Source organism: Schistocerca gregaria, chromosome 2 (assembly GCF_023897955.1).
Source record: "Schistocerca gregaria isolate iqSchGreg1 chromosome 2, iqSchGreg1.2, whole genome shotgun sequence".
Classification (NCBI taxonomy): domain Eukaryota; kingdom Metazoa; phylum Arthropoda; class Insecta; order Orthoptera; family Acrididae; genus Schistocerca; species Schistocerca gregaria.
This window is the reverse complement of record NC_064921.1, coordinates 287412973-287473920: the sequence shown is the minus strand read 5'-3', so window position 1 is coordinate 287473920 and position 60948 is coordinate 287412973. Positions and strand designations below refer to the sequence as shown.

The 60948-nt window shown below is 41.1% G+C and overlaps 2 protein-coding genes across 2 annotated transcripts in view; both read right to left on the bottom strand.

Annotated features, from left to right (window-relative positions):
- Nucleotides 1–7800: 7800 nt before the first annotated feature.
- Nucleotides 7801–22049, bottom strand: LOC126336882 (uncharacterized). The gene is made up of 4 exons (XM_050000990.1): nucleotides 21796–22049; nucleotides 11965–12129; nucleotides 10267–10378; nucleotides 7801–8020 (listed from the first exon to the last, which is right to left on the bottom strand). The coding sequence occupies exons 1-4, from the start codon at nucleotides 22029–22031 to the stop codon at nucleotides 7952–7954; spliced, it is 582 nt and encodes a 193-aa protein (XP_049856947.1). The 5' UTR covers nucleotides 22032–22049; the 3' UTR covers nucleotides 7801–7951.
- A 35124-nt stretch (nucleotides 22050–57173) lies between these two features.
- Nucleotides 57174–60948, bottom strand: part of LOC126336881 (uncharacterized) — a 16847-nt gene continuing 13072 nt past the window's right edge. Inside the window, exons 4-5 of the mRNA XM_050000989.1 lie at nucleotides 59712–59823; nucleotides 57174–57484 (exon numbers count right to left, since the gene is read on the bottom strand). Coding sequence (XP_049856946.1) covers nucleotides 57416–57484; nucleotides 59712–59823 — 181 coding nt within the window. The 3' untranslated portion in view covers nucleotides 57174–57415. The remainder of the gene's footprint in view (nucleotides 57485–59711; nucleotides 59824–60948) is intronic.

The following is a 60948-nucleotide window of genomic DNA, read 5'->3' as shown; positions in this document are numbered from 1 at the left end:
GAGGTGTATCTTTGGAGAAGCTAAGTTCGATCCCCAGGTTATACTATCGATGCACAAGGCGCAAGAGAAAGTAGAAGCTAAACTTAACTTTTCCCCAGCATATGACAGTTGAATAATTGCGACGATATCTTGGTGTAACCAATTTTTAGTGTTAGTTTATTCGTTATCATGACCTGCTAGCTCACCGAAGGCGAAGGACAAACTCCAGTGGAATAGTGAGGCTGTGTTGGCCTTCACGAAGCAGAAGGCGGGTATCACAGAAGTTACACTGTTAGCACCTCTCGCGCTGATGGTCGACGCATCTTCCACTGCAACCAGTGCAGCAATGCAACAGCAAGCAGACCTGCAGTGCCAGCCTTTAGCTTTTTCCAGTAACAGTAACATCTCAATATGAATTCTCCACCGTTAATAGCGGATTGTATACTGCTTATGCTGTTATTAAGAAATTTCGTCACTTACTGGAGGGACAGCAGTTCACTCCCATCAGAAATCACTAACAACATTTTCCTCAAGCGTCCTGAGAAAGCATAACCACGTCACCTGCCACATCTCCACTACATCCGATGGTTAATTACCACTATCGTCCACGTTGAAGAAGAGTTTAATGGTCCAGCTTACGTTCCCTCTCCGATCGAAGCGATTAGTGATAAAGTTGATTTTGGAGCTTCCGCCACAGCGCAGAAATCAGACAAGAGCTACGAGAATTGTTGGCGCAACCATCAGGCCTGCAACTCCGCCGTATTAAGCTGCGATCACAAACTGCGCTGCTGTATTGTGACATCGCCACTAACAAACTGCGTGGCTACTGACTTTCTACAACAGGTAATCACTTTTTTTACATAACGTGTAGCATTCTAGAGTACGAGCCATTACCAACATGGTGAAGCGACCTTTCGTCTGGGCACACATGGACGAAAATTCCAAGCAGTATGCGAGACTACGCGTGGCTTGTCCACGTAATAAAGTTGACCCGCACCTTAAGTCACCTCTTGGCTAGTTTCTTCCTCTGAATCATAGCTTTGAACATGTCCTTCTACTTCTCGTAGGACCTGTCCCACCATCAGAAAGATACGCCTACGGGCTTGCAGCCAATGATCGTGTTACATGCAGGCCAGAAGTGTTCCTCATTGCTGACATTACCGCCGAAACTGTCGCGACAGCGTTCTTCCGGGGACGGATCGCTTGTTTCGGCATGTCTTTAAGAATTACAACTTCTCAGGGAAGATAATTTGAGTCCTCTCTCTTCGAAGGACTCGACGGCCCCCTGAGTACAACGCGAATTAGAATTAAAGCTTACCACTCTGCAGTGACTGGTTTAGTTGAAAGCATGTATCGCCAGCCAGAAATTCCCGCTTCGATGTCAAGAATGACAACGGTGGATAGACGTTTCCATAGTGCTCCAGGGTCTACGTGCCTCGCTGAAAGGAGATCTGAAAGCGACGACCGCAAAACTTAATTATGGCCAGCCAATACGACTTCAAGGGGATTTCATTGTCAACGTATCAGACGACTACATATAACCCTCAGCTTTAGAACAAAAGTTGCGTACACATATGCGGAAAGTATGCACCAATGGATCAATAGACCCGCCGCCGCTTTCTTTTGATGAGTGCTAACATGTGTTCGTACGGCATGACGCAGTACACAGGCAACTGCAGCGACCCTACGATTGAACTTACCGTGTCATTAACATGGAGAACAAGACATCCAAAGTCGATGTATGGGTACGTCAACCACTGTCACCGTCAACAGGCTCAGAGCAGCTTCCCAGGCACCAAACACTGGTACGGATTCACCTGCAGGTTCCACGACTCGATCAATGCTCCACCGCCCGTCAACAGATCAGCCACAACGGACGTCGGAGGGTACCTCTAATGTCATCTAAGCAGCCTGTGTATGATAATTTGTTTCCCAATCCGGAACGACACGCTTCATTCAACAGGAAATATCATTGACAAAAAGGGGACGGGGAGTAGTGAAGTTCAGTGTCATATGCAGTGTAACGTCACGCACAAGTGAGTACTACACACATCAAAAAAAGTTTTGCATCATCCCGGTTCCCAGAACTCCAGAAGACAGATATTGACTGTGGATATTGTATCACAGACACAGTCCCTTTGACGGTTCAGAGATGTCACTAAACCGGTCCAAGGATATAAACAACCATGCATGAGCCCATCCGTCTAATGACGGATGGGGTCCGACAGCTGATTGTTACTTTGTGCCAGGAAGGACTCTCAACAAGGGAAGTGTCCAGGCGTTTCAGAGTGAACCAAAGCGACGTTATCCGGGGATGGAGGAGATACAGAGAGACAGGAACCGTCGATGACAGCCTCGATCAGACCGCCCAAGGGCTACTACTGCAGTGGATGATCGCTACCTTCGGATAATGGCTCGGAGGAACCCTGACGGCAAAGCCACTACCTTGAATAATGCTTTTCATGCGATCACAGCTCGTCTTGTCACAACTGAAACTACGCGGAATATCCTGTATGATGTGCAACTTCACTCCCTACGTCCGTGGCGAGGTCCATCTCTGCAAACACGACACCATGCAGAGCGGCACAGATAGGCCCAACGACGTACCGAATAGACCGCTCAGGATTGGCATCACGTTCTCTTCAGCGATGAGTGTGCATATACCTTCAACCAGACAATCGTCGGAGACGTGTTTGAAGGCAATCGGGTCAGGCTGAACGCCTTAGACACACTGTCAAGCGAGTGCAGCAGGGTGGAGGTTTCCTGATGCTTTGGCGTGGCGTTATGAGGGGATGTACGCCGCTGGCGGTCATGGAAGGCGCATTAACGGCTGTACGATACCTGAGTGCCATCCTCCGAGCGATAGTGCAACCATATCCGCAGCATACTGACGAGGCATTCGTCAGTATGGACGACAATTCGCGCCCCCATCATGTACATCTTCTGAATGACTTCCTCCATAATATCAACATTGCTCGACTAGAGTGGCCAACATGTTCTCCAGACACCCTATCGAACATGCCCGGGATAGATTGAAAAGGGCTGTTTATGGACGGCGTAACCCACCAACTACTCTGAGGTATCTACGGCGCATAGCCGTCGAGGAATGGGACAAGTTGGACCAACAGTGCCTTGATGAACTTGTGGATAGTATGCCAGGACGAATACTGGCATGCATCAGTGCAAGAGTACCCGCTACTGGGTGTGTACAGCAATATGGACCAATACCTCAGAAGGTCTCGCTGTATGGTGGTACAACATGCAATATGTGGTTTTCATGAGCAATAAACAGGGCGGAAATGAACAAAAACAAGCTACAGGCCTTTGGGTTATGGTGCCCCAGAAGAGTCCTTACACAAGTTATGGACAGGAAGAGCATTCAATGAAAAGTCTTCAGTGACTTAGAATAAATGGTTATTTGTACATGACTGTCAAAAATCTGAGATAGATAATTGGCTCGTGTGTACACCTGGTCGTTTCTCAGAGTGAATCGTAAAATAAGAAACATTAGGAAAGAATGCGCGAAGAAGCCCAAACCTTCACAGCATTAAGCATATAAGAACGAAAAGGATACTTTGAACTAATACGTCTTGCTGAATACAGGGAATAATGTAAGATGATGTGTACTGTTGGCCAATCTACGTACTGGGGACACGAGAGCAGTATGTGTACAGCAAAGCAGGCAACGAGCACTTACCGAACGTTAAAATATATGGCGCCTATAGATGCGGAGAACGGTACGCAGAGCCGTCAAAATGCAGCGACTTGCTGTATACATGTACAAGTCATGAGAGTGCTTGCTATCCCGGGTGTGCCGCTATCTACTACAGCTGTCGCGAGGTCAACACTCACGGCCACATCATGCTGTTCTGTATAATCTACACTCTGAGACGATTCATTGTGACTACAGGCAGTTACATAACGCATGGCAGGAGATCCTGATACTTCAAAGAAACTACCTCCAGTGTTATTTAACGAGTGTAGCACGGGCTGAAAGTTGAAAGTGCTGTAACCAATCCACTCAACAACCGATAACGGTTTGAGAACTGACAAGCAAATAAAATATTACTTTGATTTAGTCCTCAAACAGCGTATCTAAATAATTCAAGCATTTGGGCCTTATTCTGTATAATGGGCTCATAATGTTTTCCTATAAAATCCGACTTGTCTCGGAGGATTACCAAATGAAACGTCATTTCTCAATACAGTGCACGCTGTAATAAGATTTTGTGGCAGGTCAAGTATGTGTAACAGATTCGCAATCGGATTTTTATGCGTTCTCTTTCGCAGGAACAACCGCTGTTGAAAAGGAAAGACCCAATTTCTAGTCGCGCTCTAGTAAACATTTTAATCGGCTGTTCAGCTGCAATATCTAAAAAAACTAGGTAGTTTTGTAGGTCAAATAGAATGTAGCTTACCTGTTTCGACTCTCGACCCCGACGGGCAACTCACTGCCGTGTCATAACTGAACAGTTCCGCACTGTCGCCTGATGAACAAAGTAAGAGCCTACGGAATATCAGACCAGCTGTGTGGCTGGATTGACGAGTTTTTAGCAAACAGAACACAGCATGTTATTCTCAATGAAGAGGCGTCTGCAGACATTAAAGTAACCTCTGGCGTGCCACAGGGGAGTGTTATGGGACCATTGCTTTTCACAATATATATAAATGACCTAGTAGATAGTGTCGGAAGTTCCATGCGGCTTTTCGCGGATGATGCTATGGTATATAGAGAAGTTGCAGCATCAGAAAATTGCAGTGAAATGCAGGAAGATCTGCAACCGATAGGCACTTGGTGCAGCGAGTGGCAACTAACCCTTAACATAGACAAATGCAATGTATTGTGAATATATAGAAAGAAGTATCCTTTACTGTATGATTATCTGATAGCAGAACAAATACTGGTAGCAGTGACTTCTGTAAAATATCTGGGAGTACGCGTACGGAATGATTTGAAGTGGAATGATCGTATAAAATTAATTGTTGGTAAGGCGGGTGCAAGGTTGAGATTCATTGGGAGAGTCCTTAGAAAATGTAGTCCATCAACAAAGGAGGTGGCTTGCAAAATACTCGTTCGACCTATACTTGAGTTTTGCTCATCAGTGTGGGATCCGTACAAGGTCTTGTTGACAGCGGAGATAGAGAATATCCAAAGAAGAGCGGCGCGTTTCGTCACAGGGTTATTTGGTAAGCGTGATAGCGTTACGGAGATGTTTAGCAAACTCAAGTGGCAGACTGTGCAAGAGAGACGCTTTGCATCGAGGTGTAGCTTGCTGTCCAGGTTCGAGAGGGTGCGTTTCTGGATGAGGTATCGAATATATTGCTTCCCCCTACTTACACCTCCCGAGGAGATCACGACTGTAAAATTAGAGTTTCGAGCCCGCACGGAGGCTTTCCGGCAGTCATTCTTCCCGCGAACCATAAGCGACTGGAACAGGAAAGGGAGGTAATGACAGTGGCATGTTAAGTGCCCTCCGCCACACACCGTTGGGTGGCTTGCGGAATATAAATGTAGATGTAGATGTAGTAAATTACATCATTTGGCAGTAGCCGTTTGTGAGCGTCTCAGATCTTGGAGCGGCCAACTTCTCAATCAACAAACTTGTCAGATGGCTTCACAATGTTGAGGACACCCCGCTCCTGTCCTCCCCTCAAAGACAAACCAATGGCTGTACCGTGAACTAAACCGGTTTTTCGAGCATGGCAGTCAGATGCGCTGGCCACTCGGCAACGGAGGAGGACAGCAGAATTTAGTGTCAGAGATTCTTAAAACCTGCAAAAACGTTAGCTGAATCCCTGTACCGGACCTGTTTATAGCTGATCGCTATATTGCAGATCGCTCTGCATTTTTCTGTTGAACAGCACCTGGACATCGCAACTTTTAGAAACACAGTAGGTCTAAAAAATACATGTAGGGTACTAACAAAACAAATTAACACTTTCATCTGAATCTGTAGCTTTTAGATCATTCACTGTGCGTTTCTCTGGCTTACGCCCTTATCTTTAAGTGGGTCGTAGGAAGTCATATATACACGAAGGCATGTGAAGAACAAACCTAGTGACTGATGACCCCGTAGTTTGGTCCCCTTCCTCCCCAAACCAAGCAACCAACCAACAAAGCTACTTCCTTTAATACCATACACAAACAGACAAAAACAGACCAGAGGCCGATCCTGCTTTTATTAATTACAATCACAAAATATGAGGTTACAGTAAAAGTTATTGAGTGTGACGGGTATGTCTGCGAAGCTTCTAAAAAAGTTTATTGTGACCGTCTCAACTTTGTCATTGAGTTCTTTCTGTACATGTCTTCTTCTGCGAATGGAAACTTTGAACTCATTAAAGAATTTCATTTTGTGGTTTTTGTTTATTTTACTAGTTATTAGACTGTCATCCATATTGTGAAATGCGGGCGTTGTACGATTCTCTTGTAAGCTATGGCTGGATTACTTGGCTTGTTCCTAAACGGATTTGTTCCTTAATCTCACACGTTCTGATTCACATAAGCGACTAGACAACCATTGCATTGTTTACTGTAGATATTTTATATTTCAAATTTTTCTTTGTTAGTTGTCATGTCATGAGGCAGCCTGCTACATAATTTAATGAGTTACATTGAAATGTCTGAATATGTTAGCAAATTTCTGTGAGATAATACCGAAGGATGCATTACACGCTGCCTTGGCAGTTTTTCGTTTGTTCTTTTTATTTTTGCTTTTATCTATTTCGTCCACGATATTCTTGGACATCTTCTATATGAATGCAGGCTGGAAATCGATTACTGCAATTTCAGTTTGATACGTTTCACTGTTGAGTAGCTTTTCTGTGTTGTGTGTGACATACTGGTAGCATTGCTAGGGAAAGAAACATAGATGAAAGAGAGAGAGGAAATGGAAGCCAATGTACTCTTATTGTTTTTTGTTTGTTTGTTTGTTTGTTTTGCACGTAATTAGAACAGCACATCAGTAAGTGTTAGTCGAATGTGTATATTATACGTTTACAAAACATGAATTGCATTTTATAAATAATAAAAATATGCTGCGCATTTATGTCACCAAAGCAATTACTTTTGATACAAATATAGGTTACATGCACAAAATTAAAAAAGCTGTTTAATTACTGTCGTCATTTTGTACTCTGAAGAAAGTCCTTCATCATGAGCAACGGCGATAATTCCTTATTGTTGATGTCCAAAACTCTTTCAGTAATAACAGATGCATGTTTTATATTATTTCGATGAAGAATTGAAGCAGCTTGTTACAAATCAAAAACATTCGAATAAAACCTGAGTTAAAAATTGGCTATTTACATTTTGTAATAAAAACTTTTTATTTTTAGTAACAGGCAGGACGATAACTTTGTAGAACAACAATTTTCAGCAGGTTACATGCCTCTTTATATATCCTTACCCTTTTAAGCTTAAAATAAACGTAAGTACGAGGCACTTAAGCACATCATGTTCACGTGCAAATAATTTTCTTATGAAAATGTAATTTTTCTTGTGAGCTGTAGCACGTTTTACATAACAGGGACATTATTGTAAGCAAAGTGAGTTTAAAAATTATGTCTCTTCGTAGAGGTTAATCCTTGTTTACAAATAAAAGTAACTGCTTTTCAGTGGAGGCGTGTTCTACCCACATGCCACGGAATAATTCAGTTAGTAGCACAATCCTTTTATTAGGTTGCAGCAAGCATGTAACATAGACTGTTTGCAATTAATGTTGTTTGCGGTGTCAGAAATATTGAGTGAAGCACATTTAATTCTTTAAGATATTAATCAGTTTTATTGGTTACAATACAAATTGCTCCTGAAATGTGAACATAATGCCATTAGCGTTACAAAATTTATGCATACTCATATTATGAGCTCCTTCTGTTTTCTTTGCTCTTCTGTTTTTCACTCATATGCACATTGTACACAGTGTAGCGGTTGATACCCTTCCTGACCACTGCACTTGAGCTTAATTATTTTTTAATGTCGTAGAAGGTCGTTGAGAAATTGTGTTGCACCCATATCTAGTACAAGGTTTTCGTAGGTTATCTGCAGAAAATAACACAGAATGAGCTTTCAGTAACACAAATAATATCACTTAAACACATAGAAATGAAACAAAATATTATTTAGGAGAACTGGATCACGAGAATATACTTTAATTTTACTACAATCCTATCCCTGACGTAGACCTGAACAGTTGTTTTGCACAAATGATCATTTGACGATTGTTAACAAGTTTTTATACCCAGAGTCGGTGAAACTACGACAAATCATTAATCTGTAAACTAAAGTAGGATTAGATGAGTGTCATCGAATTAAAGCAGACTAACACCACGACGTCTGTACGTTAATGTGGATACAGTCAACTACTGTAAAATGTCATTTTCAATCAGATCGCCATATCGCTATTTTCTTTAATTGTAGAGACTGTGTCACTTCTTATTACCCACCATAATCCAACTGCCAATCTCAAATATCGTGTGAATTATATGTTATTGTTTCTCATCAACAGCCATGTATATTGTGATTTACTGAAGTTCTTTACTGCATGGCACTGTAAACTGTCATAAACTTCGTTTCAATTGAAGACGTAATTCTTATATCATCTGACATTCTAGTACACCGAAAATTTGTTGAATACTCGAAATTGATATGTCCAAACGGAAACGCTTTTGTTTGATCCAGTAAAAATGGATGGTGTTTTAAAATGTTGTTAAAAATCTCTTTAGAGCATATCATTTGCCAACAACTTTTCGAACCATTTACACAGATGCAGAAATACACATTTGATTAAAATTCAACAATGACAGATCCTTGTCCTTTCTGGACCTACTTCCGCTACCTGCGAAGCAAATCAAGCCATTATGGACAAAGCAAGGAGGACATATAAAGCAGACCAGCAGATTCAAACAGGGCATCCTTGGCCAAGAGAAGCCTACTAGTGCCAAACATAGGCCATAATTTCAGGAATACACTTCTAAGAATGTACATTAGGAGCACAGCAGTGTGTAGTAGTGAGTCCTGACTGTAAGAAAACGGGAACAGAAGAGAACCGAAGCATTTGAAATGTAGTGCAACAGAGGAAAGGTACAAATTAGGTGGACTGATAAAAAAAGGAATGAGGAGGTTCTCCTCAGTAGGGGCGAAGAAAGGAATGTACGGACAACACTGACAACACGGACAACACTGACAAGAAAAATCGACAGAACTTCAAGACACGCTTTAAGACGTCAGGGAATAGCTTTCATGGTAATGTAGATACGGAGGGAAAAATTGTAGAGAACACAGAGTTTGGGATACATCTAACAAATAATTGAGGAGTTGGCACAGAACCGGAATTCGTGGCAGCCGCATTAAATCAGTCAGAAGGCTGATGACTGAAAATAAAATACAAGGACAGTAGTCCACATTTCATTATACAAACATACAATTTTTTGAAGCTCCTTGATATTAGCGGTAGCGTAAGCAGTTAGGCGTAAGGTCGAGGTCACAGCGTTTATTTAGTCCTCCTGTTAGATGAGAGAACTGCTGAAGAGCTAGACTGAAGTCACATTCATAGTGACTGTGTTGTGAAAAATGTCATTTGGTGCCAAATTCTTGATCTTCTGCTTGTTATAAGAAGTCATCTTCACTAGTTTGTCTACCTGAGCGCAATTCCAGGACTGACCCAAACTTTGAATCTTTGCAAGCTAACGTACGGAGGTAATTCCTTCGGGAGTAGCACCACAGGAGGAATAGTTATAATGAGATTCTGTGGCTTACCTTACCATAGCCATAAACATCAGCTGTATTCAGCGAGATGGAATTAATTTAACCTTTCATAGAAGGGAAAAATACGTGTAATTTAGTGTTTGATTATTTTTAGAGACGTGTCTATTCAGCGTAACTGATTAAGGTGACTAGACGCGATGAACAGAAAATGTGACATCATATTAACATTTGTCATTAAGCATTTCTGGAATATTATGAATGCCACTTGTGGCTGCTCTGAAAAGTTTCATTTCTGAAAGGTTTCGCTTGTACCATTTCATACCATTTCACTTCATTGCATTTATCCTCATTGATATCTTTTGTTTCGCTTCACTGAATTTAATCCATTTGATATCACGTGAAAAACTAATTCAATTTTCAAAACAGATCATATTAAAATCTAGCAGCTAACATTTTTTTGTCATAAAGATAAATAGTCGAACTGCTATCTGGAATGCTGGTTTTGTCCTCAGATGATTAACGTTTTCCATAGAACAATTCTAGAGTTCAGGATATTACCGCTGATTTAAAAAAATACTTACCTTAATTGAAGGTGCGTTTAGTTTTATATCCACAGAGTTGATAGCCAGTTTGCTTTCGTCAATGACAGTATAATCTGAAGAAGCTTCGACATCGTAGTCAGTCAGTTTTATACTGGAAAAGCAATACCATACAATAAATTCTTTGTCAATACAAATATAAAAACTAGTTGATAATTTGCAACATCATTAAACATTTGCAACATATTTAAATCGAATTTGACAAATTTCATCGAAAACTGAATGAGAAGTGAAGAGAGGAAAGTTAAAACATGCAACTATTCTCGAGTTATAATATCAGGAAAACCATCGATCAATGGCCATCAAGACTAGTAACTGATACTTAGGGTCTTGTCAAAAAACTTCATTTGTTCTGTGCTTGTTTGGTAGTCCAAGTCGATATTTCCGAATGTCAGACCAATTTCGCTTAGGAGTGTCTCTTTCTGCTGCTGAAACAACTGCTATGTGTAGCCTACTCTGAATGACGTTCGAAGCGACTGCGTCACCTGTGGCCGTAGTCACTGCCACAGCACTCGTACTGGCTGAAAGTGTACTACTGAATCTCTCTATGACCAAAAATGTGGTATTCTTGGAACACCCTATATTCTCATCGAGGGCGCCGCAAATGCAGCAGAGGCAGATGCCTCCTTTTATGAACTGGGGGGGGGGGGGGCTTACAGATAACGACAAGCCGCTTTTGCGTCTTCCATTGACTCCCATATCAACATAACACATAATCACTCCACGGAGCTCATATAATTTGCACTCCATATTGTGTTCTGTACCTTATATCTGAGCAACAGTTAGTAAACAACACAAAGAGCTTTGAAGTACGCTTTCTTCGAAATGGACCGAGTGCATTGCGTACCATCATTAATGAGGCTTCCTCACAAGCGTCACTAGTTGTTGGGTGAAAGAATGGAAACCAAATCAGTTGAATCGGCTGACTAGTTCAACGAACCTCATGTAAGAGTGCTGTTACCTTGTAACCTTGCAGATATCAGTTTTGGTTTTATATGCTAGAGATTTTGCGATTGTTCGTTAAATTTTTTTTGAGCACATTAAAATTACTTGGTCACCAATAAATCTCTATTAGCGTTAGATTTCTTACCCAACTCCTCCAAGACTAACATCACACAAATATATTTTAAATGTATGTACTAGCCTGTCTTTCCTGAAAGCGTTTGTCCGGAATTTAGCTTTATAAGGAAGTGAAAGAGCACATACCAGAGGAGGATAGGATCTTTTGAAATGTCGTGTTATAGAAGGCTTCTGAAGGTTACGTTATAAGTCAGTTAACTGATAATGATATAATGAATCGGATCAGGGAGAAAATAAATTTATGGCTCATCTTGACTGAAGGAAAGAATTTCTTTGAAGTTCATATCCAAAGATACGGAGGTAAAGCTAACAAGTGACTGGAAGACGCCGGGAGTGGGTGGTGAGAGGTGGGTAATAAGTGAGGGATACCACGTTTCACTCCATTAAACATGGTTCAAGAGAACATAGACTGAATAGTTACATAGAGATGAAGACAGTTAAACGTGACAGACTACCGCGGAGAAATGCATCAAATGCACCGAAGGCCACAATAATAACAAAAAGAACAATTATCCGTACCAGCAAAGCATGGTCGGCTAGTTTTTATACTGTGCCACTGAAATATCTAGTAAATAGGCTAGAAGTTAATTGACAACTCACCTGATCCCTCCCTGTCCTTCCAAAAGGGAACCGCTTGAAGTTCCATACAAGCTGTATTGTCCATCGATAGATAGAGTACCGCTTGCTAGAAGAGATTTTCCATTCCTGCCCACTTTAAGTGACGGGAGACCAGAGAGAGTAAGATTTGCCAGGACGCCGTCCACGCTGAAACACAATGCACAGCGATTACAACAAATCACAGCGATTACACGAAGAAGACTGGCCACGAGAGCATGGAGAAGTACAAAGAGAGGCTGCCACAGGATAGTAACTTTACCAGTTCTACAAACCTGTCAATTACTTGTGAACCGAAAGACAGATTTTTAAAGCTTAATATTCAAAGCGTTTTCAATGCGTTGCTATATGAGGATGATAAGGAGTAGTTAGCCTGGTACCTTACGTTTTCCTGCAGATCCTGCGAGGGGAGGAAATGTAGAAAATATTTACATCAAGAAGGGGCAAAATGATAGGACATGTCTTAAGACATCAAGGATATATTCCATCGAGCTAGAAAGAGCTGTAAAACATTCCGGGAAGAAAGAGCTTGGAATGCAGCCAAAAACATAATCGAGGGCGTTGATTGGGTGCGCTACTCAGTGGGGAAGAGGTTGATATAGGAGAGAAGTCCATGACTGGCTCATCGTATAAATCTGGTAATGTTCCATTTAACCAGCGATATGGAGCCGTACTCTGAGAGTGATGCCGATATTGCTGTACCGTTTTCGACAGCCGCAATTCAATGGGTCGCGGCAAACGTGTCACATAGGGATGGAAGTCAGTCCTCAACAACAAATAAAAACCTAATCGACGGATGGATCGCCAGTTCGCATCTCGATAGTTACAGCCCTTATGGACCATGAATTTAGCTCGGAACTCAGTTTGATTCTGTTGACACGATTCTGACTCTGATGGTCAGTACTGATTTCAGCTAACGTTACTTACATTCGTAATATTCGCATCCTACTGTGTTTTCAGCCATCGCCTTAGTATCGATTCTGGTTTATGCTCGCAACATGATTCACTGAAATGACTATGTAATTACAAAATTTTCTTTTACGCAGCGAGGTGAAGATTTTGTTTACATTCAGCGAATCCTTTCTTTCAGACACTTCCTTGGAAGAGATCAGGGCATACAAGTGAAGACAGTGCAGGTAATCGATTTTATGTACCTGATATATCGCTATAGAAGGATTAGGGCTGAACTGTCAGCTCCACATCAGTCGCAGAATCATACTTCCTGAAGTCAACCACCGATAGCTAACATGAATTGTCCAATCTATCGCTAACACGATAGTAAATTGCGACGTAACAGGTACCAGATGAACATTCAACTTAATAATAAGCTTCCATAGCTTCCATTTGACACTTTAGCAGAGGAACAACCATAGCACATGTACTGAATACTGTGAGCCCTAGTCTTGTTCTCAAAGACGCGGATTTATCAGAGGGTGTCGCCAGGAAATTGACACCGCAAGAAAATTTTATGGACTCCCTAAAGTCCACAAAGAAGGGGTGCGGTTACGCCCAATTGTCAGCAACATTAGGGCACCTACTTATTTGCTGGCCAAATACCTGGCAGAACTACTAAGTCCTTACCTGGGTAAATGACCTCATCACGTTCGGAATTCTATGGATTTCGATAAAGATCTCGAGAACTTCAAGCTGAAAGACTCAAATTTCCTGGTGAGTTTTGAAGTTGTCTCGTTATTCACCAGGGTGCCGCTTCCAAATTCAGTTGAGCTCATTGCACAGAAATTTGCCGAAAAGACGACCGACCTTTTCAGGCACGTTCGGACCTCCACGTCTTTTCTGTTTAATGGAGAATACTATGATGAAACAGAAGGAGTGGCAATTGAGAACCCACTTGCGCCTGTGGTCGCGAATTTCTATATGGAGAATTTCGAGGAGGAAGCAGCTTTGGCGTCATTCAAACCTGCTTGTTTTCTACGTTATCTTGATGATACGTTCGTGGTATGGCCCCAGGGAAGGGAAAAGCTCCTTAACTTCCTTACACACCTGACCTCCATACATCCGAACATCAAATTCATTATGGAGACCGAAGCAGAAGGAAGTGTATCATTCCAGGACACCATGGTCAAAAGAACAGCGGATGGCACCCTGGGCCATAAGGTATACAGGAAGAAAACGCACACTGACCCGTATTTGCATGCGGATAGCTGCCACCACCCTGCGCGGAGGAATGGGGTGCTAAAAACACTGGTGCAGAGAGTCTGCCCCATGAGCTGGAACACCTCAAAACTGTATTTCGGAATCACGGGTACTCGGAATGGCAGATCAGACGCTCTCTCCGCCCCACCTATACAGTACAGCGTGTGGAGATGGACGAAATCACGGAGGAAGAGATAGCCACCGCCTGTATACCGTACACTGGAGCACTATCGGAGAAAATAGGACGAACATTGAGAAAACACCGGGTAGGAACTGTCTTTTGCCCGCCCAATAAAACACGAGCATTACAGGGAAGATTCAAAGAGGATCTCGGTTTGCAGAAGGCCGGCATATACCAGATTCCCTGAGAGTGTGGGAAGACTTACATTAGACAGACAGTACGCACCATCGAAGATCGTTGCCGAGAACGTCAGAGGCACACTCGACTTACGTACCCAAACGAGTCGGCAGTTGCAGAGCACTGTTTGTCCGAAAATCACGAAATGGAGTACCAACATACCAGGCACAGACCTCTAAATACTGGGACAGCGTCGTTAAAGAGGCTATCGAAATTCGTACCTGGGACGGACTTATCAACAGATTGCGGCTATAACGTCAGCAAGGCATGGGAACCAGCACTAATTAAAAAGAGGCTCAGCAAAGAAAACGAACGAGCGATCAGGGTGGACGAGGCAGCTACACTGACGCCACCACAGACGCCGACGAGAGAACGCCTCGCGGCTCGCGGGGGGGATTTGGACGGCCAACCGCCCTCAGGAGCTCAGGTCGTCAGCGCATCTGACGATGGCGACATGTCTGATTGCCGAAATATTGTGCCTGTTGGACACTATGAACCGGCAGTACACCCGTGGACTGTTCGAGCAACAAATACGCCGGGAGAAGTTAAAGAACCCCCCAAACCATACAGCTCCTAGAGGAATGAAGCAATCTTGTGCTGTACTAGGTCAATTTAATTTTTATAGAAAGTTTTTTTTTTCCACATGCAGCATCCATAAGGAAATCGCTTCACGAACTGTTACGAAAGGCACTAAATGTACTTGAACAATGGACTCGAAAGCCCATTTGACAACTTAAAAAAATAAACTTTCCTGGACGCGGTAAGTCTCACTTTATATTATCCAAGTAAAATTTTAACTTCTGCAGCAGTTGATTCCCAATACGGAAACAGCACATTTTGGGGTGACACAGAGAATATGATTTTGAAAGGCCGATAACGTTCACGTCCAAAACACTGACAATTGCTCAGAGAAAGTACAATCAGACTGAGAAGTAAAATCATGCTTTCACTTATGTGGTTCAAAAGCTTGATGAATACATTAACTACCAAAGATTCATACTACTTACGGGCACAAGCTATAGTGGCTATATTTGCAGCTAACGCTTGCGGTGTTTTGCACTGCTTTTATCGAACTATGAATATGAAATAGTTTTCAAGCCCACAGACCAACACACGAAGCTTGAGCTGAAGGATCCAGTGTTATCTAAAATCAAACATTGCATTCGCTTCGAATGGCCATTAGATAAAAAGTTAATCATTCAACCTGACATTATATCGTCCTGGAACACGACACGTACTCTCACTATCAACAAATCGGACATTCTGATACAGTAATAATGAGGAAAGACATTTGTGGTGATCCCCAAAGTATTATCGTAATTATGTTTAGTACCCACTCCATGGACGACGATTCTCGTTTGTTATGTTTCACTGGAGACGGAAATTGTGGCTCCCTGTCTGACAAGAATGATAAACTACATGGCTTGACACCTGTTCACTCTTTAAGCACGTATCGTCATTATTGTACTCTACATGTACATTATCCGCACTGTCAAGCTTTTACGACACCACACTTTCCACTAACTCATCTTGCAGAAACGCTAATATTTCATCTACGTCTTCCTTCTAACTCTATGAAATTCCTTGGAGTCCTTTCTGACGAAATGCTGTGTGGATATAAAGCAATGTTTGCTTTGTTTATCTCTGCCATTGCTTTGCTTTGTATCAACATCATTAGCACCGCAGCAGTGTTGTAAGTTACTCGTCGACTAAGCAGTTTAGCTGCAATGCGTAGCTTCAAGGTTTCTGCACCATTGTATGCCTCCAGTCCCGCCCCCTATTGCCATTAGAAGTGACTATCGTGGTCTAATGCAGTAATTTTATTGGTCTTCTGTGACCTCGCACTGAAGGGATTCCTTCTTAGTATGTCAAAATTTAAATTCCAGAAGAGTGACTCATTCACCTACCAAATATCAAAAAAATTATATAATAAAATGTTACAAGTTGGCATTTTCTGTGTTTCCAGAATGAGATTTTCACTCTGCAGCGGAGTGTGCCCTGATATGAAACTTCTTGGCAGATTCAAACTGTGTGCCCGACGGAGACTCGAACTCGGGACCTTTGCCTTTCGCGGGAATGTGCTCTGCCATCTGAGCTACCGAAGCACGACTCACGCCCGGTACTGACAGCTCATAGCTAAACACACAACCAGTTTCCATTATGCTTAACAAACATAATGCAAATGCTGTGCTGAGTAATTCAGATAGCTTTAGAACGGATGGGAAGAAATTACAAAGGAAGTTTAGTAGATTCATTTTTGTGTCGACTTCTATTCCTCATTTATGAGTATGATTTCCCACATTACATTCATCAAGGGGAATTTTTACTTTTTGTAAACACTTTTTTTTTTTTGTCTTCAGTCTACTGACTGGTTTGATGGGGCCCGCCACGAATTCGTTTCCTGTGCTAACCTCTTCATCTCAGAGTAGCACTTGCAACCTACGTCCTCAATTATTTGCTTGACGTATTCCAATCTCTGTCTTCCTCTACAGTTTTTGCCCTCTACAGCTCCCTCTAGTACCGTGGAGGTCATTCCCTCGTGTCTTAGCAGATGTCCCGTCATCCTGTCCCTTCTCCTTATCAGAGTTTTCCACATATTCCTTTCCTCTCCGATTCTGCGTAGAACCTCCTCATTCCTTACCTTATCAGTCCACCTAATTTTCAACATTCGTCTACAGCACCACATCTCAAATGCTTCGATTCTCTTCTGTTCCGGTTTTCACACAGTCCATGTTTCACTACCATACAATGCTGTACTCCAGACGTACATCCTCAGAAATTTCTTCCTCAAATTAAGGCCGGTATTTGATATTAGTAGACTTCTCTTGGCCAGAAATGCCTTTTTTTGCCATAGCGAGTCTGCTTTTGATGTCCTCCTTGCTCCGTCCGTCATTGGTTATTTTACTGCCCAGGTAGCAAAATTCCTTAACTTCATTGATTTTGTGATAATCAATCCTGATGTTAAGTTTCTCGCTGTTCTCATTTCTACTGCTTCTCATTACCTGCGTCTTTCTCCGATTTACTGTCAAACCATACTGTGTACTCATTAGACTGTTCATTCCGTTCAGCATATCATTTAATTCTTCTTCACTTGCACTCAGGATAGCAATGTCATCAGCGAATCGTATCATTGATATCCTTTCACTTTGTATTTTAATTCCACTCCTGAACCTTTCTTTTATTTCCATCATTGCTTCCTCGATGTACAGACTAAAGAGTAGGGGCGAAAGGCTACAGCCTTGTCTTACTCCCTTCTTAATACGAGCACTTCGTTCTTGATCATCCACTCTTATTATTCCCTCTTGGTTCTTGTACATATTGTATATGACCCGTCTCTCCCTATAGCTTACCCCTACTTTTTTCAGAATCTTGAACAGCTTGCACCATTTTATATTGTCGAACGCGTTTTCCAGGTCGACAAATCCTATGAACGTGTCTTGATTTTTCTTTCGCCTAGCTTTCATTATTAGCCGTAACGTCAGAATTGACTCTCTCGTGCCTTTACTTTTCCTAAAGCCAAACTGATCGTCACCTATCGCATTCTCAATTTTCTTTTCCATTCTTCTGTATATTATTCTTGTAAGTAGCGTCGATGCATGAGCTGTTAAGCTGATTGTGCGATAATTCTCGCACTTATCAGCTCTTGCCGTCTTCGGAATTGTGTGGATGATGCTTTTCCGAAAGTCAGATGGTATGTCGCCAGACTCATATATTGTACACACTAACGTAAAAAGTCGTTTCGTTGCCACTTCCCGTAACGATTTTAGAAATTCTGATGGAATGTTGTCAGTCCCTTCTGCCTTATTTGGCCGTAAGTATTCCAAAGCTCTTTTAAATTCCGATTCTAATACTGGATGCCCTATCTCTTCTAAATCGACTCCTGTTTCTTCTTCTATCACATCAGACAAATCTTCACCCTCATAGAGGCTTCCAATGTATTTTTTCCACCTATCTGCTCTCTCCTCTGCATTTAACAGTGGAATTCCCGTTGCACTCTTAATGTTACCACCGTTGCTTTTAATGTCACCAAAGGTTGTTTTGAATTTCCTGTATGCTGAGTCTGTCCTTTCGACAATCATATCTTTTTAGATGTCTTCACATTTTTCCTGCAGCCATTTCGTCTTAGCTTCCCTGCACTTCCTGTTTATTTCATTCCTCAGCGACTTGTATTTCTGTATTCCTGATTTTCCCGGAACATGTTTGTCCTTCCTCCTTTCATCAATCAACTGAAGTATTTCTTCTGTTACCCATGGTTTCTTCGCAGCTACCTTCTTTGTACCTATGTTTTCCTTCCCAACTTCTGAGGTGGCCCTTTTTAGAGACGTCCATTCCTCTTCAACTGTGTTGCCTACTGCGCTATTCCTTATTGATGTATCTATAGCGTTAGAGAACTTCAAACGTATCTGGTCATTCCTTAGAACTTCCGTATCCCACTTCTTAGCGTATTGATTCTTCGTGACTAATGTCTTGAACTTCAGCCTACTCTTCATCACTACTATATTGTGATCTGAGTCTATATCTGCTCCTGGGTACGCCTTACAATCCAGTATCTGATTTCGGAATCTCTGTCTGACCATGATGTAATCTAATTGAAATCTTCCCGTATCTCCCGGCCTTTTCCAAGTATACCTCCTCCTCTTGTGATTCTTGAACAGGGTATTCGTTATAACTAGCTGAAACTTGTTACAGAACTCAATTAGTCTTTCACCTCTTTTATTCCTTGTCCCAAGCCCATGTTCTCCTGTAACCTTTTCTTCTACTCCTTCCCCTACAAATGCATTCCAGTCGCCCATGACTATTACATTTTCGTCCCCCTTTACATACTGCATTACCCTTTCAATATCCTCATACACTTTCTCTATCTGTTCATCTTCAGCTTTCGACATCGGCATGTATACCTGAACTATAGTTGTCGGTGTTGGTCTGCTGTCGATTCTGATTAGAACAACTCGGTCACTGAACTGTTCACAGTAACACACCCTCTGCCCTACCTTCCTATTCATAACGAATCCTACACCTGTTATACCATTTTCTGCTACTGTTGATATTCCCCGATACTCATCTGACCAAAAATCCTTGTCTTCCTTCCACTTCACTTCACTGACCGCTACAATATCTAGATTGAGCCTTTGCATTTCCGTTTCCAGATTTTCTAGTTTCCCTACCACGTTCAAGCTTCTGACATTCCACGCCCCGACTCGTAGAACATTCTCCTTTCGTTGATTATTCAATCTTTTTCTCATGGTAACTTCCCATTTGGCAGACCCCTCCCGGAAATCCGAATGCGGGACTTTCACTGTGCTCCACAAAAAAAGTCACAGGGAGGCCAATCCATGCCTGCACCAGTAAATTTGGGATATTCCAAAGCAATGACTCGATTCCCGAAGTATTACTCAAGAAAGCGAAACTTATGTTCGGTCCGATGCGGTCGGCTCTATCTTGCATAAACCATTCAGTACCTGGTCGATCCTCTAACGCTTGCTGTGTGGCGACAAATTGTTCCAAAATTGCAACGTAACGCGCACCAGTGACCGTTCCTCGAATGAAAAAAGGGCCAATAATGCCTCTGCTGCATACTGCAGCCCACAAAGTAATTTTAGGAGAATACAGGGGTTTCGCTTCACACCAATATGGCTTTTCGGAACCCCAAAATCGCCAGTTCTGCTTATTCACGCATCCATTCGAGTGGAAGTGTGCTTCATCTGTAAACCACATGCAGCCACAATCAAATGCTTAACTATCAATCATTGTGAGCATCTGATTAGCAAAGGCAACCCTTTGTTGCACATCTCGTACGGGTAAGGCCGAGTGCGTTTGAATTTTGAATGTAAACATGTGTAGGCTCTTTCTCAGTATTTTCTGCGTACTGGAACGCTTCAAACCAGTCTGAGATGCAATTCTACGGACGGATGACATTGGATTTCGCTGAATAATTTCAGAAACTGTGGCGATATTTTGAGGCGTAACTACTGTTTGCTTGCGGCCAACATGCCCCACTAGATCATCAGTTACGTTGCCTGTTCATTGAAATTTTGCGAAGAGCGTACGAATGGTTTTCGTATCGGGTCATTTTGGAACATTAAATCGTGCTTGAAAACTTCGCCTTGCTGCCGTAGAACTCGCTTCTAACCTTGTTACTCTAGCACCAGAACAACGCGTTGTTCAATGGGGTACATGGTTATAATCTCTTCCTTCGGTACGTTAACCTCCTTTCACGTTCCAATAGTGGAACTGAACGCTCTGAGCTTCGGATCACTATTTATACTAGGCATTACGTATGGCGATTACAGCGCCATCTGTTACCAGCTTTTGTAACTATTATCTCAAATTGCAGTGTAAACTTCTTACAGCTTTCACAATAAACATACCGTTAACTGCATTCCTTTATCGATCTTTGTTTTCGAGATATTTAATTTTGAAATCAGGGAGTCCTTTTCTGGACACCCTGTATATTCGTTAATTTAATTCATAATAAACAATTCATCAAAATTTCAGAACAATTGTGATGTTCATACTTACATCTCTAGAGGAGAAAATAACCTTTATTACGCATTATTAAAACTGTCAGTTGCACAGAGAGGAGCTCAATATACAGCATCAAAAATGTTTCATCATTTAGCCAACACCATGTAAAATACCTGACAGGTAGCTAAATAAGTTCAAATATAATGTAAAGGCATTTCTCTTGGACAACTCCCTCTAGTCTATGAACGAATTTTGAATTAAAGCGTATTTGCTCGAGAAGGACTACAAAATGTCTTCATCAAAGTTCACATTAGTCATGTATACCTGTAAACTGACTCGTTTCACATCATTTCGATAAAAGTTGGAACAGGATATGGAGCATGTAACGAAGTAGCTAACTACCTTTCCTGAAAGCCTTTGTGTGTCCCATTCCATGTACTTTAAATGAAATGTAACTTTACATAGCATCAGCAGAGATTGCAGTTATTTCCAGACCAGCGCGAAAAAATATTGGACGAGATCAGCTATCGTCTGGATACTTCTCGTGCACCCGGTGGAGACCACACTGAAGGTATATTAAAACTTTTAATCGTAAACTTAATCTCAAAAAGTAATCAAAACTTGAATGTGAATGATTGCAAAAGAAACATTCTTGAGAAATCCAGGGGTTATTTTTTATAATAATAGCTTTGTAGTCTTGAACATAAGTAAAACTAAGTTCACCTCAAGTTTTCTTTTTTATTATTATTAGAAGAATCACGTCTCCTGCCTATCTCAAATGCTGTGATTCCTTGTAAAATTTGAGAACATTACTGCACAGATGTTGTGGTTGCACTTACTTTTGGGTTGTAGACTGCAGTGAGAAGGAGTATTTGGTGACTATTACACCGTCATCAGGGAGGGCTCTGATGTCACCGACGTGGCTCTTTTTTAGGGCTGGCAGCAGTTTGGGGCCGCCGTTTTCTGCACCGAAGCGCAGCAGTGTTTCGACCATGCGTCTGTGGTGGTAGCTTTCTGAAGCTGCCACACTGCCCAACAGCAGTGCGAGCACAGCAACGTAGGCAGGCGACTTCATTCTCTAGTAGCTTACGACCTGCAAACATGTAAGTTGCTGTGTAGGTCTGATTCATTTCCGGTCTTTCAGGGCGAGTAATACATTTCAATCCTTAATACGCGATATTTAGTATATCACAAGACAAGTTAAATACTCTCGGAGGCCGGCCGCCGTGGTCTAGCGGTTCTAGGCGCGCAGTCCGGAACCACGCGACTGCTACGGTCGCAGGTTCGAATCCTGCCTCGGGCATGGATGTGGGTGATGTCCTTAGGTTAGTTAGGTTTAAGTAGTTCTAAGTTCTAGGGGACTGATGACAACAGATGTTAAGTCCCATAGTGCTCAGAACCATTTTACTCTCGGAGGTGATTAGAAATCAAGGAAAACACTCACGTGCTCTACTCTGAACTGAAACTAATTTCAGACAGACAGATTTTTCGTTAGCCTATGTGTACGAACGTATGAACATAGTCAAACCACGTGTCCCATCAAACTTACTACTTACACGATCAGGATTAATAGCTCAAGGCAGTATAAAAACAAAGTCCCGGGAATCGGTTCTCTTTGCAAACACCGTCGATGTTATGTGCAGCGTGATTAAAGGGCTTTTGCATGCGATTTACCACGAGAGAGACAGAGACACCTTTACGAATATCGAAACTGCTGTACATTTGGTTTGGCATAAATACTTAGCAAAGACCTGTTTTCGATGGGTCGAGCAAATTCTTCTGAATCTCAAACATGAGCTCGTGTCGAGTGGTACAACGAAATCCATGTAAAATTCGACCGAGAAAATGAAATTCGGTTCGCAATATTCTAACACAAGATGAAAATTTGATGTATTTTTACGAGCGGGTAACCAAGCAGCAAACAACGGTTTCGCTGTTCAAAGTTGAACCGAGGCAAAAAAAAAAAAAGAAAAAACAAAACCAAGATCATGATCTGTTGTTTCTTTAGCAACAGTAGACTTGTTGAGACCATAGCTTTGGAGGATCGCGTAGAAGTAAGGTACGCTAAGCTGTCACTTAGAACGTTAACAATTGGTTTTTTAACGGAGAAAGCACAGCATTAATGTCTCATTGCCCGTATTCACCTCACATTATGACTAGCCACTACCTTTTTTCCCCGCACGTCAAATAAGAGATGCATGAACAGTGACGAGAATAACTTGTGTCCTTCCTTATCGACAGTCCTCTCAACATTAGATTGGGTGAAACGTAACCCGAACTATTTCGAATGCATGCGGTATTTTATTTCATTTACAGGAGAATAATTTGAGAAACAATAAAATTACTTGTACAAAAAATGTTTCTATCCATATTTTTACACAAACTTAAAATGAGGTACTCATTTTATGCTACGTTAAACAATTACCAGCCGAAACGGACTTTTTACCCAAAAATGTAAATTTTTGGTTATCTTTGGATGGAGTATATTACAAGCGTTGGTATCTTGAATTTCACCATTATGTGTTGAATAGGTTGTTAGTAATTACCTATTTATTGATGTTTTTGGGGCAGCTTAAACAGTGGGCACACCGCTAAAATTAGGAACTAGGAGTATGCTCAATAAAAACACATCCTAAATGCCATTGTGATATACAGAATTTGGTTCTACGAATATTGAATGTACATAATATTTTTAACCGATTATAGAGCCTGTCATTTCATGACGCTGTGGATTGCTGAAGAGTTATAAGCATAGAACTCTTGACACCATGATCTTTTATGGTTTTGTCAATGCAGTTCATGAGTGAAACTGACACGTTTCTCAGAAATATTTCGGTTTTTAAAAGTGACAATAATAGGGAACTTTTTCAGCTTCGGTATAAGAAGACAACTACCCCTGCAAAAATTATCTCCTCTAGTACAAATTAGTTGGTAGGTAAGAATTCTGTTGCTCAAATAATTTCATTAAAGTTTCTGGTTCATTTGTTCAATGCTTACGAACTACGTTTGAATGGGTTGTTTTCCAGAATTATATGTTTCAAATCAGAATATACCAACTATTTTTCTTCTTCAAGTGCTTGGAACCATCAGGAAAATGTAATTGATTTTTGTCGTAGAGGCTTTAGAGACACGACTTTGTTGAATACAGTTCCCAGTGACAGAACAAAAATAAAATGGTATTATATTTTGTAGTCATCTTCCTGTTTCCACAGGGATTCCTTGCATTTCTTCCCTGAACAAGCAAGCTTCTTTACAGTCTTGATAGGACCATTAATCATGTCCCTCTTTAGCCATATAATTAGAAAGGTGACAAACACGCAGTTTGTTTTTGAACCGTATCAAAAGCTTAATTTTGATAGATTTACGATAATACATAATACATCTCTCTACCTTCTGTCGACACCACTAATCTTCCTCTCCCCAATTCCCGCCCGCCCACACTTAGCTTTATAAAACGTTTGATGAATGTAGCCTGAGTATTTTGCTTTCCGTTCTAGGAGGAGCTACTTTTTCACACCTACTACTGATGAAGAAATTTCTCCCAAAGCTATGTGTTGTATTGTGATATTACCATTTCGTAAGTACATGCAGTGGTATGACACCTGATGTTCAAGTTTTACTGCACAAGCAACGAAAGTTTGTAAGTGAAAACCTCTTCTTTCTTTCTTTCATTATTTTGCGAGGAGGAGGGTGGGGGAGTATCAGCGAAGAAAAATTTCGAATTGTTTGAAATTATTTTTAAAGAGTTTTAAAATTGCTAACTGCTACATTTCTCAAATACTGGATGAATATAATACTACTAATTTGCGCGCCATGAGATGTGATGCCTCAAGCCATATGGTATTTAAATTTAATTCTTGACTTAATGTGTTAACTATTAACATAGGATTACACCTCTTAATGAGTAGGTTATAGAAGCATTTTAAATTTTCGGATTTGGTCAATAACTGTTGGAAATACTGAAAATCAATTTTTTGTGTCCCTCGAAGCCGTTAAGTTTCAATTTGGTGTGGATGACTGGGTGGCCGTTTTAGCGGTAGAGCAATACAGACCTTGAAAAAAAATTCTGACTGTGTGAGAACAGTTTCTTAGCAATGCTCTAATATGAGGCAATTTATTTTGCCCACAGGTTGTCCTTCGTGAAATTCCTGTTCTTTGGGTTATCTATATCTGTACAGACGGCACAGTAACCAGACTGTATATATCATTTACTGAGTATTTTTAAATTCAAAATCATCGTCATTGTGCTAGAGATATATTACCATTGTACTAAATTCCATCGAACAATTTAGCTAATACAAGTAGTAAGATATATTCTTGATATTAAACCATCAGCACATACCCATGGACAATTTTAAAAATTTCATCGGTGGCGACATTTTAGCAAAAGTTTCATTAAGTTACATGGCCTGAGAAAAGTGACGGCTCTAGAAACAAAAACTTTCCGTTACGTTCGAAACCTTATTGTTTCCACAGACCAATTGAAGCGAACTTCGGAATAGTTCCTCTGAATAGGTCAAATCCTATTATCTTCCCCATCAATGTTTAAAGGAGACAGTCGTCTGTGCGTGAAGATCTCGCGTCCTTTCCCGCTGTAAAATAATTGTCATTACGTTTCAGGATAATGAAATGAGACCAGGCTACAGTGACTGGATGGAAACGAACAAGACACATAACTAAAATCAGAAACTCAACGGTCATCAATAGTGATAATGTACAAATTATAACACAATAGAAACAAATATTGGAAATAAAATAAAATGAAAAAATTGCACTGTCTATAGCAGGAAGTTCCAAACGTAAGGAACAACGTAGCAATAACAAGAACTGTACATTTGTATACTCGTGTATCACTTTTAACAGCCAGCACATCGTAAAATACACATGTCAAAAACTACTGATTAATTCAGCTGCTTTGCATGAGAAAAGACTCACATCGATTTTAGAAACGGGAAGTTATAGTTCGAGCAAATATTCAGTCGCTCTCCATTACACAATCAAGGGGAGAACAGAACACAGATAAACCGTAAGTCATATTAGTCTTACCTTACACTCAATCGAAGGATGATTGCTGTTAACGAGCGCAGCGCCTGACAAATATATATCCCTTGTCCCGCGATAAGAATCAGGTTTTCTCGGAACGCTTATCTCCTGCACGTGATTGTGAAGTTCCATTCATAAATGAAATGCTAAAAGATTTGACAAGTGTGATGATCCCTTCCAGTTAGGAACTGTATAACTGGTTCGTTTCACAGCTAGGACATACTATTGGTATTACCGCTATGACATGCAAATGATTCCTGCATTCGTTTGTGTCTCCCACACAACCACGAAGAAGCCAGAAGCCTTGGGTTAAGGGATGAGAAAGCAGAATATTACAAGAAAGGAAATAGGAAAGGGACTCGACCTGAGAAGTGAAAAATATAATACCTCACAATGCCGCATTCTACACTTTCGTGCCAAATGACAGAATGATAATGCGGATTTCTACAATTTTTCTGAAATTTTGCGTTTCCGATCAAGTCTCTTTTGATTCTCTTTTCTCCTTTCCTGATATAGATTGCCTGACAAAGAAAAAATGAAGCAGACGGAAGCCAGGGTCGGATGTTAGTATAACTTCCTCCATGATACATAATTGGCGTGTATGTAAATGTAACGCCTTTGTAATGTATATGTTCCAGGCGCTTCAGTCCGGAACCGATCTGCTGCTACTGTCGAAGGTTCGAATCCTGCCTCGGACATGGATGTGTGTGTGTTGTCCTTAGGTTAGTTAGGTTTAAGTAGTTCTAAGTCTAGGGGACTGATGACCTCAGATGTTAAGTCCCGTAGTGCTTAGAGCCATTTGAACCATTTGATTTTTTCATGTAATTGTTGCAGTTACCTGTGAAAGACTAAACAGCCGAAAGAGGCATTAGTGTTGTTTGTGTAGGTTATGAAAGGGTCGTTTACAGCGTCATGTGTTGAGTGATCACTCTGAAAGACACGCAGCACAGCTCCTGACAATGTCTGAACGGTGTCTCATTTTGGATCTCCATTCAGTCGGCTGGTCTAATCCAGCAAGATCCAGATTCATAGTTCATATACGACAGTTCCGAATGTTGGAGTGTTTCCGGTCGACCGCATATGGCCTCCACATGGTAGGATTACCATTCTGTGCACCAAGCACAGTGCAGTTTCATGTGTTGATTGTATCACACTTGTAATATCAATCCCTATCTATTGAATAACTATGAGGATGTTGTCAAAGTATGTTAGTGGAATAAAGCACTGTGTCAGTCGTTGTGGGTGATCTGAAGGTTATAATAGTCTTGAAGAATCAAGTTTGCCAAGATTGTTAATAATTCTTTTTATTGCTATTGCCGGTTTCGAGAGAACTACGCTGTTATCACCGTTTTTGTAACATTGTTATATGTTCACGGAGGTATGTTCCATTCTTTTCATTTAAATGTAATTTGTTTAATGAGAATGCATTTAGCTTCACTTATTTATGAAGCACCTTCAGTGGCCTGGAATGCATGTTTGTATACATTATGTAGTTGTTACAAATACCGCGTTATGTTACATTTTCTCTTACTTTCCAGACTAGTAATAACTTTCGTAGCTCAAATTTCGTGAGTTTAAATTATCGTTTGGTGTTACTTATGATTTCCAACGTTGCTAGTCCATATGTGTGGTCCTGGAGATGTGTTCATTCGGTCCCCACACTCCAGCCAGCCGATTTACAGCGTTAATCTCCATGGTCATGCACGTGGGCTAGCAAAATTGGAAATTGTAAGTCCCACCAAACGCTAACTTAAAGTTGCTTCTAATCTGAATAACAAGGAAAAAAACACGACAAAGGTTAACATATCAACATATTTGTAACCACTACATTATATACAGCGAAAGGCGTGTGGCAGGACACAAACTGCCTTTCTTTTAATTGTAAAAACGGAACATACGTCCGTGAATTTTCAAGTAACTGAGGAACGACGGGAAACGAAAAGACAATGACGATTATTAGATGTACACGCGGTTTACAATACAGAAAGTCACATAGTTATGTTGCGTCAACTTCTAATAAAAAGTGGCAGGATACATCGGCATCTCACATGTGCAATATTTTATTTGTATCATGCTGATGTTTTCAGCCACATTTTATTACAGTCTGACGCAACATCACAAAGTTACTTTCAACGTTGCAAAAACATGTACATCTAATGACGTTACAAGATACGACGCCGATATGTCGAAACGGGTAATAGTAATAAAAAGAATTACTTGTGATCCTGGCAAACTTGATTCTTCAAGAAAACTATACGTCAGTGGAATTCTCCCTTGGTAAGCACGTTTAGCCAGGTCTGCTTTGAAGACGAATAGGTGTCTTTGCAGCTAGTCACTAGTAGAAATTACACGAAACTGTTTACAGAAATATAAATAAAGGATTGTCAGGATTGGCTAGTACTATCCCAAGAAAATGTTGGAACTACATAGACATGTACCCCGCCACATGTGCCTCTGCCCTCCGAGAACCCATCTTCTGTGTGGTCCAGCCCCAATCGTTACACTGGCAGTAGATGGACTAGGATATTACAGCCCGATGTGGAGGCTGCACAAGTCCCGTGTTTGGTGCCAAGCCTTGTCCGGGAAGTATGGACTGCTTGCGTGGTGGCAACCTATGGAGATATACCAATCATTCAATGTTACTTCCGAGTTACCCCTGTTGTGAGGAGCCAACAGATATGGCTTCAGATGACGCCAGGCAGTGACTGAGTGAATTCTACGTATCAACTGTACGTCACGGTCATCCTGGATTCTCACACGTTTCCTTTCATCCGACGAAATGGTGGTGCCACTTTTCAACAGGACAATACTCGGCGAAAAATGATACGTACCTCTATGAACTGTGTGACGCACATCCCTGGCTACCAAGGTGTTCCTTAGTGGGAATGGAGTTCATCCGCTTTTGGTCTCGGCTTCCGCAGCTTCTAGTGACTTAAACATTCTAGGTGTGGACTCTCGGATCGTGTCGGTGGGGATAAAGGTCAGCGTGTGATGCTGCGCCTTTACCTGAAAGCAGTATTCTGTGCAGGCAGTCAGGACGAAGAGTCATTCACTCGAGCAAGAAAGTGAAAGACGGCGTTTAATAAGCCGCGCAGAGTGGCCGCGAGGTCAGAGGCGCCATGTCACTGACTGCGAGGCCCCTCCCGTCGGAGGTTCGAGACCTCCTCGGGTTGCGTGTATGTGTTGTTCTTAGCACAGGTTAGTTTAAATAGTGTGTAAGTCTAGAATCAATGACCTCTGCAGTTTGCTCCCTTAAGAACTCCTACACATTTGAACATCTTAGCTTGGAATTTTCTACCATTTCTTGCTGCTTTCCAGACTCTTTATGGTAATTTATTATCTGCAAGTTAGCTGATAAATTTTGCAATTTGTGTACGTAAACTTACGAACACTGTTACTGAAATATTTATTTGGAGGTAGTGTTCACGACTCCCGTCCTCCATCAACCCCTGCCCCCTCTAAACTGAGATCTGTGCCTGAAGGAATCAATCACCGTTGTTCCCACGGAGAATGGAAAAATTGCCAGTCGTGCATGAACTTGCCGTATTGCAGTGGTCGAATATATGTTAGATGCTTCTGTGGAGACCTAAATCTGGCCGTTTGCATTGTTGTGAGACTATGCGATATGCGATATCGACTCACAGGTAATCCAGCTGGGAAGAAGATCTCCCGTTATATCATCGACGTCCGCTTCGACGAATACAAGGTGAGGCAGCGAAGGCAGACTACCCCGGATATAAACGGAATGATAAAATACGAGAAGTATTCCAAAAGTTGATTAAATCAATTGATGGTGGTCCTGAATGAATTTCCTCACATGTAACTCTGTCTAGAAACTCTTTGGGTAAGTACTGCAGTTTTGATTTGATACAGTAGTCGTTTGCCAATCGGTGAGAGCAGATGACAACGACAGAGACAATCGTAGATCTTTTGAAGTGCGCGGTGTGATTAAATTTTTGCTAGCAAAAGAAATCATCAGCTGCTGTAATGTGTCGCGAGTTATTTCAAGTGTATTGACCTGAAATAATGTGCTACAAACAAGTCGAAAATGGTGTCGAGAATTTCAAAAATGCCGCACAAATTTTCGTGATGAACAATGGGGTGTGTTCGGACCTAAAACATCGTTGATCAAGTGAACCAAAAACTTCGAAGTGAACGGCCATTGTCGGTTAATGGTGCAGTTGATGAATTCCAATATGTTGCTCCAGCCTCAATTTACAAGACTGTCACTGTACATCGCTGAATATCGCAAATTTTATGCGAGGTGGGTTCCAAAACTGCTCACTGATCTGTACAAAGAGCAACTAATGTGTAGCGCATGACTTTTTGAAGGGGTATAGACGAGAGGAAGATGATTCGTTTTCCCGCATTGTTATGGGCGACGAGTGACGGATATCGTATCCTAACGCAGTATCGAAACAACAGTCAATGTGGGGGCGCCATTCACGTTCACCCAACCCGAAACAGTTTGAAAATCTCTGTAGGTGAATAGAAAAATATGGGCTACCCTGTTTTGCAAAGAAAATGGCGTCGTTTTGATTGATTTCATGGACAATGTATCAATAGTTGCAGCTGACGTATACTGTGAAACACTGACCAAACTGAGACGTACGATCCAAAATCGGTGCCGCGGGAAACTGTTTTCTGGCAAAATCCTTCTTCACGACAACGCATGCCCTCACACAACAGTCAAAACCAAGAAGAAGACTCAAGATTTTCTTTCGAAAACTTTTGAGCACCCTTTGCACAGTCCCGACCTCGCACCAAGCGACTACTTCCTCCTATTGCATTTGAAAAAGTGGCTGGGTGAACAGGTATTTCAAAACGATGATGAACTCAAGACTGGCGATATCAACTGGTTTAACTCCCAGGCCGCAGACTTTGGTGCACAGGGGTTAAAGAAGATGTATAGATGGGAGCGGTGACTATGTCGAAAAGTAATGTAGATATGTAGTAAAATATTATTGCCAATTAAAACCTCTTCTTCAGGGCTTTCTTTTTATGACCAAATGGACCGTAGTTTTGGAATACGCCTCTTATATCGAGGTGCTGTTTTCGTCAAGTTATAAGGAAAAATATGACTAATCCCATTGTACATAAGGCACTCAGTGTGGTACCAACTTGACGGATGTGCCTTCTATATCTACTGACAGATCCTCTAAGCCGTTTATTGCTTGAAATCTTGTCATTGCGATTATGGAATCTTGTTTCTTATCCGTTTTTACTGGGGTCACTAAGTTGCTGGCTTACCTGCCCAGCCGGTCGGTGTGTCCTAGTGGTTCTAGGCGCTACAGTCTGGAACCGCGCGACCGCTACGGTCGTAGGTTCGAATCGTGCCTCCGGCATGTATGTGTGTGATGTCCTTAGGTTAGTTAGGTTTAAGTAGTTCTACGTTCTAAGGGACTGATGACCTCAGAAGGTAAGTCCCATAGTGTTCAGAGATGAATTAATTGGCGATAAGGCCTTCAGCCATGTGACAGTAAGTTTTTCTTATCAAATTTGTTTTAAAAGCAAAGTATTTCTTGAAATGTCTGCTATTTGGTACTGTTCTTCTGACTTCTAATTCAGGCCTTTAGCCGTTGTTTGAAATTATTGTTGTTGGCCTGAGGCCCTAAAATTAGGGAATTTTTTCTGTGATAAGGGCTTCAGCCGTCATACAGTCAATTGTGTTTTTCTTAAAAGACTGTTTTAAAATTTTAATTTCTTTAAATAAAGTTTACGTATTTGTTGTGTAACCTAGAGTAACTGATTACGGTCCCATCCACAATCGTAGCCTTATACGGCCCCATCCTGAGAGACCAGCTCTCATCCTTATAAGAGAATATTTGGCGAGCACGGCAATGATCTTTCAGGACACGTAGAATGGTGTGCGCACTCAGCAAACTTAACACTTCTATCTGTGTCTAAAATTAAAACACACAATTAGGAATCAACGGCGACTCCTGAACAAAGAAATGCCTTATGACACTGTCAAAAAATGGCTCTGAGCACTATGCGACTTAACTTCTGAGGTCATCAGTCGCCTAGAGCTTAGAACTAATTAAACCTAACTAACCTAAGGACATCACACACATCCATGCCCGAGGCAGGATTCGAACCTGTGACCGTAGCGGTCGCTCGGTTCCGGACTGTAGCGCCCAGAACCGCACGGCCACTCCGGCCGGCTTATGACACTGTCCTGCGCTGCCGTTAACTCCAAATGAAATTCAACGTGCAAAATTAATTTCATAGTTGTCAAGATTAGTGGACACGTTGAACCTGTATTAGAATCGCTCCAAATTTTGTATCGTACAGTCAGGAGCAAAAAAATTTACTATGCTTGAGGAACTGGAGATTGTGAAACACTGTGAAGTAGGCTAAGGACTTAAATCTTAATGATCAACTAATTACTGAGAATCAGATGTTTCATGGTCGAATGGCGACAATATTTCAAAGAGTAGCACTGGAATAATTCTCCTTTTCAAGGTGTTGACTCATCTGTCTTATATTTTCATAATTCTGTTTTGTATTGTAGTTGTAATGTTTGTGTACAACTTACGTATGTCTCGTCTTTACCCTTGATGCCAAAAGATGGTGCCATGTGTTAGGTATTTTATTCTTTCTTTATCTGCTGTTGTATATATTTCACTTCTATCACTTATTTTAAATCTGGTTTTCACTTTCATTGTGTTTACTTACCAATATATATATTTTACTTTATTCTTATTTATTCTACACCCACACATGAAGGGACACTTAGCAGAACTTTCATCCGCTGCGCTGGAAGTCTCGTCCCTGATAGTTCTACGTAGCGTGTGCATATGTTTTATGCATTCATGATAATTGCAATTTGCTTTCCAATATTTGTATTTCAAGGTGATAAGTGTGGCCCTATCTTACCACTGCCGCATCCCTTCGCCGAAGGTAAGAATCGTTTTATTCATTTTTTATTTTTTTTATTTATTTGTTTTCGTGACTCCACTACGAATTTAGCTTTTTGTTCCTGGTTTTGGCAGCAATCTCTTTTTATACCAAAATTTGGGTTATTTATGACTAATGCGTTATTCGTCGTACCAAAACGTAAGTCCCCTTTCATTCTCATTTCCAATATAGCATTTAAATATTTACCACCTTGTTTTGCTAGATAAGGCCATACTCCTAATCTACTGCTATACTTTTTTCACGTATATAGATTCTATAGCTGCGTCAAATAGGCCCAACTCGTAAACATAGCTTCCGCCGTCATTTGCAACCTAGGCTGTTTTGCTTACTGAAAATCTTCCATTCGACGTCCCTAATACTGATTTTAAGCGATCGTTCCTATCGCTCAATAGCATTACTCCTAAATACTTATACGATGTGTTCTAGGTGTTCTCCACACCCTTGCAATCGAATTCTTTACCTCATTTGCAAGCATATTGATTTACATATAAAGAGAGCTGCTATTCATTATACCAAGTGGAAGTTTTAACCAACTGTTCCTGCACTCCGTTACTACAGTCCAATGGCTTTCAATACACAGCTACATTGTTGGGAGAGGCAACAGTACTGAGACAACACCTGCAGGGAACTGGCCTGCCATATTTGAGATGGAAACCATCAAATCACAGACTACGTGGGATGTGAAATCTTCAGCGGAGACATTTATTGTCAAACATATTGGTTGTCACCGCTTTCCTGGTCTGATTTGACCACCTCTGAACATGTCTGCCACATGACTGATTGTGGAAAACTTGGTTCTCACGATCCGCAAACAACCACCGTCGATGCATTATTAACTCGCACACACAGCGTGTGAGTGGAGACTGTAATCTGTGTGTTTTCATATACCTAATATCTGGTATAAACTTTAATTCAGACACGTATATGCTTGAAACTTCTTGGGCAGATTAAAACTGTGCCGGACCAAGACTCGAACTCAGGAACTTTGCCTTTCGCGGGCAAGTACTCTACCAATTGAGCTATCCAAGGACGACTCACAACCCGTCCTCACTGCTTCAGTTCTGCAAGTACCTCGTCTCCTACCCTCCCGACTTCACAGAAGCTCTTCTGCGAACCTTGCAGAAGTAGCTCTCCTGAAATAAAGGATATTGCGGGGAGATCGTTCAGCGCACACGCGCTGCAAAGTGAAAATTTCATTCTGGAAATATCCCCCAGGCTGTGGCTAAGCCTTGTCTGCGCAACGTCCTTTCTTCCAAGAGCGTTAGTTCTGCAAGGTTCGCAGATGAGCTTCTGTGAAGTTTGGTAGGTAGGAGACGAGGTACTGGTAGAATTGAAGCTGTGAGGACGGGTCGTAAGTCGTGCTTGGCTAGCTCAGATGGTAGAGCACTTGCAAGCTCGAGTCTCGGTCCGGCACACAGTTTTAATCTGCCAGGGAGTTTCAAATTATCGCACACTCCACTGCAGAGTGAAAATTTCATTCTGGAGACGTGTATTCTTCTTGATCTAGAACAAAACAACGTACTTAGAGAGGGGGTTATTGTTGATCGAGATGCTGAGTCAGGGTATGAATAGAAGCTACAGTCCCCATTGGAGATCTTTTCCACCGAGAGTTTAAATCTTCAGTCTCTAAAAGAAATTGATTAGACCACTGCACAGTTTCCCGGAATATTTCAGTAAGTGTGATGTTCAATCGCGACTTCAAAGACATCTCCATCACCGTGCCATAAGTCATTCTTCAAAAAATTCCGCTCGGTTGAGCCACGACGACGATAGAGAAATCATTATCGCACTAAATGTTATGTAAAACACTTACCATCATGTCACATACTAGGAAAACCCGTTCTTTAACAATACTGCGTAAATTCATTTCTTGGATGTCAAGGAAATGTGCCTATGACTAAAGCTGTCGGTGTTATCAAGTTGACCTCGATTGCCACTCTTATCGGAATAATCACACCGCAGTTCCACAGACTGCCTTTATCTAAACAGTTGCATGCGATACGTATCACGTAAGCCCTCAAGCACAAAAAACGTTACACTTCCTTATCTACATACGTACTCTGCAAGCCACTACATGTCATTTGCTTTTCCTGTTCCAGTCTGAAGCGAGGAAAACGACTATTTAAAATCCTCTGTACGAGCCCTAATTTCTCCGTCTTACTTTCGTGGTCCTTATGCGAATGTACGTTGGTGACAGTAGAACAGTTTTACAACCTGCCCCAAATTCACGTTCTCTAAATTTCCATAACAATGCGTCGCGAGTAAAGCGTCGTCTTCCCTCCAGGGATTCCCAGTTCAGTTCACGAAGCACTTGGGTGCTGATCGCACCTACCGCTAATAAAGCACGTTTATGAACTACTTCGACGATCTCCTGTTAACGACCTGATGGAGATTCCATTTCACACTGTTTAGCAACGCTACATGATTGTTTGTCCCTATTCATCCAAATTAACTTACAATATCGTGCCTCAGACCAAGCTGCCGGTCATAGCACCAACTAGAAATTGTGTCTAAGTCATTTTGTTTATTCATATAGTCACACATCAACGGCGCCTTCCCGCACACAACTGTGACATCCGCTAACTGCAGTAAATTGCTGCTCACCATGTCCATCGCATCATTTATATATATGGGGAATCATATCCTATTACACTTCCTTGCGGCGCTCTAGCCGATACCCTAGCTTCCGAAGAGACATCGAAGGACAACATACTGGGTTCTGTTACTTAAAAAGTAAACCACGGGCTCGGACGGTTTCCAGTAGTCTGCAGTTGGGTATCATGTCAAATCCTTTACGGAAATCTAGGAATAAAGCATCGGCCTGTTTTCTTTCTTCCACAGATGCTGGATATCATTTGAGAAAATGGCAAACTGAAATTCGTACGAGCGCTGCTTTTTAAAACCTTGCTGGTTTCAGGACAGAAGCTTTACTAACTGAAAGAACCTGAGAGTGTTCGAACTCAGAATTTGTTCAAGAATTCTGCAGACAACCGATATTTACGATAATGGGCTACAATTATGCGGGTCCGTTGTTTTACCTTTTTTTTCACATAGAGTGATTTGGATTTGGCGAGTGCCTGCGGAACGTTACTTGCCAGCGTGTATAATGCCAACAATTAGGTATTGAGGGGTTCATTTTACGGTGTGGAAGGGGGGGGGGGGGGGGGGTAGGATCTCTTCTGACTGATAAACGCGTCTCTTAGCACAGATCATCGGCCGTCATGGTTCTAGTATGGGGCTGCCACCACAGACCTTGATTACATATTTTGGCTGTTCACATAGCCTCTACGAGCGCTATTCCGACAAACCGTTTTTGAGATGTACTTTTTTGTGTTCCGTGAAGACCCTACCACAGAAGTTTCGCTGTCACCTGGTGGAGCCTGCCGATTAACACGCCAAAAAAAAAAAAAAAAAAAAAAAAAAAAAAAAAAAAAAAAAAAAAAAAAGGTTCAAATTGCTCTGAGCACTATGGGACTTAACTGCTGTGGTCATCAGTCCCCTAGAACTTAGAACTACTTAAACCTAACTAACCTAAGGACATCACACACATCCATGCCCGAGGCAGGATTCGAACCTGCGACCGTAGCAGTCGCACGGTTCCGGACTGAGCGCCTTAACCGCTAGACCACCGCGGCCGGCTTTAACACGCCGTTGGAGCTCGCAGGTCCCACCCCAAAGGCCATCGACGACCGAGATACTGGGATGCCACCCTCAATGGCCACCCTTGACTCCATTGAACCCTAAGCTTTCCCGATTCGCCCATCTATTTCACGTAGGGAAGGGAAGCAGTGCCGATAAAATGGACTCACAGCAGCCGCCCATTTGATCCCTCGTATGTGGAGGGGGGAGACGTGGCTGGGGGGTGGGAGGGGGGGGGGGGGTCGGGCAGCCCTTCAGAAATGTATACTGACGATTGCCGGATCGTAGCAGACCTGCCAGTGTTGTGGCACCAAGGAACGAACACAACAGTTCTGGATGACAACAGTAACAACTCAGGCCACTGCACACTGCATCATTGAGAAGGAAACAGTCAATGGCAAGAACAACATTAATAGGTTGTTGTCACAGAAAAAATGGTACACGCCTCCGACACCAATGACGCCAGCGTGGACAACAGTCGGCATCGGGAACGTCAGTAGCAGGTGCAGCAATCACGGCACTACTTGCACCCACTACGTCACGTGCCCATAAGCAACGCTGTATTACTCTGTCGCTTCAGTATTTATGTCAATGCTGTACCATAGCCAACCAGTTTATTTCAATCAACTAAATCTGAACAACGCTACTATTCGGTCTCAGCCATCGAACGTGTCTGACTTAGCAGCCGAACTGAGAAGCAGTCCAGTGGCCAATTTCTTACCCAATTCACCTGCGCTACCCTCAAGTGGCCAGCTTGTCTAACACAGGCCTTCCACTTATCGACCATCGGCTCCGAGGAGCCCGTACTTTGCACAGACCTGTCAGCGTTGTGTCCCGAGGAACGAACACAATAGTTCTGGATGACAACAGTAACAACGCAGGCCACTGCACACTGCGTCATTGAGAAGAAAACAGTCAATGGCAAGAACAACATTAATAGGTTGTTATCATAGAAAGGTATGGCACATAATTACTGTAAATGTGAGACATGAGCCCAATTTCTTGTCGCCTATTCGCACACAGACATTAGACGGTGATTCAGAGAACTTGTGCTTCATCACGGACACCAAATTGAGAATTGTCATAAATTAGATTAGTTACCAGAAAATAGTAGTGCGTACTACACTTAGGAGTTGCTGTTCCTAATAAAGTATACAGTGCTGCTTGCCTTCGTGGGAGGTTGTTGTTTAATATGCTTCACTAGTCACAACGCAGTCAACATTCAGCCTCCTTGGAGCCACCACTCACGGATATGCCCATCATAATGTTATACACAGACACAGTTTCCGTATGGGAAGACGATGAGGTGCCTCACCTGAGTCCAGTGTTGCCAATGGACGCACCACTGTCGGCCACTCTACCTCTGCTGCTCCGTCAAGGGAAGTCGCAACAATGGTTGCTGTGACGACACAGGTCGTCGCTCTGTCTGCGTGGATACTGTAGTTAAGCCCGTTTTCTTGTTGAAAGTAAATAACGTTACTTTCCTATCCTGATTGGTCGAGCGAAAAACTGTCCATGTTGGCTGTTGCTTTTCGCTTTTAACAGTCGATAAACTGTAAGGCGTCAGGAAGAGAACGCCTCAACCTACCGAATCCATATTCACACAACTGGATCTAGACTAATGCATCAACAATATCTCGGAACGATAAACCGACACGATCCTGCAACTGTAGTATTCCGACATGAGTGGAAAACTTGTCTTGATGTTAACCTGAAGACTAACACGATCCTCTCATAAGCAAACAGCATTCAGATGTGATTTCTGAATGCGAAAATCGTTGCGTTATCTTTTCTAACGTACGAGGAATGTTGAATAAAGATTGGCATCCATTTTGTTCCTTCTGTCACGTGCGCCGTTCAACTACGAACACTGGTCGCTAGTGTTGACAACCTGGGAGGGTGAAAGTGTTTCATAAATGGCTTTAAACTTATTCATGGATGATTTTCATGATCAGCATTGTATTACAAAGTGTTATGTTCTTTTTAAGAAAACTACTACTGAAGCCTACGACGATTGGAACAGAGCTTATGAGGACGCTGCATTATCTCATCAAGCATGTTTCCGTTGACAAAAAATTGTTCAAATGGCTCTGAGCACTATGGGACTTAACATCTGAGGTCATCAGTCCCCTAGAACTCAGAACTACTTAAACCTAACTAACCTAAGGACATCACACACATACATGCCCGAGTCAGGATTCGGACCTGCGACCGTTGCGGTCAAGCGGTTCCGGACTGAAGCGCCTAGAACCGCTCGGCCACTACGGCTGTCGTTTCCGTTGACATCATTCTTTCAAAAATGGCTAGCAAAATTCTAAATTGCAGGGAGGAGGATGTACACCTTTTGCTGATATGACAGAAACAACGATCAGCACAGTAAGTGCCATTATCTGTGATGACTGACGTCTCTCTGTGAGACAGCTTCCACCCATCCTTGGGATATCAGTTGGGAGCACTTACATAATTTTAAAAGAAAATTTACAAGTGCCTATGGTGCGTGCGCGATGGATACCGAACTGCTTACCCGACAGGAAATGCAGACTCGTGTAGATGTGTGCCAATATTGGAAACGATATGTAGAGGACGAGGGCGACTCTTGGTGGCAAAACATCTTCACTGCTGATAAAACATTGTTGTACTGTTATGAGCCAGAAATGAAGCGGAGCACCACAGATTAGGTGCAACGTGGTCAACCCCCACCCAAGAGCTCAAAAATCAACAATAAAAACGTGCTCACCAGTTTTTCTGATTACGAAGTGATGGTGTACACTCGCACAGTTCCACGACACACTACAGTCACTACAGGATACTAAAGAATCTTGTGAAACATTTTTAAAGGATCACATCCTCAAGGAAACGAAAGAACATCAGTTGACAATGGGAGTAACATGACGACAACCAGGCCACATGTTGCTACTGCTATCGATTTTCTGGCACTAAAAACGCAACTCTGCGTTACGCCATCCGTCTTATAGTCCAGTACTGACTCCATGCGACAATTTTTCTTAATCGTAAGGGCCGCCTATTAGACAGCGAGACCGAGGCAGTGAAAGCTGTAGAGGTGACCCTGAAGAGGATGTCAAGCAATAGCTTCCTGCACGTCTTCCAGGAATAGCAAAGGAGGTGGAACAAGGGCAGTGCGCTAGGGGTAAAGCATTTTGAGAGTGACAAAAGTCTATGTGAACGAAATCGTTGTCTGAGCATTAGAGCCCGTCTGTATTCAACAGCCTCCATAGAAGGCGTTACCCCTACCTACTTCTTCTGGTTGCACTGAAATATTGACCATTTGAATATTGCAGCATGCAGTATACGACGAGTAAATTTGACGCTTTCTGCATGTCACCTTCAGAGTGCAATTTTAAAGCGAACAGTGTACGATATAATCTTTACGGACGTCGAAAGGAGATCTATGCGACACTCGAGAGATGATCAAACGTTCAGTCATAAATACGTAGTCCCATTCAAACGACAAAAAAATAAGTTTAATATTTTGTCGTTTTATATATATATATATATATATATATATATATATATATTTTCCTGTCTCATAATTTTAATCATTTTTCTTAGTAATCAGTAATTAATTTTACTTTATTGAATAAATGTTTTTACACTCGAGCTTCATTTTCTTCCGTGATACAGGCCTTCTCAGAGTAATTTTCAGTGTATCCAGTTGTCTGCTTTATGAACCCCGTCTAGTCATTATGATCCATTATGATCTTCACTGCATTTCAGTTAAGTATGAAATCTGCAGAGCTTAGTAATTTGGCTAATTTCTAAGTCTTGCAAATTTCATTCTTATCTGAACTGCAGCGCAAATCGTCACATGAAATTAAATTCCAATAGGAAAGAGAGCTTAAGGAAAAATTCGTATTTTTCATTTTAAAAGTTGACTCAGTATAAAATAATAAGTACAAGAAGACTTCTTGACAGAGATAAAAAATCGAAAGCCGTGCGGGGTGGCCGCGAGGTTGACACGCGACATGTATGGATTGTGCGGCCGCTCCCGCCGGGGGTTCTAGTCTTCCCTCGGGCATGTGTGTATGCGTTGTTCTTAGCATAAGTTAGTTTAAGCAGTGTGTAAGTCTAGGGACCGATGACCTCAGCAGTTTGGTCCCTTAGGAATTCACACACATTTGAACATTTGAACAAATAGAAACGTATTCAATTATTCACCTAAAGCACTGTCGATTAACGTGTATTCACTTTAGTTAAGTCTCTGTAATCGTTTTCTTGATGGTGGTACATAGCCTGTTACGTAAAAATGTCGGAAGTGACACAATTATCTCACTGATGAAATGAACGTATCTAGGTATTATCAATGTTACGTAGCGAATTGCTTTAGTCTTATCGGATCTTCGCGTGGGAATAGTTTACAGAGGTATCAGCAGGAGATTAGGTGTGTACGACGTTTAATGTCAGAGTGCACTGTGGAAAGTTTACATGTTGTCAAGAAAGGCGATTGTCTGAAAAAAGGAAGTGCGTGAGTCAATCGTAAGTACTTCTTATCGGTTAAATGAAATGCTGAGGAAAAACAAGTATACAATGGCCTGAGTGTGATTTGTGGAAAGTCACATGACATGAAGTAATGAAATTCTCAGAAGTAGGTGAGCGAAATTATCAGTAAAACGAAATTCTGAAACGAAATCAAGGCCCTACAAAAAGTAAATAATATCTCAGACACATTAATTTCTTACTAATGTAAACGTTTCGGATGTTCCTGCAGACGTTCGTTCATCTTAACAACATCACAGTCTTAATAAATTATACGAGATTAGCTGAAACGTCTTTGAAGCTAACCACCCCTCTGATGCACTTTGTGTCCACACCAGTGATTGTGGCTTGTTCTCATCAGTTATATGTCCAATGTATGTTATTCAAGAACCCTGTCATGGGTTAAGAAAGCCAGTTTTCCTTCTTAATATGGGCGAGACCTGTGATTCGTGGACAGCGGCGTTTCGGTTTCGTTTCGGACCTCAAGTCAGCATTTCCGGCAACCAGTATGATCAATTCTGCAGCTACAGATGTCTCCGAAAGAGCGTCAAAAGTGTAATAGAACTTAGAGAATGCTACACAGAACAATTTTGGGTAGGGAACCTGGGGTCGGAGAAGCCAGCTCAAGGATATATGGAAGTGAATTTGTCTCCCGCTTTGTCTAGCATTACGCTTTTACAGCTTATTTACAACTAACATGTGCTCAGATTTACACGTACTGTCTGTTTATTTACATCTGCATTCTTTATTTCCTGCAAGGAAACAAGGCCGATGAATCTGATTACTAGAAAGTAGTGATGGAGGTTATGTTTACCCTACTTTTCTGTAACGTGGCTCTGTTGTATCGTATTTACGTTGTCCCCTTGGCTGTTTGTGAAAGTATGTGGATACAACCTGACGGTCCACAGCCTCACTTCAGTGTGTATGTCCGCAACTATCTCAATGCCGTATTTCCTGGTCGCTCGATTGGAAGGGGCGTTCCTTTTCCATGGCCTACGACGTCTCGCGACATGAATTCCGTTGGTTATTTCCTATGGGCATATCTAAAGTCACTGTGTATGAGATCCCAGTGGATAAGGAGATGGAATTAGCTGCCAGAATTGTAGCTGCCTGTGATGTGATTCGAAATACACCAGGGATATCTGTCAGGGTGCGTCAGAAACTTGTTCGCCGATGTCATGCTTGCATTGAGGCTGATGGTCATCAGTTTCAGCACATTTTGTAAGATACAGTACAAATGGTACATTCATTGTGTCAGTGGTGGTATTTGCAGTTGACTGTAACTAAAGTAAATAAAAAAGTACACAGTAATGTGATTTTATTCCTATTATTTCCCTAAGCTGGCTTCTCTGACCGCAGGTTTGCTATCTCAAATCGTTCAATGTAACATTCTCCACGTCCTGTTAAATTTTTCCACGCTCTCACGAAAATTTCCTCTATCCTTACGGCCTGAAAATCCTTTGGGATCTTCTGAACGATTTTGAAAGTTGAATAGTTCAATTAAGGCAAATATTTGAAACGGAAGAGCAACAGGATTATGCTCTTTTCCATGAATGCATTTTGGTCTCTGGATCGTTTATAATTATAAATACAGGTTTTGGGATATCCCCCCTCCTCCCGTTCGCCAGATCTGGCATCCTCTTATCTTCATTAACCGCCACGTTTAAACGATCTTGTGATCACAAAACCTTTAGAGCAATATGCCCTCAAATTGCAGTAACTTGAGCCTTCTAGATGATCATGATAGTTCTCCGGCTGAAAGAAAATCCAGTCAAATTTTTGGACCGGAAAATGTGGAACATCTTTAAAATGGTCTACAATGTTGACTCTGCTCCACAGTAATATTCTCAGAGACTCGATAGCTCCTGTTCACTCTGTTACAGAAAGAAAGGAAACGAGCTCCAATTGTAGTCGAGAACTTAACGGAAATCTTTCAGCGAAGATTGAGTCATTTGTTTGCCATCTCAGGACCATCATTAACTGTTGTTCACCGAATGCACCTTGTTAAGTATTACCGAAACTATAAGTGCTCATATACAGGATGTCTATCCTATGGTGCGTCGGGAGCATTTTCTCCGGTGTTTCTGCAGATATTTGCAAATTAGTTTTGGAATGTGTAGCCGCAGTAACCCCAAACGTATTCACCCCATAAAGTCTTTCATAGAAGCCCAGCGACGGCACAAAGCGTCCGATTGTTTCCGGTTAAGAGCGAAACGATTTTTAAAGCGGAATTTTACGTGCTCAAGTGACGATAGGTGTGACGAGTGGTCCCACGTTACCTTAGTGTGATATTTGTTTTATCGATAAAATATTTTAAGTGCAGTGAAACCAGTACTCCGAGCTGACCTCTACCATCAAGCAGCAGCGCTGCACTCTCTCTGCTGGAGTGCTGCTTATTCTTTGTGTTTTACGGCCCCTGTTAACACATATCGATAAAACAAATATCGGACTAGAGTAATCAGAGATCGTTCAGTTGCTAGGGCACGTAAAATTTCGGTTTAAAATCATTTTGCTTGTAATGGGAAACCAACCGATATTTTCTATCTACACTGGACACTTCACGAATCACGCAATGAGCAGCATTTGATTTAGCTGATTCCAGCTACACATTGCAAAAAGGAAACTGCAAATACCTGCCCAAACATCGGAGAAAATATGCCTGACGAACCATAGGAAAGACACCCTGTATAATAGACGTAGTATGTTCCCTATGAATCCAGCTCTTATATTTAGAAGATCACTCATCTTAAAGAGTAAACTGATCAGAGAAGTACGTACACACAGTGGATAAGTAAGTCATAAATGTATGAATTTTGTGACTTGCTACCAGTATCAGTAAACACCTTTCACACCATTACAGTTGACAAGCATTCTGTGGCTTAACAGCCACGGTGTGTTCACTATGTGTACACCAAATTTAATTTTAGACTCATGTGTTACATACGCTTCGTTTCAAACGTATTAAAGAGTATAATTCAGTAGTCACTTCCGTTCTAACTTTATCAGAGCATATGAACATATCAGTGAGTAACTAACCATTATCAATGGTAAATATACGAGAACATAGTCAGAACATAGCATATAAAATTAGAAATAATGGCAAGCTATGCTGCTTGTACATTAAATTACATACCAGCGTTTCGAAGTTGTTATACATGTCCTAGGCAATGGCCTTGCCGCTGTGGATACACCGATTTCCATAAGCTCACCCAAGTGAAGCGCTGTCGGGCGTGGTCGGCACTTGATTGGGTGACTATCCAGGCCGCCTTGCGCTGTTGACATTTTTTCAGGGTGCACTCAGCCTCGTGATGCCAATTGAAGAGCTACCCGACTGAACAGTAGCGGCTTCGGTCAAAAATACCATCATAACGACCGGGAGAGCGGTGTGCTGACCCCATGCCCCTCCTATCCGCATCCTCCACTGAGGATGACACTGCAGTCGGATGTCCCGGTAGGCCACTCGTGGCCTGAAGACGGAGTGCTTTATACATGTCCTAGTACATCTATAACTCTTGTTCAGGCGCCTGTCATTGTTCGTTAAAGACTGTTGTATAAAGAAGTGGGCCTTGCAGAGTACACATCGATTGGCTGTGTGGCGCCCTCTATATGAACTATGTAACACATACCCTCCATGGTACAGCAATTATGGCTTCTAATAAAATTTAAAATTTGAATAGGAATAAAATGAAATTAATTTCAAGTATAGTTATTGACATTGCTATACTGATTTAATCCACATTTAATAATTAACATTATAAAATACCAAAAAAAAATCCAGATTCACTGCTTGTCAGTAAATTACTTTGTTAATCCTTAAAAACATATTAAAACCAGTTTTACATTTTTTTTTTCGTTTACCATTTGTCACTCTAAAAGATATATAACAATTGTGGAGTGGATTCCACTTTCCTAATGGGAGGTAATTATATACATGGCATGCTACCAATAACAGAGAAAATCTTTCACTCAGATACTGTCGAAAAGGATTCAGTGGCTGAACATCCATGGCGAGTTCACTATCTGTACAAATAATTTAATTTGAGGCACTTGACTTTGAAAACAACAGTCTCTAACGCAATATGACTGTATATAAAATGCTGTCTAAAGAAATTGTAATATTGTAAAACAAACTTGAAATAATGTGAATATTTGCTTTAATAAATTATGGCAGAACTATTCTTATGCCTGACGGTGAAAATATTATTCCGTTGAGCACTGAAAATAATAATCTTGCCAGAAAGAACACTGACCGGTATTAAAATTTCAGCAACGTGGAGGAGGCAAACAACAAATATTAAGCTGGTATCTAACATACTATCTGTTTGGATATGCAAATGAGTAGCATTTCAGCTTAGGCATGGTCCGATCTAATCTGTACATGTTAGTAATTTAAAGTCCACCTGCGATATTTTTCTATCTGTATTGGAAGGTTAATCTCAGGAACTATTGCCAATATTTGGATATGATTTTTACTAATAGTCTGAGTCACGAGGAACACCTGTGATATCATTAACTTTAGTTAACCCAGAAAGGTCGTCTGGCTATAGATACATACTGTTACCTGTGCAAAGCAGTGACAGGTCCCCAGTTTCTGTATACAGATAAATACAGGTTAGTCAAAACGGATTTTACAGCTTTTGAATGAAATAGAAATTCATTGAGGTAACTTACATAAACGATAGATGTGTCATTTTGTAACAAAGAACCTCAAAATTCATTGAGGTAACTTACATAAAGGATAGGTGTGTCATTTTGTAACAAAAAACCTCAAGTTGCACATAAAAGTGTCAACTACCATTCTGGTTCGATATGTCTACTATCTGTGATGCGGCAAACACCCCACCAGTAATCAGTTTCTTCCTACACTTGTCGCAGCAAATCAGACGAAACTTGTGCAACGTTACTATAGATTCGATTTTTCAAGACGGCTGAATTATTTGATAGGGAGGAATATACACATGGTATTTATTGAAACCTCAGAAAAATGAATCCAATGGTGCCACGTACGGGAAGCGAGGTGCCCGTACGACTGACCCTTTACGGTCAATCCAAAGGGCCGGAAAGCGATTATAGACTAAATCTCGAACTTTTTTAAGGAAATGGGGTGGTACACCGTCTTGCTGGTAGTAAACCATACCATCTCGATCATCTTCATCGATCTGAGGACTTGAAAGGTCTTCAAGCATATCCAGATACACAATACCATGACAGATTTCTCCATGGTTTGGTCGTTGAAGAATTGAATTTGCTAAGGACACAAAACAAATTAATTTAGGGGCTGTCACGAACGAGTTCCAGGGTTGGATAAGGATTCTCGCTGCCCCATATTCTGCACTTGCCACTGATACGAAATGTTGACTCATAGCTGAAGATTATTGTGTTCAGGAATGTCTTGTCGTCCTCTACCCGATGCAACATTTCTAACAGAATTCCCCGAGAGCAACCTTATCTGCATCGCAAATACTCTGTGCCATTGTGAATCTGTATAATGTCAAGTGTAAACGTCTACGCAGTACTCGCTCAATATTCTTTTGTGGAATGCCAATCTAGCTAGAGCCACGTCGCGTTGATTTTTGTGGACTGCGGGAAAGGCTCTGCTTTACTTGTTCAACACAATCATAAATACGCTGGCGACCTGGTGATTTATCATGTCGCAGTGAACCACCCGTCTCAAAAAAGTTCTTCTCACCAAGAATAATTAGAGGATTTTTAATGTATTCGGTGTGAAATTTACGGCGAACAGTTCTTGTATAGTTCGTTTCATCAAACCACAAAGCACAGCGAGCACCCTCTGCGCCAGTGAAAGTAGCCATTTTAACTGTGGACTGCACTGGTGCTTCTGGTGGCGGAATGGCTTACTGTTTCACTACGTGGATCAAACTTTAGGTACGTTACTACATGATGACACGTCTACCGATTCTTTAAGTTATCTCAATAAATTTCTCTTCCAAATTCCTTTTGGATTCATCCTGTATTATGCAACGGCTTTGTTGTTCGGAAGTCGACTCCAGATCCTGGGTACAGCATCACAATGTCGTTTCCGCGTATGGAGGCTCTGAGGAGAGTGTACGTCTCCAAACTGCATTCGTCAGTCATATGGCATGAGACGACATTAGGCACTTAGCATGATCGCCTTTGATTCATATAGCTGGTAATTTGAACACCAGCCATTACACTACTGATTTCCGCTTCTGTACCTCAGTGATGAGCATGCCCGCCTGTCAAGCAGAGAACCCAGTTTAGATTCCCGGTACTGGAATGATTTTACCTTGAAGAGAGGTCTCGAACAGATGTGCACTAAACCTCACGCTGTGGATTGAGCTACTACATTGTCCAGTTAATGTGACCAGCTGCCAAAATGCCTGAATAGCCCCGTTTTGCAGTGCGAACCGCTGCAGCACCAACCGGAAGGAAGTTAGTGGCGGTCTGAGAAGTACCGACAGGGATATGGAGCCATGCCGACTCTAGTGCCGTGGCCACATGCGCCGGGTTTCTTCGTTGAGATCGACCCGAACTAAGTTGTCCCACCGACTCTCGACTGGGCTTAAATCCGGGTAGTTTGATGTCCTCATCCTGACGATCTCTGAAGCACGCAAGTAAGCTGCGAGCTGTGTGAGGCGTTGCATTGACCTTCTGGTAAATGCCATCGTGCCGAGGAAAGACAAACTGCATGTAGGGGAGAACGTGGTCTCCAGGGATAGATCCATGCTTTCACTGATCCTTTCTGCCTTCCAGAATGATGAGGCTATAGATACAGGATTTGTGATTGGTGTAAAGGATGGCAGCTACCTCTAAATATAGATAAATGTAAATTAATGCAGATGAGTAATTTTATAAGTACGCAGCTCCTCCCTTTCAGTAGCAATGGTCGCTTAACATGCAGTCATCACAAACTCTACAAGACAGAACAGAATTAACTGAGTAATGATATATACAGGATTTATACTTTACCTTCCTTCTTTTCGTTACGTGATGATTGTGAATGTATTTGAAAGCTCAAGAACTGAGTCAATGATCCAATATCTGGCACTTTTCGATAGAAACAATTTCACGAGTAGCAGCCTGAATTAGTACCGCGCTCTCTAAATCATCTAAGTGACTGGTAACTGAATACTGAATTTAGAACATGTGTTTGGCATGGGCAAGGATTTGCACCAGCGATATGATGCCTTTGTCATCACAACTCCCGATGTTAATAACAGATATATAATTTCGTAATAAACTTGCAGTAAATAAAATTAAATTTGTCTACATGGATGACGTTGATGACACCTACGTATTTTTCCTTTGATGGCAACATTTTTCTACAGAATGGTGGAGTGGCTATGGACAGCCCTTTATAGCCCATAGCCCCAGTTGATTCATGGTGCACTTGGGACCTCAGATTTATCTCCAACGAGCTTCTGGATGTTCAAGACGATACCTTCTTTGTCTGACCTGATGAACTCTATGATCTCAACCGATTTTTGGACTGCCTCAAGTCTCTTCATCTCAGTATTAAATTTATCATTGAGATCGAAAGCGATGGGAAGGTTTCATTTATGGATATTGTAGTTTACAAGTAACACGATTATACTCGGAGACAGTGTTCACCGAAAGCTGAAACATACCTATCGATATTTGCATGCTAACAGTTGCCACCAACCTTACCAACGCAATGACGTTCTGGGATCTGGTATGCAGAGGACATGCTGTTTCCGAAACGGACAGCTTAATCCAGGAACTTATACATATGATGGCCTCGTGTAAGGAAAATGGTTACCATAACAAGCAGATTGGTCGGGCTATGGAGTTAAAACAGCCTGAAAAAACGCAGTTCTGGAGCATTAGTTAAATAAGAGACACAAGATGAAATTTCATGGTTGCCAGTACTTGGTTTTTGGTGAATACAAACAAGACGATTGAAATTATGTTGGCAGATAATTTTATTAATAAACACAAGGGTTTTCCTCTTAGCAGGATTTAAGAGCTTAGACCATCATGCACAAAGACAAAGCTTTCCTGTCACCTTTATAAGTGAGGACATGATCAATAAAGTTAACATCTACTCCATCTTAAATATGCTCTCAGCTCATTACCAGTAGTTAGACGCAACACACAAAAAGAAAATTATAATACAATAGTTCTCAACAATTATCTACTAGTTCTTAATCTTACAATAGACAGCATTATGAGTAATAGCTACGGTTACAATAATACTCTGCGATTTCACAAGACAGAGTATTACGAGAAATATCTACATCTTCTTCCTTACTTTTTGAATCCTGTGCAGTATGTCGGATAGAGTACTTTGTAGTGCACCGTACACCCATTGACTAACATAATGACGCTCCTGGATGTAAAGGAGAAAGTGTAATAAAACTTCCTGAATTGTGAAATTGAGTGATTTTAATGCAGTGATTTCAAATTAATCACGAAACTGACAATGCGAGCATACAACAAGATGTTGTGCTCCCTCCCATAACCGTTGCATCCTCTCCTAACGTAAGCTGTCCCACAACTACTGTAACTTTTCCTCTATGTTCTGGCTATTGGCACTGGAATGGAGGTGACGTCAGAGCTGGTCTCAAACAAGAGAGATGAATCTCGCCGAACAAGGTGAAAGGTTGTCCCATGATATTGTCTCGTGAGAGGGAGCAGCAAGTACGTGACGTGCAGCGGTGTCTTCATAGTTTCTTGAACTACCAGAACTAGGAGAAACCTAAAGTCATGCCCGATGACTCTGTACACATTGATTATAGGCATCATACCGGTGAATCTCTATAAATCTCTATAAATCAATTACAGAGTGTCTCCTCTGCACTCGGTGGTTCCACAGTCGAAGACGATCGCACGAGCCATTGTAGGTATCAGAGACTGAGATTGATCGGTGAAAATGATGCGAAGTCACTCATAAGCAGTCCATGCTTTCTTGGTATGGCATCATTTCAAACGCAGCTTTCTGGCTTGTGGTATCAAACTGAGGTATTGGATCGTCATTCACAGTTCGGCTTGTAGTCTACAGTTAGTAGTGCAGGGTGAAACAGGGTGTTGTTTAGGGTCCCTGACGGAAGTCTCAGAGGTGAAAGGTCTACGACATGCTACAGTACGGGTTTCCTACCTTCATGTGGTCAGACCTTGGGTACCAGAACCCTGGAGATATCAGAATCCTGGAGACAAGAGTGGCCTCCTTCAAGTTCCACCTCAGTCTAACAGCTGAACGCCGCACATTCTAGTGTATTACATAATTCACCAAATGTCAACTTTCAGACTCACAGTAACCAATCTTCCAACTGCTGTCACGTGCTGGTAGTGTCGAATCATGCAAGGACAGAGCATTTCTTGAGTCCTCAGTGATCACGAATCGTAGACGTCGTGCATATCCATTAAATAACTTGCAGAGCCTCATCAACACTATAGCGCTGTGGTGGCATCACGCGTAATTGAAACTGTAATCGTTCAATGTCGGTTGATTCTAATTGTACTAAATTGTGTCAGCATCGGAATATTTCTGCAAACTGCTTAACTTCTGTGTGTCAGTGCATTCTTCTCGTTCGATTCACTTGTGGAATGATGTGGGAAGAACGAGTGTACGAATGTTTTTGTGTGTGTTGTTATTTGTTTGGGATAGCGGGATCAGGTCGTCAGTCTTACATAGATATACGAATATCAAATGGGTATTTCGATTCCTAGCCATTCTCTTCTCCATTAAATTTCGTGAAGTAAATGTTCCATGAAGACAGTAGCGTTCAGATGCAGTACATTGACTGGACCAGGAGCTTAAGCAGTCTTCATTTATTTGACCGCACGCACCACATGATCACCGCTCATCGCTGACACCTCGCAGAACTCTCACATTCCTGGCCCAGATTTAGACAGCTTTCATATTCAATTCTATCTTGTCTCAACAGTTCCTGATAATGCTGCACTGGACGATCGATACATATTATACTTATAACAGGCCAATCTCTACTCCCTGTCTTCATCGTTCTGAGCATTTTCCAGGCTTTATTGACTCTTATTTGCCTCTACAGTTATTTATATCATCATATAACCTCTGTCAATACACATTCTTTATTTTGTTTATCTTTTGATGTGCACTGCTCCTTATTTCGCCATATGTTCTAAGATCCTCATGCAATTTGGTGCTCAGCCATTTCTGACACCCTATTTTTCTTCCTCCACGACTTATTGTATCATGTCGTCCCACCAAGGATCAACTTTACGTCTCCTACATTGTGACTGTTTTTCTGTTAAGGCTACCTTATCGTTCTGGTAAATTTCTTCTTTACTTTCCTCATAAATGTTACGTAGAGACCCGTCCTGTATATTTCAAAAATTACTTGGTATCTGAGCTGATACAGGAAAACAGAAGAATCATTTTGTTGTTAGTTACTATTGCTTGTCTTTGTGCTTGGCAACCACTACTTTGGCCATAAGGTCACAGGAGATCTCTCCCAAATTCAGAACGTTTGGACCACGGTGTGTGCAGGGGCCTCCAACCTGCTCGGTATTTTGACAATCTAATGTGCCATTTGGACATAATTTGTCACTATATTCCTCACGACGTCTTCCAGTAATTCTGTCAGTGAATGCTGAGCCGTGCATTTATGGAGTTCTTTCTCTTGAATAAATAATCCGATTTTTCTGAAATTGTAATAATGTTCATCGCGTTCTGTCGCTTTTGGATAACTCCTTCGTGGTGTATATTTATGGATATTTTTATATTTGAAGAATCCCTTTCCTATTTTTTAAGCTATGCAGCAGTTATAAATTATGCAATCAACTATATTTTCAGATATTGTCAAATATGAAATTATTTATTTTAGATCCTACACGAGCTTTTAGGTCACCTATTAATAAAATTTCCTTAAGATCGCTGATAGCTTCTATAGCCTTTGTTAACTCATGACAAGATAAATCCTTTTTTGCCGCAGCGGCGTCTTCATTGGATGTACACGTAAATAAATGTGGATGTATCCATCATTTTCCTCAATCCCCTTAACTTCCCTTTTTGGTTTCTGTTAGGCGAGCTATGCCTACATTTTACTGGTGAGGCTCTCTGAGCAAGTAATTTGAATTAGTAGAGGCCCCTGCACAATCCATGTTCCTAACCGTATATATCCCTTTTTTGTGCCAGATATCTTCTTTTTAATTTATGTAGCTCCCAACTTGTATGAGAATTTTTGCTATTTTTACTTATCGCATATATCAGAGTGTAGGCCCGATGATCCAAACTCCAACCTGGAGGACCAGGTCTTTTTTTTATTCGTGGTTTCCTCCCACTTCTTTAATTCTACCCTATATCTTCAAACCAGAAAGACCCATCCGCCAGTGCCGCCTAATCGGCGTCCGTCTTCTTCGCTGACACTGCGGCTGAGGCACCACAACAGTCTGTTAAGCGACTGTCTTTTCAGGGTTTCTGCAGAGCTTTTTCCTTCTTGAAAAACTTACTGTTTTTGCAATTTCCTAAGTATATTTGCTTGAGATGGACGGCGCATTTCGTCGAGTGTCTGTCACTTGATAGTTTTCGGCATTACTCTTATAATCTGCAGCTTACGAAACACGCCCTTAACAATCCGTGTCACTATCACACATATTCTTACACGTTTGCTAGTCGGACCTGATATAAAACCCAAATATTTGGGTATTATTCTAGTGTGGGTCGTACGAGTATTTTATTAGATACATCTTGTTTTGTTTCCCAGTTTATATTTAAAAAAGGAGAAATACTGATGTATGTGTATTATAATGATGTTATAATTAGGTTGTTTTCTGGAACCGTCGGCTACAGTCGTGATCGGACCAAAACATAGAACTTGTAAAACAACGCTCTGTGTTAGTTATGTTTAAGTAGTTCTAAGGTCTAGGGGACTGATGACAATAGATGTTAAGTCCCATAGTGCTCAGAGCTATTTGAACCATTGTGAACAACGCTCTGTGTCACTTACAATAAAATGTATTCCCTACCATTACGACATGAATAAGAAAAAGTAAACTCAGAAATAAGCTCAGTACATATACACAACTGTCATGAAGTGCAACATCGTGAAGGTAGCATGTGACAAATTTTAGTTCACATGAAGTATTGGCGTCCTTGGGTGTGTAAATGGTTAGCATTTCGGCGCAACCAGCCAACGTAGGTAGGAATAACATAATTTTAAAAAAAATATTCCTTATACAAGGTGGAACGGAACTTTTTGTCTCGTTCTATATTTTTCACAATAAATTCCGGTACAGGAGAATTATAGCGAGAATGTTTTCACTTTGCCGAAGTACGTCAGTGGGTAACAAGCAAAAGAGAATGGACCAAGCGGTTTTTATTTATTTATTCATTGATTTCTTATTTCGTGTGTGCCATGTTTCCTTGCATCCTTTCCCTTATACGACCTTGGACTGTATAAAGGAGATATTACGTGAAGTAGCAGAAACGTTTGCTCAGAGGTCGTAGCATTGCATGAGTAGAGTGGTTCTGTGGTAGGATAGTACCAACCCCCTAAACGCGAACAATTTTGGCAAAGATAGTGTGCACGTCAGGTCAGGGCGGTCGCGAAGGCACGAATATTGGCTGTGTCAGGTTGGCGAACCATCCACTCCACCATCTTTTGAACAAACAGCAATTAGGCGAGGTGTCCGCAGATCGACTTGTTCCCGTGTAGCGGCGCTGGACAGACATGGAGATGCAGCTCTCGATATTGATAATGTCAACAAAGCTATCAGAATGTCTCAAAGCTGCTCGTTAAGAAAATCCAGATGTTGAAATCAGGTGTGAGATTACCACCAAACGCCCATAAGGGAGTTTATTTTCATAACTTAGTCCCATTTCAGTGAAAACTTTGCGTTTATACCTTGGTCAGGCAACGAACTATGGGCTTTAAGCTCATGGTCTTGTTATTGCTCTTTGTTTAACGGAAGTTCACTCAGTAAATCAATTTTAATGAGGTCTTTCTTTTACGGCAATATTTTGAGGGATTTTTATTTATTTTTCATATGTTTCTTGTGTACTTGCTTTCCCCCCGTTGGAGCAACTGTCACATTGGTAAACTGCAGTTTCGGCCTGAAAATGTATATTAGTCGAGTGAATAACCATACGGTAGTGGGTGAGTGTAAGATAGAGAAGAAAGAATCTTGTGTGTCCATATTTTTTGCATTTCTATTGGCTACCGCTACTTGGCCACGTGTATGGAATAGTATTGATGTGATAGTTAGTTAATGTTTCTTGTGCCGCCCTTTACTACTTGATTCGCCCATAATGAAGTTCGTTACGTAAAATACACTGTTTAAACTCTTGTATCTAGGAGAGTTCAGATTTTACTGCCCATTTATGGAATAAAGACTTGCAAAATTTTCCCGCCATATGACAGTAAATGTTCTTCCCCATAGCTCAGTAACATGGTTTTTCTGAAAGCAAGGTTAAACCAAAATTGCCAAACGTAGTTAAGTGCATCACTTGCTATCTCTTTCTTCAGCATACGTTTTAACAAAAATTGAAATAGGCAAATACTCTTCCACGCGAACTGGTTCGTTCGTAGTGTCTTTGCTGTACCAGTTCTGCTTGACCTAGAGTAACTGATTGTAATAAGCATGGGTTTAGGTATAATTGTGCACCTGCATAAAATTACACTCAAGCCAGATCTGACCTCCCCTCTCCCCTTCCATAATTACGTGGCGAAAGTCAATCATGTTTACTAAAGAGACCAGTTGTAATGATGTATATTCCAACAGACACACGGCTAGTTATTTCAAATGCCATTGGTACTGAATAAATATTAATTAATCTGTACTCTCGACTGATCATTTCCTCCCTTCGTTATAAAGAATAGGCGAAAGTCAGTATCACAGTGGAATGCTGAGTCATGAACGTAAATAATGGCTCTATGCTACCCACTAAGCCTTGCATAGGTGCCTTCTGTAGTGGTTCTAAAAGACATTACGTTATCCGTTGCGTTCAAATTTTTACTGGTTGGTCATAACAGTCTGCTATAAATTATTAATACATGGCAATAACTCACAGGAGCCTGTAATTTCGTGGACCACACGAATTTGTTAAACCATTACTACAGAGGGTAGCTTGCAGGAGCTGTAGGACGTATGTGACGGTAATCTTCATACCAGGTCGAGCTATAACCTTAATTATACCACCACCAGTACGAAGGTTACATTGCAAAGGAAAGATTTCACATGGAATTCCTCAGTCAGAAATCGCATCTAAATGTTGGTTGTTTGTGAAAATATTGCTTCATGTTTCATGTAAGAAGGAGAAATATCAACGAGCACGTATAAAATATTGACAGTGGCAGGATTTTTGCCTACAATTCTGCGATATTTTTGCTCGCCTTGGTGGGGATCCACGTTTGGCAAGCGAAAATACAACCGACGGGTCCAGTTGGCCCATAGTGCCACACAGCATCTTTGCGTCCTCATGAGGCCACCGCCAGAGAGATCAGACGCAATGTTCGCTCGAGCGTTCCAAGGTCATAAAGCCACGTCACATTCCTTGTAGCATTGTTGGGCGTTCCTCTAATGCACCAGCAGAAAGGCAGATTGTAGCGCCCCAATCGACATTACTGGACGGAAGAGTAGGAACACAACGTCTTCTGCTTCATAACCACGATAAAAGTATCCATTTGCTTGATACTCCGGGGAGAATGACCATCGCCCTGCACACGGCCTGACGGTATGGACTTCGTTTCTGCAGAAAAGTAGATCACCCCTGGTTCCCAAAACTGGTGATCCAGTCCTTAGATGTTGTATTTTTGGTGTGTTAAAGCTGGCGATTTTTCCTGACTTTCGAGATCTCTGTGCCTTCACCTTTCAACAAGATAACACAAGACTGCATGTTGCTCTTGACCAACCTACATACTGTGTTCTTGTTCAGCATGATGCCCAGATATTTCACACAGTGGTCGTGAATTGCCAAGAGACAGCACGCTACAGCCTAGCCATCCTCTATGATTCATGATCTCAGCCAGAGAGGTGGGGCTAGTGTCGCACTCTACCGGACATACAGTTGGTTAATTTTTATACAGTACATAAATGACATAGTTAACAGCAAGATTTCTGGTAGTACCGGTAGCATTTGTAGGGAAGGAAACATAGTTAATGTGTGAGAGAGAAAATGTGAACCAATGAACTCTTATTGTTTTGGCTTGTTTGTTTTGCAAGTAATTAGAATAGCGCATCGTTCAATGTTAGACGATTGTGTACTGTACGTTTACAAAGCATGAATTGCATTTTATAAATGATAAAAATAAGCTGCCCACGTAACATCTGCACTTTTTGTCATCAAAGCAGTTGCTTTTGACGCAAATACACTTTACATGCACAGACTATTTATTGTTGTTATTTTGTTCTCTGCAGAAAGTCCTACAAAATGAGCACTGGCGAGAGCTTCTTAATACTGTTGGTAAGTCCAAACCTTTTTAGTCAACAACAGATACATGATTTATATAATCCCGACGAAGAACTGAAGCTGTTCTTTATATCAAAAAAGTTGCCACAGTTCACAAGAAAAATGTAACTCCTTTGTATCGGTTGTGAATAAATAGTTGCCACTATTTAAGTTCATATAATTTTACCCGTTCTTCAATTAAATCACGTTATCTGTTGTTGTTGGTGAATCTGTATTTTTATTTTCGCTATAGAATCCCTCTGTTTCATGTTACAAATCAACAATATCCGAATAAAATCTTAGTTAAACATTGACCACTTCCATTTTGTAACAAATACTGATTACTTTTAGTATCAGGCAGGACGATAACCGTGTAGAAAACCGGTCTTCTGTACGTTATGTGCCCCTTTATATATCCTTACTCTTTTAAGCTTAAAATAAACGTAGGTACAATGTAGTTAAGCAAATCATCTTCACGTAAAAATATTTTTTTTTATGAAAATGTAATTTATCTTGTGAGCTGTGGCAAGTTTCACATAACAGAGACATTATCATAAACAAAGTAAGTTTAAAAATTACGTCTCTTTATACAGAGAAGCCTTGTTTACTAATGAAAGGAAGGGTTTTCAGTTGAGGCGTGTTCTGCTCACATGCCACGGAATAATTCAGTTAGTAGCGCAACCCTTTTATTAGGTTGCAGCAAGCATGTAACATAGATTGCAATAAATGTTGTTTGCCATGTCAGCAATATAGTGTGAAACACATTTAATTCTTTAAGATATTAATTAGTTTTATTGATTACAATACAAATTGCTCCTGAAAGGTGAACTTCTTGGTGAACATAATGCCACAAGCGTTACAAAATTTATGCAGACTCATATTATGAGCTTCTTCTGCGTTCGTTGCTCTTCTGTTTTTCACCCATATGTTCGTTGTACACAGTGTAGCGATTGATCCCTTTCCTGACCATTGCACTTGAACTTATTTATTTTTTACTGTCGTAGAAGATCGTTGAGAAATTGTGTTGCACCCATATCTAGTACAAGATTCTCGTAGGTAATCTGCAGAAAATGACACAGAATGCGCTTTCAGTAACACAAATAATATCACTTAAACACATTGAAATGAAACAAAACATTATTTGTGAGAACTGTAACACTAGAATATATTATAATTTTACTACATTCATATGGCTTACGTAGAACTGAACAGTTTTGTTGCATAAATGATCATTTGACAATTGTTAGCAAGTTTCTATACCCAGACTAGGTGAAACTACAGAAAATCATTACTCTGTAAACTACAGTAGGATTAGACGAGTGACATCGAATTAAAGCAGAGTAATAGTACGACGTCTGTACGTTAATGTAAATACAGTCAACTAAGTGTAAAATGTCATCTTCAATCAGATCGCTACGTTTCCTATTTTCGTTAATTGTAAAGACTATGGCACTTCTTCTTGCCCACCATAATACAAGTGCCTCTCTCAAATATCTTCTGAATTATAGGTTATTGTTTCTCATCAACAGCCATGTATTTTGTGACTTACTGAATTTAGTTAATGCTTGGCACTGTCATAAACTTAGTTTCAATTGGACACTTAATTCTTATATCATCTTACATTCTAGGACACCGACAATTTGTTGACAACTCGAAATTGATATGTCTAAACGGAAACTTTTTCTTTGATCCAGTGAAAAAAAATGTTAAAAATCTCTTTAGAGCATATCATTTGCCAAAAAGTTATCGAACCATTCAGACAGATGCAGAAATACATATTTAATTCAAAATCAATCCTTGTCGTCTCTTGACCTACTTCAGTTACCTTGGAAGAAAACCAAGCCATTATGGACGAAGCAAGGAGGACATATAAAGCAGACCAGCAGATGCAAACAGGGCATCCTTGGCCAAGAGAAGCCTACTAGTGTCAACCATAGGACATAATTTCAGGAAGACACTTCTGTGAATGCACATTAGGAGCACAGCACTGTGTGGTTGTGAGTCATGACTGCAAGAAAACCGGAACAGAAGAGAACCGAAGAGTTTCAAATGCAGTGAAACACAGTAAAGTCAAAAATTAGGTGGACTGCTAAGAAAAAGAATGAGGAGGTACTCCTCAGAACGGGCGAAGAAAGGAATGTACGGACAACATTGACAAGAAAAGTCGACAGAACTTCAAGACACGTTTTAAGACGTCAGGGAATATCTTTCATGGTAAGGTAGATACAGAGGGAAAAATTGTGGAGAAGACAGAGATTGGAATACATCTAACAAATAATTGAAGAGTAGGGTGCTAGTTAGCACAGGACCGGAATTCGTGACAGTCGCATTAAACCATTCGGAAGACTGATGACTGAAAATAAAGTAGGAGGATAGTAGTCTACATTTCATTATACAGGCATTCAAATTTTTTAAGCTCCTTGACATTAGCGGCAGCGTAAAAAGTTAGGCTTAAGATCGAGGTTACAGCGTTTATTTAGTCTTCCTGTTAGATGAGAGAATTGTTGAAGAGCTAGACTGAAGTCACATTCATAGTGACTGTGTTGTGAAAAATGGCATTTTGAGCCAAATTCTGGATCTTCTGCTTGTAATCAGAAGTCATCTTCACAAATTTTTCCATCCGAGCGCAATCCCAGGACGGACCCAAACCTTTAATGTCAGTTACGATTACCTTTGAATTTTGCAAACTAACATACAGAGGTAATTCCTTCGGGAGTAGCACCACAGGAGGAATAGTTATAATGAGATTGTGTGGCTTACCTTACCATAGCCATAAACATCAGCTGTATTCAGCGAGACGAAATTAATTGAACCTTTCATAGGAGGGAAAAGTACGTGTAATTTGGTGTTTGATTATTTTTAGAGACGTGTCCACCCAGCGTAACTGATTAAAGTGACTGGACGCGTTTAACAGAAAATGTCACATCATATTAACATTTCACGTTAAGCATTTCTGGAATATTATGAGTGCCCCTTGTGGCTGCCCTGGAAAATTTAACTTCTGAAAGGTTCCACTGGTACCATTTCATATCATTTCACTTCATTGCATTTATCCTCATTGATCCCTTTTGTTTCACTCCACTGAATTTAATCCATTTGATATCACGTGAAAAACTAACTGAGTTATCAAAACAGATCATATTAAAATCTATCACCCAACATTTTCTGGTCATAAAGATAAGTATTCGGCCGGCTCTGGAATGGTGGTTTTGTCCTCAGATGATTAACGTTTTCCACAGAACAATTCTAGAGTTCAGGGTATTGGCACTGATTAAAAAAAATACTTACCTTAATTGAAGGTGCAGATAGTTTTATATCGACAGAGTTGATAGCCAGTTTGCTTTCGTCAATGACAGTATAATCTGAGGAACCTTCGACATCGTAGTCAGTCAGTTGTATACTGGAAAAGCAATACCATATAATAAATTATTTGTCAATACAAATATAAAAACTAGTTGATAATTTGCAACATCAACCTCGTATTAAAATCGATACTTAGGGTCTTTTCGAAAAGCTTGATTTGTACTGTGCTTCTTTGATAGTCCAAGTAGATATTTCCAAATGTCAGACCAATTTTGCCCAGGAGTGTCTCTTTCTCCTGCTGAAAAAACTGCCATGTGTAGCCTGCTTTGAATTACGTTCGAAGCGACTGCGTGACCTATGGGCGTAGTCATTGCCACACCACTCGTACTGGCTGAAAGTGTACAACTGGAGCTTTCTATGACCAAAAATGTGGTATTCTTGGAACACCCTATATTCTCATTGAGGGCGTCGCAAATGCAACAGAGGCAGATGCCTCCTTGTAGGAACTGGTGGGCTTACAGATAACGACAAGCCGCTCTTGCGTCTTCCGTTGACCCCCATATCAACATAACACATAATCACTTCACGGAGCTCATATAGTTGCACTCCATATTGTGTTCTGTACCTTATATGGAGCAACAGTTAGTAAACTACACAAAGAGCTTTGAAGTACGCTTACTTCGAAATGAACTGAGTGCATTGCGTACCATCATCAATGAGGCTTCCTCACAAGCGTCACTAGTTGTTGGATGAAAGAATGGAAACCCAATCAGTTGAATCGGCTAACTAGTTCAACGAACCTCACGTAAGAGTGCTGATATCTTGCAGATATCAGTTTTGGTTTTATATGCTAGAGATTTTGGGATTGTCTGTTTATATAACGTCTATAGTTAGTTAAAATTTTTTAGAGTACATTAAAATTACTTGGTCACCAATCAATCTCTATTAGCGTTTGATTTCTTACCCAACACCTTCAAGATAACATCATCACACAAATGTATTTTAAATGTATGTGCTAGCATGCCTTTCCTGAAAGCGTTTTTCTGGAATGTAGCTTTATAAGGAAGTGAAAGAGCGCATACCACAAGAGAATAGCATCTTTTGAAATGTCCTGTTATAGAAGCCTTCTGAAGGTTCCATTATTGTTCAGTTAACTGATGAAGATGTGCTGAATCGGATCAGGGAGAAAATAAATTTGTGGCTCACCTTGACTGAAGAAAAG

Bases quoted from the DNA above. Each gene is read 5' to 3' on its own strand.
- LOC126336882 (XM_050000990.1), bottom strand. From the start codon at position 22,031: ATGAAGTCGCCTGCCTACGTTGCTGTGCTCGCACTGCTGTTGGGCAGT. The intron at 12,130-21,795 runs GTAAGTGCAACC...ATTGTGTTTCAG, and splicing joins CTGCAGTCTACAACCCAAAA to CGTGGACGGCGTCCTGGCAA. The intron at 10,379-11,964 runs GTGAGTTGTCAA...TTGCTTTTCCAG, and splicing joins GAAGGACAGGGAGGGATCAG to TATAAAACTGACTGACTACG.